The following is a 57,350-nucleotide window of genomic DNA, read 5'->3' as shown; positions in this document are numbered from 1 at the left end:
ACCGAAGTAGTATACTTCTGTAACTTTTGTTCCATGCAGGACACGTTTTCTTTAAGCATAACAACTTCAGCACAACTTGATTCAATTTTTTTCTCCAATTCGTCCAATCTAGCACCCAACTTTTTTTCAATTCCGTCTGCCCGATCGTTAATTAGCTGGGAGAGCGTGGTGATAATATTGTCACCATCCATAGTGATTTCTTTTCTTCTTTCTCTTTTCGGAGCAGGGGATTCCCTAGGAGTAACTGGCAATTTAGGGAAGTCTTCGTCATTGACAGGCATCAACTGTTCCACATAATCATGACAAGCGTTCATTAAGACATTGGTAGTAGCAAGAGCGTTAGCACCTGTGTTCGATCCTTTTCTTTTTTGCTTTAAAGACATGTTTCCACCACAAGTCAACCAAGTATCATATAAACAGTAACTTAAGTTGAACGACAGAAAACTGAGTCTTTATAAAGAACAAATAACTACTTTTTCACGGTCAAAATAAAAGTTGGCAAAACAGAGCTAATTAAAGCACGTCTTCTCTCTGCGCCATCTTGCGCCGCCACTCTCTTCACTAATATTACAGCCAACAGCGGAGACACATCATATACAACATGTAATCGTCACTTCCCTACAGGTACTGTTTACTAACAAGGTGACAGCGCCAACTACTGACCTGGCATACTTAATACAGCGTTTTTGGCCGTTTTCGCGGATATAAAAGTGAATCGTTTTGAAAACGTTGTCGTGTATACGTGAAAATTTTTAAAAACGCAAGGAAAAAACGTTTCCGTTTTTGACTACATTGTTGTCGTGTAAATGTAGCCTAAGATGTATTTGCCAGCAGGGAAGATGCAGATGCATCACTAGTTTAGTAGCATTGTATGAACACAGACATAATAAATGTGCACTTCAAAGATATCCATTCTTTCTAATATAAAGCATTTGGAAGTCTGATTCATTTTAGTGAATTGATTCATGTGAAATTAGCCAGTTCATACATGATTCACCGATTTCATTTGAGTCCCTGAAGAGACAACTACATGGTGTTTAGTTTTCTTTTTTGTAGCGGTATACAAAATATTTGAGTATTTACTAAAAGTTAGTTATACTTAATACAAAAAATGCTGCTGGTCAAATGCTGTTAAATTTAACTAAGCTAGCTACTTTATATTGTAGTGTTGCTAACTACTTTTTCAAAAGGGTATCTTGATGGTAGTTTAACTACTTTAAGGAGTAGCCTACCTTATAGCTTGACAAACTACATTTGTAGATTTCCAACACTGGTTTATTTTTTACATAAAAGCAATATTCTACACAGGTAGCAAGTCACTTCAGTTTGCTATATAGTTTGCTATATAGTGCTCCTCACATTGTATGAGGGACTTAGCAAATTTTTGTTTACTGAGTCTTTACCGTTGTCAACAGGTTCTGACATTAGCCTATTGCTAAGCTCACACTTGACTCAATACTTGTACAAACTAGACAAACAAAACAAATTAATCATTATAAAGTTGACTATTGATATAGAATATTGGGAAACACAAGTCTCACATTCACTTACCCAACAATTTCCTACATGGTTAAAGGGGTCATATGACGTTGCTATTAAGAACATTATTTTGTGTATTTGATGTAATGCAAAGTGTTTACATGGTTTAAGGTTAAAAAAACACATTATTTTCCACATACTGTACATTATTGTTGCTCCTCTATGCCCCGCCTTTCTGAAACGCGTCGATTTTTACAAAGCTCATTGTTCTGAAAAACTCAGTGTGCTCTGATTGGCCAGCTATCTAGTGCGCTGTGATTGGCCGAATTCCTCAAGCGTGTGATGGAACTGTTACGCCCCTTACCAAGTTCAGGAAACTTTCCTCCGTAAAATGTGTTGCAAACACTCTAATATTTGAGTTGTACTGTTCTGGAACAGTGTTGTAAATAAAACTTAACCACTGATTTCTAGTTGTGTCCTCTTTTGGAAGGTCAAACAAAGTAGTTTGGCTATCGCAACGAAACACACAGCGTCACGACATGGCGGCAGCAGCAACAGTACTACAGCGAGAATTAAAAGTTATGCCTTCTTTCTTTGCGTGAACATTTGTGCGGTGTTATGCAAATCTTTCCACACAGTGATGTAGATACATGGGGGCGTGTTCAAATGAGGCGTTTTAGTAAAGCGTGGATGAGCGTTCACTTTTATAAAGAATATCTCTTTGGGTTTGAGACTTTAATATTTGTGACTTTACGGATCTTGAATGCAAGAACAGCTTTTAACACTCCAAACTAAAGACAAAGGAAAACATGAAATCGCATCATATGACCCCTTTAACATTTGTTGGAATTTGGTATTTGTTGGTGTTTTTTGTCACAGTGTATTAGCCTCTATATACACACAAATAAATAGCACACAAATGTTTTATTCAGGCTTCTTTGTTGAAGATTTTCAGTACTGAATTTGCTCACATTGATGTCTATGTTCATGTATTTATAATAGCTTTGTCATAAAGCATTCTCCAAGTGCTTTATCCACAAAGTACAGATGCAATACTTAGATGCTTAGATGCTGCCTTATTTGGATGCATACTGTTTATAACAGCCTTCAGGTGGTGGCTGAGAACGGAGCCTTTTTCTCTCCTGCAGGGTCCTTTGACAGATGCATTCTTTACTCTTTTCCCTAAATGAAAAGCGAATGAGAGGCAGATGAATATTTAGCCTGCATGAAGATAAGGTCAAACAAAGTAGTTTGGCTATCGCAACGAAACACACAGCGTCACGACATGGCGGCAGCAGCAACAGTACTACAGCGAGAATTAAAAGTTATGCCTTCTTTCTTTGCGTGAACATTTGTGCGGTGTTATGCAAATCTTTCCACACAGTGATGTAGATACATGGGGGCGTGTTCAAATGAGGCGTTTTAGTAAAGCGTGGATGAGCGTTCACTTTTATAAAGAATATCTCTTTGGGTTTGAGACTTTAATATTTGTGACTTTACGGATCTTGAATGCAAGAACAGCTTTTAACACTCCAAACTAAAGACAAAGGAAAACATGAAATCGCATCATATGACCCCTTTAGCATTTGTTGGAATTTGGTATTTGTTGGTGTTTTTTGTCACAGTGTATTAGCCTCTATATACACACAAATAAATAGCACACAAATGTTTTATTCAGGCTTCTTTGTTGAAGATTTTCAGTACTGAATTTGCTCACATTGATGTCTATGTTCATGTATTTATAATAGCTTTGTCATAAAGCATTCTCCAAGTGCTTTATCCACAAAGTACAGATGCAATACTTAGATGCTTAGATGCTGCCTTATTTGGATGCATACTGTTTATAACAGCCTTCAGGTGGTGGCTGAGAACGGAGCCTTTTTCTCTCCTGCAGGGTCCTTTGACAGATGCATTCTTTACTCTTTTCCCTAAATGAAAAGCGAATGAGAGGCAGATGAATATTTAGCCTGCATGAAGATTGCTTACCAACTCTGAGGCTTGTAACCAATTAATGATGATTTGTTGCACTCAGACGCCATTAGGGAGGCTTGAGGAAAAGGAAAGTTGAGAATACTTTAGGCCAAAATGGCAGAAACAACTTCCACTAGATCTGAAAACTAAAGCTTGACTCTACACAGACTTTCTCAAGCTCTGCGATCATTATTCAGGAGAATTCCCAAAGTGTTTTGTACATGAAACACTGGCCTTTACTCTACAATTCCCAGTAGATTTGGCTGTGGTTGAACATGAGCTTAGTGCATAAATCCTTTCTGTCTCTCTCTGGACCTTCAGGTTGAGTCATACTCTGAGTGATGGAGTGTTGTTGTTTGACAGAGTGCCAGTCTTCAACGACTGCGCTGACTTTGAGAGGGTGAATGAAAGTAAATCCCATCAAGCTCTATGGCAGGTTATCAGAATTCCATGGCAATTATGCTGATGAAAACAGGAAGTGTGAATTATTTTTTTTTCATGGTGAGGATGTTAAGTTTGTCTCCACATGAACGCTCATCTGTGATGCTATAATGGAAGTTGTATCTTCAGCATGCCTCATTTCCTGTTTGTGCAGGTGGGCGATAACATGCATGTAGAAAAGTAGGGTAAGGCTTTTGTAATTTCCTCTCATGCCAGCAAGTCTCTGTTGGGAAGATATGTTCAACATTTTCACTATAGGCTAGAAAAAAAATTGCACTCTCTTTGCCCTTAACAGACAAGATGAGAATGGTTCAGCAGATGCAATCCCACTCTTCATGATGCATCACCGCAAAACATGTTAGTTCTGTTTACCTTCAAATTAGCTGTTCCCATAACCTAGTTAGCTGCTACCATAAGCAGTATTTTGAGGTATCATGTGCACACTTTCAACAAGAAGCCTGTTCCAAACGTAGTGTTAGATGTTCCTGTTAACCAAAAATGTTAGATCAAATCCCCACACCAGGAATACTGGATACAGTCCAGATCCTGTCAGACTGTCTGGTATACAAAACCATCAGCAGAGTTTTGTCTTATACCCAAATCAATTAATCAGTTGTGTTACGTCTTCCCTTCTCTTCCTTTAAAGGGGTCATATGATGCGATTTCAAGTTTTCCTTTCTCTTTGGAGTGTTACAAGCTCTTAGTGCATAAAGAAGATCTGTAAAGTTGCAAAGACTAAAGTCTCAAATCCAAAGAGATATACTTTATAAAAGTTAAGAGTCAACCACGCCTACCTAAAACGGCTCCTTCTAACACGCCCCCACATATCACGATGTGGGAAGATTTGCATAACGCCACCCAAATGTTCACGCAAAGAAAGAAGGCGTAACTTTTATTCTCGCTGTTGCCGCCGCTGCCATGTTGTGGAGTCGCTGTGTGTTTCGTTGTGAAAGCGAAACTACTTTGTTTGGTCTTCCAAAAGAGGACACGACTAGAAATCAGTGGTTAAGTTGTATTTACAAAATAATGTGTTTTTTGAACATCAAAGCATGTCAACATATTCTGTTACACCAAATACACAAAATAATGATCTTTAAAAAAGATCATATGACCCCCTTTATGACCCTCTTTTTTTTTGGGCCAAGTATGGTGACCCATAGTGCTCTGCATTTATCCTATCCAAAGTGCACACACACAGCAGTGAACACACACACAGAGAGCAGTGCTACGGTGCCCAGGGAGCAGTTGGGGGTTCGGTGCCTTGCTCATGGGCACCTCAGTCGTGGTATTGAAGGTGGGAGAGAGTGCTGTACCACCTACAATCCCTGCCAGTACAAGACTTGAACCTGCAACCTTTGGGTTACAAGTCTGACTCTCTAACCATTAGGCCATTAGGCCAGACTCAAGACTTTGGTTTATAAACGTGCCTGACACTCCCTCTGACGCGAAATAAACCAATATCCCGAGTTATTCAGTTACTCCTAACAGTACATTGACTGAACTGCTAAAAGAGAACCGATGATGGGATGTGCACGAGCAGAGCAGCTGGACTGAGTCTCGTCGTGCTGGGAGACGGCATCACAATATGGTAAGGGGCGTAACATTTCCGTCACACGCTTGAGGCATTCGGCCCATCACAACGCACTAGATAGCTGGCCAATCAGAGCACACCTCACTTTTTTAGAACGATGAGCTTTGTAAAAATCGACGCGTTTCAGAAAGGTGGGACATAGAGGAGAAACAATAATATACATTATATGGAAAATAATGTGTTTTTTGAACCTTAAACCGCATAAACAAATTGCATTACACCAAATACACAACATAATGTTCTTTTTAGCAACGTCATATGACCCCTTTAAGGAGTGTGATTGCTTTTTGTATGGGGTTTAATGGTTATGTAGAGTTTCAAATAAATCACTAATGGGTTCCATTTCATGCAGTCATATAGGCAGCTTCCTATTTAGGCAGCGAAGCAGCTCAATAGGTTTGGAACAGAGCTAATATTTCAGTAAAATCATTGGTGAGATTTATTTTTGTAGATATGTATTCAAAAGGAATCCATATACAGTAAAATATTACTTTACACTTATGTTTAGTTCAGAATTATTAATTCTTGATCAGAGTCTGCAGTACAGTGTTTGTTTAATAGCTGTGTCTTGAGTACAGACAAAAAAAAAAAAAACATAAATGTATTATTGTTTATGTAGTAACAGGGCTGATGCTTAAAATCACAGGGCCTGGGGCACACTGAAAACATATTAGTAAAACATGAGGAAAAAATGCATTTGTTCTATTTTAAATTACGTTTTTTATTTTTCTTGTCGTACTATTACATTAGGTAGGCCTGCTCATCAATTTCATTGCCTGAGGGTGAATGCGTTAAGCTATAAAATGAAGATAAACATGCACACATACATGAAAGTGAGGTAAACGTATAGAAAATCAAATGAAAATAAAAAAAACATGTTTTTGCTTTTTTCTTGGCATAGCAAGTAATAGCAGCCTAATGGCTACATTGGAGCAAGTTGCAGTTCAGTAAGTGAGTCATACTGTATGTTAAGCCGCTGGGATGGATTTGGTGAGTTTATTTAGTGGAGGATTTATCAAACTTATTTAAACGGGTAACTTCTTATGTTTGTGAATCTTTCGAAAAATTCATTAAATTAACCGATTCACAATTCATAAGAGTAATTTGTTTGTGAATTGGTCTGTAGGTTTGTTTTTCTATGCAACTCAGTGGAAACACTGCTGTGATCTGCAACACACTTGTGGTGTGTGATGCCAGAAATATATAAATACAAGTTATTCCCACTAAGAATTTGTTAATGTAATCTGAGAACTAATTTTTTTCATATTTCTGACATTAACCTAAACTAAATAAAATTCCCAGTTGTCCACCATGACGACTTATCATATCATTATGTGTACAGCTAATCACAGTTTGACAAAGATTTGAAATCCTGATTTGAAACTACATTGAGTTTAAGTGAAGCTTTAGAGATTATTCAGTTTTTGTCTGGAGTAATATGGACACAAAGGAGCACAGATTTCTCCAATCAGCCCAACATCAAGCGAAGTTTGACAACAGGTGGCTGCAGTTCATTCATTATTGAGACTGGTGGTTTTGATGAAGGGTTTGCCAGACGTTGCCTTATCCCTCCTATTGTGTTATATAATATGGAGCAGACCACAGCTCAGATGGATGGCAGGCCAATACAAAAATATTCATACGTAATACTGATTCTCCCTAAACTCATCCATTACCAAACTGAGTTCATATGAATTAACCTGAGCTCTGGACCATGTGTTTCACGTCAAGGTCTATTATACAGATATCACTTTGTGTATTCTTTCTCTCAATCTGTCTCTGTCGATCTTGATCTTTAACTCTCCACCTCCATTCAGTTACAGCATAATTCATATTATCTCCACTCTGTTCCTGCAGGGTTAAGCATTAAATCAGTTTTGCAAGAGAAAGAGAGATGGGTGAACAAGAAGAGTGGTCTCAGTACAGCGAATGCAAAGTTCATTTTGTTCACTTTTCACTGTGCAATGTAATATTTAAATATTACATATTAAATGCTTACTGTATATTCTGTAAACTTGCTATTACATTAGCATTTTTTATTTGTATCACTTTTATTTATAGATATATAGATGTATGGATGGAGGGAGGGAGGGATGAACGAATGAACAAACAGATAGATAAAGGGAGGGAGGGATAGATGGATAGATTGATGGTTGGATGGATGGACGGAGGAAGGGAGGGATGGATGGATGGATGATAGATAGATAGATAGATAGATAGATAGATAGATAGATAGATAGATAGATAGATAGATAGATAGATAGATAGATAGATAGATAGATAGATAGATAGGACAGATGGACGGACAGACAGATAGATGTCATGTGACCACTGTAGTTTAGTTTGTGTTGACCATCTGTTTAATCAACTATATTCAGAACCTTGGCTTGACCATCACTGATTGGTCGTCTTAGCAGCTCTCTGTGGCTTGTGCAAATCTCTTTGGCTGGAGGACTTGGAATGGAAAGGAGAACTTAGACTATGGAATCAATAGTATAAGGCCTGTAATTACAAATGTGAGCTCAGTAATGCCTGCGGACTCCTACACTCTGTTTCTTTCCTAATTTTCTTTCGTCTACGCCGCACGTCTTTCTGCAAAGCAGATAAGAGCAGAACGACTCTCCACTGCTCTCCATGCATACCAATGTTTAAACCTACCCACAGGCAGAGAGAGTGAGAGAGACACACACACACACACACACACACACACACACACAGACAGAGATGATCACTGACAGGAAACCAGGCCAGGGAAAGAATACTGGGAATTTTACAGCCTGACAGCAGCCTAATGATGGAACCTCTTTCTACGTGATTAATGATCTTCATGTTCAGAGATGTACTGTATAACAGCTGACACAATAATTCATCTTGAGATTTCTATGCTGAAAGACAATATTTATGCATGGAAGAAGTGTTTTGGTTTTAGTTTTATTAGGATGAAGTGACAAAAACTCAATATTGATGATCCTTTTATTTTGCATTGTATGAATGTGTGTGTGTGTGTTTGCTCTGTGCTTCACTACTTGTTTCAAGAGTATAGTATTCCACTGTGTGTAGTGGTAAGATTTATTATTATTTCTTCTTTTTTTTTTACATTCTATCTTTATTCTAATAACCTCATTTAGAATAACAGTCATTGGTGTCAAAGTATAATTACCCATTAATTCTTTTATGATCACACTTTGTGTTGTGAGATTTTATTGTATCAAACAAAACTTCACTGATCACAATCTATTTATTATTATGTACTAGTGGCTTTAGCTCCTCATTTCTAGACCCCATCAAGAACAGTGTGATACATTTTTCATAAAAATTATGCAAATACATTTCTAATCCCTTTGTAATAAATTTAAGACTTTCTACTATTTTTTGACAGTAATTAATTCTGACTTTCACTCCCAAACTCCTAAGTGCAGTACAAATATGTTAAGAACTGTACTGTCATTTTTTTTAACTGATTACACTATGCTGCTACTAAAATAGCATTTAGTCTCCAACAGCTTTTTAAAATATTGTATAATATGCATTTACATTTATGCATTTGGCACACACTTCTATCCACAGTGACTTACAATGCATTCAAGGTATACATTCCAGTTTATGTATTCCCTGGGAATCGAACCCATTGTGGTTGCTGTATTTCTATAATACAGTTTTGCATGGGGAATAGTGCAAATAGATACCTGTGTAGCCTGTGCAAGCATGTGAATAATAGTATTAATGTTTTACCAATCACTTTAATGCACAGTAAGGAACTTCAAAAACAAACTAAATTTGCAACTACTTTTGGGTTTGTTGTGAGTGCCTGTAGATTGTTTATTTAGTAGAACAGATTTGGAGAGGTTTAGCATTAAATCACCCACTTACCAATGGATCTTCTGCAGTGAATTAGTGCCATCAGAGTCCAAACAGCTTATAAAAAACATCACAATGATCTACAAGTAATCCATATGACTCCAGTCCATCAATTAATGTCTTGTGAAGTGAAAAGATGCATGTTTTTATAAACAAATCCATCAAGATGAAAGCAAACCATTTCTTTCAGTTATAATACAAGTCCTCTATTCATAATATTGCTTTCTCCAGTGAAAAAAGTTGTCTCGTCTGAATCAGGAGAGAAATATGCACAAATGTAGCACTACTTTTTACAAGCAAAAACAGTCCTAAACAGTTTTAAACAAAATAGCATTGACTATTGTAGAGGGTCCACTGGTGAACAAGTGATATAATTCTAAATTTCTCAATCTGTTTAGATGAAGAAACAAGCTCATCTACATATTGGATGAACTATTCCTTTAACCTTGACCTTTATAGTCCTTCATAATCTTATTTATCCACCCTTTACTTGTTAATTTTCTTCAGAATATTTTTTGTTACAAACATAAGGCGCCAACTGTCTTTTCAAACGCATTCTCCTCAGGTGTCACAGCAGAGGAAATGCATTACTTATGTTCTAATCTGCCCAACAAAAGCTCTTCTATTGCTTAAAAACATTGCACTTTTAGCTCCTCATGCTTTCATGAGCTTAAATCAATGCATTACGGCACACTGTTTTTCCATTTCACTCAGTGTTACGGTTTGATATAAGCTACCTCAAATACAACGGAATTCACACAGCATTAAAGCAAGCGCAGCAGGAGTCCTCAAGCATGCATTCAACTTGTTTGTGCTTCAAATCAGCTTTTTATGCAGTGTGGTGTGCCTTGGGATCTATACGAAAACATAACCATGATATGGTGCGTCGTGCCTGAGTCTCTTGAACACAAATGCAAGTGTGACTGGATTGAAAATGTTGCACATACTGTAAAAACCACAGTGCAGAAAAATCCAGGATGATTAATTCATGAGCAGCTGAATCTAAAGTGATTTGGTGCAGGTGTATCCGGTGTGAAGAATTACACATTCTATAAAGGTCTAAGCACAGCATGGTTGATTTATGAACAGTTGGCTCTGAAGAAATTTGAATTTGTGTTTTTAGGAAACATTACTCCGCAGAGTAGACACAGTTGTAGATCTCAGCCATTTTATATGTTTAACAGAGAAGACAGTTATTGTGAATATGTTTAAATGGCACTTGTAACATGTAACTGAATATAGTTATAGGGGGTCTTGTAAAGGTTTATGCACTCTCCAAAGTTGGCACCCATCTTCTTCATAAGAGAGAGGCAGATTTTAAGTGTTCAGTTCAGAAGAGGCTCTGCTAAATGGAAAGGTGTTGAGTCCAGGTGCGACTCAGGAGAGAGACAAGTGCCGTGTTGGGTTTTTGAGCACCTTTAATAGCTTTTGTGGTCTTCTCTAAAAGCTTCAGTATGATGGAATGTCTTTATCTATTGCATGTACATTTATTATATATCTCAGAGAGTCTGTCTGGGAGAGTGAATGCCTGTGTTTGATTTCTCCAACAAGAATATTTCCCTGTCAGGATTATCACACAGAAACCTCATCGAGATTGAGAACCCTGAGATTTCAGCTATTAAATTGTCAAGTTTGTTAAGCCTTAAATTGCTGGAGGTCTGGTCAAATTTGTCATGAGGTAAGTCTATCAGTTTTTTAAACAACTTTTGTTTCTTGAGCATTTGATCAGCATACAAATTATTTCTGAAGGATCATGTGACATTGAAGACTGTAGTAATAGCTTCTGAAAATGTAGCATTGCAATCCGAGGAATAAATTAAATTTTAAAATATATTGACATTTTTAAGTATAATATATATCACAGTATTACTATAATTTGCTGTAATTAAATAAGTGCAGCCTTGCTGAGCATAAAAGACTTCTTTAAAAAAAATTACAAATCTTACCGACCCTGAAGTTTTACGTTTTTTTAAGGGGTTTGGTGTAAAATTACATTAAAAAAAAATTAACTGAATGAAGTTGAACTGAAAAAAAGATCCCAAATAATAATGACTCAATCTTGTACATTTGCAAAAAAAAAAAAATCATGGTCTTGAAACACTGTAACATAAATTAATGGTTTTAAGTTATTCACAACACACACACACACACACACACACACACACACACACACACACACACACACACACACACACACACACACACACACACACACACACACACAAATAACATCAACAAAGGAAATATGTGTTATTTTTGGGGTATCTACAGTTCGGTTTCAGTATTTGTGTCAGTTGTACATTTATGCTTTACATTTTCAGCCACATTTTAAGCCAAAGATTCTCAGTAAGACTGAGGTCTTGTGACTGTAAAAGGTGGCTGAAATACATTGAAATCATCATATTTAAATTATCCCGCTTGAGTAGCCATTAAAGGCATGCACATGGTCAGCAACAATATTCAGTCAGGCAGGGTTTTTAAAATAATGCTCAATACCTATTTACATCTCGCAATTCTGACTTCCTTTTTTTCAGAATTGCAAGACAAAGTTAGAATTGTATAAAGTACATTTTTTAATCCTGTCTCAGAGACAAGCTTTCATAACCGCCAGACTAAGCTAGGCTTCATGGTTTATGTCAAGCATAAATTAAGAGTTTTGTTTTGTTTCTGTAGCCTTAGGTGTGCTCTTCTGCTGCTGTAGGTCATACACATTAAGGTTTGGTGTGTTCAAAGATGTTCGTCTGCACAGCTCTGCTGTAACATGTGGTTATTTTAGTCATCTTACAGTTAGCTTGAACCAATTTGCGCATTCATTTGTGACCTCTCACTAACAAGGTGCTTTTGTCCACAGAAAACTGCCACTCACTGGATGTTTTTGTATTTCAAGCCGTTCTCACTTTTCTGTGTTAAAATCCCAAGAGTTCATAATATATACTTTTTATTAAAATATGTACTGCATATGTAAAATATCAGGATAAATAAATGGTGTTCTTCAACTGATTTTTACTTTCCTTTAAAACTGCAATTTTAGTTCTGTATAGCTACCACATGACTACCAGAAATGCAGTCAGTTCCCAGTCTTTCTGAGTCAAGCCCCCTTGATCCTGCCCAGTGGCAGTGTGCATCACTATCACACCAGCAGCCTCTGAAAATATCAGAATCTCCACACTTTACCTGTTAATCCAGTACCCAAAGCCTTCTCTCACAGGGTGCTTTTGATGTAAAGGGTAGATGTTTCTGCACAGAATTACATTATTTTATAATATGCAGTAAAATTCATTGCAGGTTGCTTTATAACTTACTGATGACATTCTTTTATAAAGGACAAAGCACAAGACCAAAGCAGATCAGCTGAGCCTGTTTAAAACACATCAACCTCCCAAAGGGCCATAATGAAACACCAGTTGAGATCAAAACTAATAAAGACTTGCTGAGATTTTCTGCAGTACATGACCACTCCGATGTGGCAATGCCCAGTGGGAATAACACAATTCACATGTTGTTTTGCTATGTGGATTTGGCCATTATTGTGTGAGGGATATTTAATTGTTCTGCCACTTTAGATGTTCTGCCCATTTAACATTCACTTTACCTTATGTTATTGAATGGAATTTCAGTTGAAGGAAATGTTGGGTATCATTGACTGCACATGTATGCAATAGGCTATTTTGATTGATGGCTGATGAAGAAAACTCCAACAAATGGCTTCTTTAGATTGTACTGGCAACCTTACTCAAGGTTTCGAGTACTGAGTTGATAAAGTTGTGCAACTGCTTTTTAGTAAAAATGCTAAGCTACTGTGTAAAGCTATTATGAGTTGTAAGACAGCAAAAAAAATCTGTATAAGACTGTATAAGATGTTTGCCATCTGCTAAGCTTGCTTGTTGCAGATGTTCATGAGCTCTGGAACTGCAGAGCTGAAGTGTCTGTTAATGCTCTCATTGTGTGCAAGGGCAATAGAATAGTAATCACTAAAAGGCTGAGACCAGATATCAATAAAGAAATCAATGAAGGATATTTGGGGATTTGAAAGTGCAAGAAAAGGCCATGTGAAGTTCGTATTGGCCAAGAATGAATTAAGACATTGTAATAGTAATCACAAAATGTTCAACATGCATCGTACGCCAGCCCAATTATCCCAGAGATCCACTCAAAAACATCCAGTGTGCACAATAATGATATTATGCAAAGGTCAGCTGGTGTTATGAGAAGTGATGAAAAAAGAAAACAGAAAAGTAGTATTTGTATAAAAGTACATTCTCAGAATTGGCCATGGCAGTACTTCTGAATATATATCATGCAATTTCTTGAATATGGCAACTACAAAGAGTCCTTTGACTCCTAAATGTTTCCTTTTAGTCAAGCAAGTCACCTTTATTTTTATGTCGCTTTATTCAGCGGAGATTCACAGAATTACAGAGAGCAGGTTCACAGTTTTAAACAAGAAAGTAACAGAATCAGTGATGCAAACTTCAAAAATGAGGTAAATCTAAATTCTGCTATAAAGCAGCTGTAGCAAGAGTCGTTATTCAGCTCCAGTCAGTTCATTGTTGCATGGTTCAGGTCAAGTCTAGTTTCAGCAGCCACTATCCAGTAATTTTAGTAATTTATTTAGTAATTTATAGTAATTTTCATCGAGAGCCCTGTTAAATTAGTCTGGTGCCCTGTAGAATAACCTCAGTGCAGTAGTGGAGAAAAATTGAGTTGTTGTTTACCTCTCAAGCGAATTTATTATTGATGCTATAAGTCATGCTGAGGTAGAAAATGTTTAAAGGTATAGTTCACCCAAAAATGAAAATGGTGTCATTTACTCACCCTAATGTCTCACCCTAAGTGCATAAGACTTAATCTGCAAAACACAAATTAAGATATTTTTATTTAAAACCTAAAAGGTTTCTGTCCCTCCATTGGAAGGTAACCGAAACTTAAAAGATCCTAAAGGTCATAAAGACATTGTTCAAATTAATCCAAATTAATTGAATGGTTTAATCACTAAATATAAAATAAATTAAATGTGTTCATTGTATAAAACAACATGAGGGCGCATAAATGATGACAGAATTTTCATTTTTGGGTGAACTACACTCTTAAAAATAAAGGTGCTTCAAAAGGTTCTTCAAGTGATGCCATAGAAGAACCATTTTTGGTTCCACAAAGAACCATTCAGTCAAAGGTTCTTTAAAGAACCATCTCTTTCTTACCTTTTTATAATCTGAAGAACCTTCTTTCGCCACAAAGAACCTTTTGTGAAACAGAAAGGTTCTTCAGATGTTAAAGGTTCTTTATGGAACCATTTAGACAAAAAGGTTCTTCTATGGCATCGTGAAGCACCTTTATTTTTAAGAGTGTATGCCTTTAAGGGAGTGAGTAGGGATTTTACTGGTTTATTTGTAGGCTGCATGTCCTGATATGCAAATTTATGCTATATGCTAAACATTTATACTTTGTTATTAAGTTCATTTTTGAGTGTGTAGTAATACTAAATTTATCATAAAATGCATTTTGGTACCATCCTTATTGCATAATGCTTACATTTGTATGCGAACATTAGCATCAAGCTTTAATTAATTAACTCCACTTAATCAAATTAATTTTGTTACTTTTAGGTTAAAGCTTAGGATAAAGGTCTAAATTCACACTTTGTCTATTCAGTGTTTTCATCCTCCTCAATAATGTAATTTTTTAAAATTATCTTCACTTGGGGACTTTTCTTAGCAATTACTGACATATGCAAATGTGATTTAATTATCAGCATGTGCTTAAAAGTTTTAATTGATTCATAGCCCATATTTATACATATAAAGTGTTATATTAAGGGTTTATATAAACTCAGTCTGATGAGTCTCAGCACTCTATAGTCATTTTCAGTGAGTCATTCACATGGATGCCGGTCTGACAGTCATATATCAATGTTTGACTGACCCACTAAGGCAGGCCATTGCAGAAAATCCTGTTATCTTAGAATGACTGTATGGATTACAGGTCCAATGCTATGAAAGGGGTCAGCAAAAATTCAACCTTCAACTCAAAGAAAATATCACTTAAATGAAGTAAATGTGTTATGTAGGGTGACCATACGTGCCATTTCCCAGGATGCGTCCTGGCCAGGATTTCTATATTGCCTAAAATATCTAGGTTTTGGCTTTGTTTGCGTGTGCAGACCGATCGGTGTATGACATCAAATATTTTAGGCAATATAGAAATCCTGGCCAGGACGCGTCCTGGGAAAATGGCACGTATGGTCACCCTAAGTTATGTAAATAATCTCCAGAATTCACATGGAATTGGTGGGTAATTCCATAATTGCAGGTGCATTTGGTGTCCAAAGTCATTATTTCTTTTCTGCTTTTTTTCAAATGGTTATATTTTTAATTATTTTAATAATTTGTTACTCGTCATAGATAACAAGATGTTACAGGCCACAACAATATAATATTTTCTGTAAAAAGTGTCTTATATATTGAAGCTGAAAACTACGATTTCTGTCTTATAGAGCGTGTCTTATATAGCTGAAAATCATGAATAGCAGTTTGTTGCTCTATTTCCTCCTAGAGGAATAATCAGACTGATTTAAACTTATTTTAAAACTTATTTTGTTTATTCTTGAATTATATTTATTATGATTAACCTGCTGTTTTTGTATAATGCTATTCAATCATTGCACTCAATCATGCAGATATGACTCGTTTAAGTTTTTTTTAATAATCATCTATGGGCTGAAAATATTCATTTATTTGAACAACTTCAATTTGACGCAATTTTCAAAGATTTCATTGTAAAGTAAGAGCATGAAAAATGTCAGCATTATTGTTTAATACAATAAGTTTTCCCCAAACCTTTAATTTAATCATCCAAAACAGTATTTAGTCGTAATTAATATTTTAAACTTTGGCTAACTGAAATGCTCTTTTATGTGATATGCTGTTTGCTTTCTTGCAGTTTTGTAATAGAATAAGGTGGTCATGGCTTGCACGCTCCCCTCTAAGTCATGAAATATCATGAAACCATCTTCCTTGGTTTCACAATACTCAATTAATGATTGTAAATTAATTTTGGTGTCTTTAGAAGATATCTGTGGTGAATTTTACATAAATAAATCACAGCAATTCCCTGCTATGGGACAGCCATTGATACAGACTGCAGCGGAAGTTTTTTTACACTATTATTTGAAACATCCGCTTTTCGAACACGGAAGTGTGAAAAAAGCCAATTTTTCAGAAATTATAGGGCAGAAATAATTTTTTAAAGCTTTTTAAGCCCATTTTTAACAAATAGTACATTTGTTTTTATAGCATGGACAAACAGCAAACATTTTCCTACACTTTCATGGAAGAAAGTCATACAAGTTTGAAATAAAATGAGAAGGAGTTTTGATTGAACTATTCCTTTAAAAAACATCCATTCTCACAATGGATGCTCTTTAAAGGAATAATAAAAGCAGAGGAAATGAAAGCAAATGAAGAATATTGAATAAGCACTAGCTGAAGCCGCATGGATCACGTCAAACTTTTTTTCATGATGCAACAATGTGATAGTGACAGAAGCCTTTTTTAATGTCAGACTTTCGTAACCTTTTGTTCTATAATTATCATTATCTCTGAATCGGTGGCTACTGATCTTCATCGGTTCTCCCACTCAATTTTGTGTGCTGGCGCAATATTTCTGCTCTCTTTCGAAGCTCCTCTTTCATCTGTTGCAGATTTGCTTTCTAGTCAAGTCATTTGTCAAGACAACACCACCAGGCTCATGTGGTGTCCCTTGATTGTTTGTAATAACTGGGAATGAGAGGGAGTCTTATTAGAAGCAGCCCCAACTGAGAGCCTCCCGTCTGTTAGCAAAACTTTCTCAGCCAGATCACTCTGTGCTGTGATGGATTTCAGACAATACCATCAACACTGATCATTTCTGCTGTCATGCTTCATAATTAGCTTTTGTTTTTAAAGATGCTTTTTGGGAAAGGCTTCTCTTGTCTCAGTTAAAATCTTTTTCCACTTTGAATCACAAGTTGAATGAAAACAATGGGACCAGTAATAGTAATAAAGCTATGAAAAAAATTATTATAAATTTACTGTTCAAAAGCTTGAGGTTGGTACATAATTTTTGTCTCTTATGCTCACCAAGGCTGTATTTATTTGAAAAAAAGTATTAGTTTGAAATTATTACAGTTAAAAGAGCTGTTTAAATCGAACAGTTCTTAAATTTAAGTTTTAGATTTAAAATAAAAATAAAAAATAGAATAAAAAAAATATTTAATGAATATTAAATATTATTTAGTAAGGATGCATTAAATTGATCAAAAGTGACAGTGAAACATTTATAATGTTACACATTTCTATATTGATGAAATATTGTTAAAAAATGGTATCAGTTTAAAATAACAGTTTTCTATTTTCTTATATTTTAAATGTATTTCATTTGAAAATTTATTTCTGTGGTGCTCAGTTATTATCAGTTATTATTGGTGCTCATAATAATGGCAATTATTATGAATGTTATTGCTGCTTAATATTTTTGTGGAAACTGTGATAGTTTTTTTTCAGGAAACAGCATTTATGTTTTCACTGCATTTTTCATTAAATAAATGCAACCTTGGTGACTGGTGAGCACAAGAGACTTCTTTCAAAAAAGAAAAAATTGAAAATCTAAGTAATTCAAAACTTTTGACCAGTAATGATTTACAGCATAATGCACACATTTAAATGTTATTGTATTTTTTTTATGTGCTTTTGCCAAGGTAAAACTGACTCCAAACAGAAGCAAAGTTTGCAAAAGTCATGTCAAATTGCAAACTTTTTAAAAAGTAATTTGAAGTAAATAATAGTTTAATTAGAAAAATCTTGAATCATTGGGGTCTTAGACACCAAAAGCAATACAATCAGTCTGAAAAGAAAAAGAGGGATCTCTTCTTGATTCATGTTCACGTCGTTCTCCAGCTTTAGTGCTCGTGTCTCTCCCCAGCAGCAGTTCTTGAGGCAGTAGTTATGTCTCTCAGAGGGAGACGTCTCATCGATGTGCATTTAAAGGGCAAACTCTGTTTATTTTCTTGGGTGTCCTTTTTCCTCTTATCCGTGTGTTTGTGTTCGGTGTTCTCTGTGCAAGCGAGTATTTGGTAATGTTCAATGTTGTCCTCATTAAACCTCTTTCCTCTGTGGGTGTGTGCATTTTGTTTGTCCCTTGTCTCTTTCTTTCTCCATATCTCTGTTTCCTCTAAGTGCGAACAGACAGACACCACCCATCGAGGTTAAATGCATGCTGACCCTCTCCATCCTGTTTCAGTGCAAACTTAACGTTATCTGAAGCTCCTTGCTTATTTTCCTTTAAAGTGAGGTGGCAGGCCGTCTCTCCCCCCAACCATAATGCCTGTTTGTAATTTACATTTCCATTTGTTTTAAATTGATTCAGTGATGCTGTCGATTTAAACGCTTCCTAAGGCTGAAATCAGGAGATATCTAGCTAATTGTGTCTCTGTGTCACCTGTGATTACCTTTCACTTATCGAGTGCTCTCTCACGACACCCCGCTTCAGCTGAGAGAGAAAAGAGAAACCTGCTGAAAGCATGAAATGAAGAAAAGCCTTACACATGGTGTAAGGTACACTAGTAAATATTGTTTTGCAATAAACCAATCAATAAACTCATTTGTTGCTGTGTCTAATAGGCTCTGTTTACTGATACTGTTTTAAAATGCATCTGTCTTAAAGGGGTCATATGATGCGATTTCAATTTTTCCTTTCTCTTTGGAGTGTTACAAGCTCTTGGTGCATAAAGAAGATCTGTAAAGTTGCAAAGACTAGCAAAGAAAGAAGGTGTAACTTTTATTCTCGCTGTAGTATTGTTGCTGCTGCCATGTCGAGACGCTGTGTGTTTCGTTGTGAAAGCGAAACTACTTTGTTTGGCCTTCCAAAAGAGGATGATATCTGCTTCGTCTTGCCTGGAGCTGATCCATGCTGGTCACTGAGGAAATACATCAACTTCGCTCTGTGGATCCCCGGATCGGCTTTCACTGTGGACGAAGCGGAGTCCAGCCTGGGGTCGTCACATGTGGTTGCCGCAAGCCCGCCCGCCGGCCGCTCACTCAAACCGGCCTCCACTCACTCTAGCCGCCGGCCTCCGCTCACTCTAGCCCGCCGTGTGTGACGCTGTTTCTCGTTGTGAAAGCGAAACTACTTTGTTTGGCCTTCCAAAAGAGGACACAACTAGAAATCAGTGGTTAAGTTGTATTTACAACACTGTTCCAGAACAGTTCAACCCAAATATTCTGATGTGTCCAGCGCATTTTATGGAGGACTGTTTCCTGATCCTGGTGGAGTAGACTACAATGCCGGCTGTTCTGACTCACAGACTGTAATTACGTTTTTTATATTTAAAGAATTTGCCACTGACAATTCAAACGCGAGTTTTGAGCAGTGTAGAGTAACATTTGTAGTTTGTAATTTCTCTGATCACAATTGCAGACATGGTTTTATGTTTACGCGGCGCGATGCAATGCAACGCGTAAAAAGACAGTATAAGTCATTATAATCCGTAATTATGTCCCCACTGGATGCAACAAATGCCTAGTTTATAATGGGTTTTAAAGGGGTCATATGACGTTGCTAAAAAGAACATAATTTTTTGTATTGTATTTTGTATTTTTTGTAATTATCATTTTCCACATAATGTACATTATTGTTGCTCCTCTATGCCCCGCCTTTCTGAAACGCGTCGATTTTTACAAAGCTCATAGTTCTGAAAAACGAGGTGTACGCTGATTGGCCAGCTATCCAGTGCGTTGTGATTAGCTGAATACCTCAAGCGTGTGACGGAAATGTTGCGCCCCAAAACCACAAAACCAATAAAACCCATTACAAAGGAGGCATTTGTTGCATCCAGCAGGACATAATTAATGATTATAATGACTTATACTGTCTTTTTACACGTTGCGTTGCGTATCGCGCCGCATCAACATAAAACCATGTCTGCATTTGTGATCGGAGAAACGACAAACAACAAGCGGTACTCGCGTTTGAATCATCAGTGGCAAATTCTTTAAATATAAAACATTTACTTACATGCTGTGAGTCTGATGCACCAGACTGTCCTTGCAAAGTTGGAACTGCCCCACTTTATAGAACAGCCTTTGAGCACAGACCCATTGTATGCTACTCTGCAGGTTCAGGAAACAGTCTTCCGTAAAATGCGTCACACACGGCGGGCTTGAGTGAGCGGAGGCCGGCGGCCTTGAGAACGGCGCGACCGGCGGGCTTGTGGCAACCACATGTGACGACCCCGGGCTGGACTCCGCTTCGTCCACGGTGAAAGCCGATCCGGCGATCCAGAGCGCTGTAGGATATCAGACCGAATCAGACAATCTAAGATTTGGTCAAAACATGGTTGAAACATTAGGAGCACAAAAATTCCACAAGAGGCCCAAGACAACAGGATGTCATAAATCAGACCCTAGCCAGTCTGAAGCAAGCCTAACCAACTCTTTCACAGAACAGCTTTCAACATTAAAACAAAAGAACACTTATAGACAATTCCAAGGAGATTGTCAATTTTAGGGGCAAGTTATCAAGAATAATGGTCAAAAGAGATGCATAGCGTGACCATCAAATGTTGTCTCATCGCTCCGGCCGGACAGGGCATCACAGTATGGTAAGGGGCGTAACTTTTCCGTCACACGCTTGAGGTATTCAGCTAATCACAACACACTGGATAGCTGGCCAATCAGAGCACACCTCGCTTTTCAGACCGATGAGCTTTGTAAAAATCGATGCGTTTCAGAAAGGCGGGGCATAGAGGAGAAACAATAATGTACAGTATGTAGAAAATAATGTGTTTTTTGAACCTTAAACTGCATAAACACATTTCATTACACCAAATACACAAAATAATGTTCTTTTTAGCAACATCATATGACCCCTTTAATTAGTGCTGCCAATTACCTAATTAATGGCACATTTTTTATGAAATTAATCACGATTAATCCCACCTAACATTAAAGTTTTTAAATATACTTTTATATTGCAATAATTTCACATTCAATCTTCAAATTAATGTACAGTAGAAACAAGATATAGACAGTTTTAATATTTGTTTAATGTCATCTTGTTTATGACTGAAGGCGAGTATCACTGATACCAATACTGATGTCTTTAGGAAATTGTTTTCTTTTTCCTAATATTTGATTGACTATAGCCATTCAGCATTACTTTATAATTGAGAGCTATCAATTTGAACATTTATTAGACTTAAAAAAATTACTTCTAATTTAAGTGAACTTAAAACAATCTTCACATAAACCCATTATAATAAATGTCATATTTACCTGTACCCTTCAGCAAGTAGGAAATATATAGAAATTGAATAAAGTTATCAAACACTAAATTATAAATTAAATATAGATGAATCCTTAAAGCTACTTGAAAAAGTTATTGATTTCCTCTTATTTCTTTTGTTCTTTGTTTAACAGACATCACAGCAGCTGGGTAATTAGTTTTTTTTGGCTGTTATTATTTTAAGAGCTGCTGCTGCTGCTGAACATGTCGCGGATCTGACATGCATCATATTTTCTCACAACTCTTTACATTTTCTGACTCCCTTCAGGTCTTAAAGTCTCTATAATGAGCTGATGAGTTGAATCGGGTGTGTTAGATGAGGGAGACAGTGCTGGGCTGCTCCAGGACAGTTTTGAAACCACTGCATTTCAGAGACATATTCTTAAATCTGACTCATATATAACAAATACTTTCATTCATGCACAGTTTTAAGGCAGCTTTAACCGCCTTTTGGGTAACTTCATGACTTAACTGACAACATAACTACAACATTACATGTTCGTAGCTTCTTTTGCGCTTTAATATGAAATGACATAGGCTACAGTGCGCTTTTATTTCGTGCTCGTTTGACTAACTGGTGAAATTGAAGTGCACATCTGAAAAGTCTCCTGTTTGATGTGGTCGTAAAGACGTTCTGTGTCTAAGTAAACGCAATTCTTGTTAAGATAAAAAGAGACAGAAGTAGCAGTTGTGAGTGGGGTGGCCAACATTTGCTCCGCCCCTGTGTTAAATATTTTTTAACACGTTAAACTGAAAAAATTAACCGCATGAGTTAACGCACTAATTTTGACAGCACTAGTCTTTGCAAATTTGTTTTGTGAGCACCGAAGTGAAAATGAATAATACATCAAGCGAAAAGGCAAACCGTGAGAAAATTAGGAAGGAAGAAGGGATGTATTTCTGAAGAAATACAAGTTCAGAAAGCTGGTGGTAACAGAGATTCAGCTGTTTAGAACTCAATCAAGAATGCATTTTAAGGTCCAATTCAATTCCTGATATTCAACTGAATATGAATTCAAGTATCAAACAGGATGAAAAATTGTGGAATTTTAATAAAAAAGAAATGCAAAGAAATTCATATAATTGAAACAAGAAAAGGAAAGCTATTTAGGACACACTTAATGTAAATTTTACTTGACAAACGTGACCCTGGACCACAAAACCAGTCTAAAGTTGCACGGGTATATTTGTAGCAATAGCCAAAAATACATTGTATGGGTCAAAATTATCGATTTTTCTTTTATGCCAAAAATCATTAGGATATTAAGTAAAGATCATGTTCCATGAAGATATTTTGTTAATTTCCTTCCGTAAATATATCCTCAGTTTTGATTAGTAATATGCATGGCTAAGGACTTTATTTGGACAACTTTAAAGGCGATTTTCTCAATATTTTTTCCACCCTCAGATTCCAGATATTCAAATAGTTGTATCTTGGCCAAATATTGTCCTGTCCTAACAAACCATACATCAATGCTTATTTATTCAGCTCTCTGATGATGCATAAATCTTAATTTCGAAAAATTTACACTTAAGACTGGTTTTGTGGTTCAGGGTCACAAATAAGCTTAATCTAAAACAATGATTAGTTTGAAGGTTACATAACCCTTATAAGATAGATTCAGATGTCTTCATTCAGATGTAGGCTAGATAGATTCAAATTTGGTCAATGCAAACAAGTTGCACCTTGAAACTGCCCCTGATATCTCCAAAAAACATGGCACCCCTGACATATAAAATTTTAAACCTAGTCAAGAATTACAAAATAGTTAACATATGTAAAAGATGTCAATGAAATATAGAATTTATCATCCTTGTTTCTTATAGACAGCAATAAAGTGCAAATTGAGATATTTTTTTCAGTCTCTGTGTTCAAGATACCAAAGTCTGCAATTAATAGTCACAAAAAATTATATAAGCTCAAATATTAAATTCTTCAAGACCAAATAATGTGTGCTATGTTATCCATATTAATTGTACAGCTCAACAGTCTTGCAGTATGTCAATAATGATCTAATTTCTGTCTATTTGCCTTTCTCCTTAGGAATTCTGAACAACTCAGACAACATTAATACTTAAATTAAAATAATTGAGAACTTTGCTAAAAGAACATAAATGAAGAATTTTTTTTAGAAAATCTGTCTGTTCACACGATAGAAGTCAAGTTTCATTCTATGTTAACTATAATTTTAAGTGGTCGGTGTACACGGTAAAAAAAAGCCCATTTAATTAAATGTGTTACTTGCTTTTTCTTTGTAATTGTTAGTGAAATTTACTAGCAATTTCTGAGTGAAGTTGTTTCAAAGTAAATCCTACAGTTGTTTTTCAGTGTAGGTTTAGGGTATAGTATAGAAAATGTAATTAGCTTAGAATAAATGCAATAGATGTGAATGGAATGTCCCCGCTGTGTGTGTGCATATATATATATAATTTTTTATTTTTTTTCAGACTGTACCTCCTCTATGCCACACAAATCTGTTTGATCTTCTAGTCCATCTCATGATGGCCATATTCTGATAAACATCATCACACACATCGCACATTGTACCTTCATGTACCAAACACACAATGGAATACTGGCGAACGAATGCATTCGTTTTTAGATTTACTGGTGGTTGTGAATGATAATGAGTCTCTAAAAATCTATTTTATGGGGTGTGACCTCATCCTTGCTGTTAGGATGAGTGAGAGGGAGCTTTTTTCTGTTGATATACAGACTGTGAATATACAGATCATCTATCTCGACCGAACAGGCCAGCACAGCTTTACCCTGCAGTCTCAAATGCTGTTTGAGAGCCTGCTGGCAGTGCGTTCAGGGGATACGCCTCATTATTCCTGTCTCACTCAGGTCTACAGTCTCTTATTGCTGTGTTTTCTTATCAAAAAACCTTTTGAACCAACACAACTGACCTTCATCATAAGAAAGAATAATGGGAGGGCAAAGTTTGCCAATTTCCTGAATGCCATTATTCATATATACGACTGCAGTCAGAGGTGCTTCTTTTTCCACAAGCTGCGTTATTGGGATATTTGATGAAATAATGACCTTCACGTCATAAAACTCCTTCAGCAGCAGCTAAAGCTGTACCTTGTGTCAAAGCACATCATTCTTCTCATGAGAGATCATCAGGTACATCCAGAATTTGAACCTTTGATCATTTTGATCACTTTTCTTCTGCTGCATCATGCTCTGCTGCAAGCTTGTTTTTCAGCCTCATGATCATAAAACTCCTCAAACTCTGACATCAAAATAAAAGAGTAAACTGATAACAAACCTCTTTCACACAAAAATGCAAAACCACAAAACATAAAGCTTTGTTTAATCTTATATAATGAACATTTTTATTTAGTATATTACTATACTAATATCCATGAACTTCTGCACTGTCCTCAGGCGAGCCATGTATGTGTTCCTATGAGAGCAGCAACCATTATTTATTTGTGTTCTTTTCAAATATAGTGTCTTTCATATTAATATCAGTCCATTTCTGGTAAATAAGGCAGTTTATAGACAGCTATTGATTACAAAGACAGTAAAACATCGCTCTCTAGTGAAGGATTCATAATCTTTGCATGCATTCATAAACTACGAGGAAGCATCAACAATATGACACAATATTTTACAAGCTGTCTCATGAGAACAGTAATATACATCGACCAGACACTATGTGCGCGTTTAGGAGCTCGCTGAAAAACAAACGGCAGGGTACGTTGGGTCCTCCAAGCATAAGAACGATGAATGTTCACAGGATTTTGATATTTTCCGCAGACATCCGCTAGTTAAGTCATGAACATGTCAAAACACACAAGAGACGTGTAACATCAGTAGCATCTTTTAAACTTGATGAGTTTGTGGAAGGCTTGTTTGAAGTCATCATTGAAGGCAGTGTAAATGACTGGATTGATGAGCGAGTTGAGGTACCCCAGCCAGGTGAACACATCAAAGAGCACAGGATGAAACCAGCAGTCTTTACAGACCCCCATCACCAGCGTGAACACGAAGAACGGGAGCCAGCACACTATAAACGCACCCAGGATAATCCCAAGAGTTTTGGTGGCCTTCTTCTCGCGAGCGGCACAAAGACGCTTTCTTTCCAGCACGCTATCGGCCAGCTTCACTTTCACACTGTTTGTGAAAAGAGGAGACCCTCCTCCCCCACCTCCTCCAGGATGAGGATGTCCCTCCTGATTAGAGGTGGAGTTCAGCGAGCAGAGCGAAGAGCCCGCTGAGTTCTGGATGAGCTGAGCAGCGGTGAACCGTTTTCCACTTGTCGCTGGCGTTTTGAAGATCCTGGAGCGAGCCGCCACATAGATACGCCCGTAGAGAATCATCAAAAGAACCGTGGGAACATAAAACGCGCCAAATGTGGAATAGAGCGTGTAGAAGATCTGGTCAGTGTTGACCATACACTCTGTGAGCTCCTCGTGGGCCTTAGCCTGCCGCCAGAAGAGAGGAGGCAAGGAGATGGAGACCGAGATCACCCACACTACGCCGATCATCAGTGCCGCTCGCCGCATGGTTCGGTGCTTCGAGTATTCCAAGGCATCGGTAATGGCCCAGTATCGGTCGAGCGCGATCACGCACAGGTGCAGAATGGAAGCCGTGCAGAACGTTATGTCAGATGATAGCCAGATATCACACACAATCTGACCTAGAGTCCAAGTCTTACTGACTGTGTACACAATGCTGATCGGCATGACTAAAATGGACACCAGGAGGTCTGTCGCTGCGAGAGAGCCAATCAGGAAGTTGGCGGGGGTGTGAAGCTTGCGTGTGAGGAAAATGGTGGCGATCACGAAAGCGTTGGACAGAGCGGTGGCCAAAGTGACGATGGCTAACATGGCGGAGATGGAGATCTGAAGGCTGAGGAGTGAAGCGTCATCCCAGGACTCCAGGGTTGTGGGACTGACTGTGGCATTGATGAGGAAGAACTCATCTGAGCTGTTCACCAGATCCATGTTGCATGGTTCACCAGGGCTTCATATCATCTATGCATGATTCTTAGCATAAAGGATCAATTAATCCATGAAAACATCTTGTGGTGAAAAAGTAATTTAGTTTGGTAGTTGCTGATATTGGTGATGCTTTGCCTTTGTGAAGGTCATGGCTGATAAATGTGAGCAGTAATTCATGGCTGAAGATACTGTGACTGTTTCTAATGTTTTTTGTGCAGTATGTTGACGTGCACAGAAAGTTAAATGCCACAGAACAGACAAGGAAATGGTTTTAACCTTTGCGCTTGACTTTGAGTTATAAATATATTCCTTTAGCCCTTAAATCACTGCTCATTGTTTTCTTTATGGTCACTTATTCTACCATGAGAACTGAAGATGCTTTCATTTTGGCTCTTTTGAACTGCTGGAAATCTTTTTAATTTATTCTCCTATTGGTCTGCAAAAGCGTTGCTGTTTCAGACTAATGGGACCGAATATTCCTCCATTCCATGTAGATCCACCGATGGCTGCAAATGGTTTATAGAAAGGTGATATTGCAGTTTCCCAGAACACCACAAGCTGTACAAGCTCTCGTTTTGAGTATTGTCCTCGTGAAGGTGTTAGTCCAGATGACAGGACTTAATCCAAGTGAAGATCTGGAAGAGTGAAAAAGAAAGAAAATGAAGAATGAGAACTTCAGAGAAAATATTATCATTTTGGAAAAAAAAAAAAAATTAATGTATAATTAAACTGACTGTATAATTGTATAAAACTGCAAAAATGATATATGTAAAATCAATACATACAGTAATATGTAAAAAATAGTAATACACATAAAAATTATACATTTAAAATGAGAAAAAGACCAAACTGGGAAAGCAGAAAGAACCATTAGAATTAGAAATATATAGATTAGAACTATAAAACAGTGTTGAACATTGTGAATCAGAAGATCACTGTACTATTTACTGTAGTTTTTATTTAGTTATGTATTTGAATAAGTGAATTAGTTAGCTAGCAGCTGGGAACAGTTTTTTTACTTTCTTAATCTTCTTACACACTATTTTGCAGGATTACATGAGAAAGCCTGAAGTGCTTGAAAATATTAAAATGTAATATTCAAATTTTTATTCTTGCACAAACCAACCCCCATAAAATAACACCCATTGTGCATGCACAAATCAAGATACTTGCTCGCAAATGGAATTCGTTATTTTTCTGATGTCTTCATTAAAAACTTGTACATTTATATAGTAAGTTTTGCCTCCATTAACATATTACTTTACCCTTGGCTCTGCTTTTCAGACTCAAGCTGTGATTGATGAGTATCTAGAGTACTGTGCCTCGAGGGGAAACCTGTCACCATGGAGCTTCCAGAGCTCCTGTGTCTGACTAACAATGTGCCATGACACCTGCAAGCATTCTGGTTCTGGCCTGGTGGGAAAAAGATGCCAAACCGTGGAGCTCACTTTCCTGCCGTCAGGTCACACACATCAGTCACATCACCTGCCAACATCTTCACTTAAACATTAGCAGTTCCCAGTGTGCCTGCAGAGCACACTCACATTTCCTTTTCTTTATAGTTAGATACACGCGCGTAGGGATATACATATCTGAATATTTATAGAAAAGCCTTTTGCAAATCATATCATGCCATGCCTCCATACATGTCAAACTAAGTGAAATGGAATAATTGTGGTGAAAATGATATTCTATGTGATGCTTTTTAGTGCCAAGCATTCAGATTTGAAATTGAAATTCTGCTAAGAAAACATGTCCACTGCCCTTCATGCATAAAACATGCCATTTCCGTAATTGAAATCATAAAGGTCATACATCCCAACAGGACCCAACACCTTTTCTGGTAAATGGTGCTGGGGTACCTAGAAGCCAGGATGAACACATAGCATCTCAACAACGACACTGCAGGTTAACCCAATAAATAGCACAAAAATATGCATAAAATGGCTATTCCGGGTTCAGCACAAGTTAAGCTCAAATGACACAATTTGTGGCATAACGCTGAATGCCACAGAGAAGTTCCTCTGTATAATATGCGTGTGACTAAGATCAATAAACAGCAGTGTGGGGGGTAACGCATTGCATAGTTACGTAATCAGATTACTTTTTTCAAGTAACGCATTACTTTTTAAATTTACAATAAAAAATCGTAGTTACTTTTTCAAAAAAGTAACGCCAGCTACTTTGTTTTCCCATTTATTGACTGACAAGTCTCCGATATTGGGAGAAATCGGAAGCGCAGAGGAGTTGTGTGCGCTGTGTGAACATGATGTTACTGTAGTTCTAGACTAAATGTGAATGTGCATTAATTCATCCCACTCACAAAAAACAGATTTAGTATTCATCAAAATGAATTCAAACAGTGAAATGAAAACTCAGAATATGACGCAAACTTGCAACAATTAAATATTTTAAATAACACAAATGTATCTAATCCCATTTTATTAACCAATGACTTTGCTGCTGACCTTTGATGATCCAGTTCAACCATACTAACAAGCAAAAATGACTTTAGATAAACTAACAATTGTGCTTCATTGTTTTTTTATTGCTGAAGAGTGTTTCTTCTCCTGTGTTCTACTGTACAGATGTGAATTTACTTTTTTTATTTATTCATTACACATGGTGACCCATACTCGGAATTAGTGCTCTGCATTTATCCCATCCTAAGTGCACACACACAGCAGTGAACACACACACACCCGGAGCAGTGGACAGCCAGTTTTGCTGCAGCGCCCGGGGAACAGTTGGGGGTTCGGTGCCTTGCTCAAGGGCACCTCAGTCGTGGTATTGAAGGTGGAAGAAAACACTGTACATTCACTCCCCCCACCAACAACCCCTGCCGGTACAAGACTCGAACCCACAACCTTCGGGTTACGAGTCCGACTCTCTAACCATTAGGCCACGACTTCCCAAAAACATAAATAGAACTTCTTATATTAAAAACAATCAAGCCCTGCTATATATATATCTTGGTTTAAGGTTGGGATCTGTAAGATTTTTTTTTTAAATGTTACTGATAGAGGTATCTTATGCTCACCAAGGATGCATTTATTTAACAAATAATACATTAAAACAGTAATATTATAAACGATTGTTAATTTAAAATCGAAAAATATAAAATTTTCTTTATATATACTGTATATATTTTTTAATGATCCTTCAGAAAATATTCTAATATGCTGATTTGGTGCTAAAGAAACATTTATTAATATTGGTTTTGAAAAGTATTTTCGTGAAAATTGTAAAACATTTTCCAGGTTCTTTGATGAATAGAAAGTTCAAAAGAACAGCATTTATTTTAAATAGAAATATTTTCTAATCAATTTAATGCATACTTGCTAAATAAAAGTATCAAAAAAATAAATAAAAATCTTACGGATCCCAAGCTTTTAAAGCAATACTCTATACTATAGTGTAAAACAATATGAAATGCAGCCAACAAGTGAGAACTGGGCAAAGACATCTAAATGCGAGTTTCCGATGTAAAAGGGTATTTAAAATCTACAAACTAAAGAACAGAACGTAGTGCTGTTGTTGTGGCTTGTATCTCTGTAAAACAGTGTCATCATTAGCATATACTTCATGTGAGATGGCGGGAAACAACAGCGGATTATCTCCACACCAGCAGATCCAACGGGCTGCACGCTAATGAGGCCAACCCGAGGGTATTACCATGCTCCAAATGTTGGCCCAACGTTTTCTCTACTTTTGTTTGGTTCTGTGTAATTGGTGAAAGTCAAAATAACTAAATTAAAAACCCAGGTCAATATATCAGGAAGGAAGGAGACTTTGAGACTGTTAGGTTAATTTAACAAATGCTCAGACAACATAAAATGTCTTGCCACTTATTAATCGCCAGTACTGTCCGAATCCTCACACACACTCAAATGCACATAACATTTTAAAATGTTTTTGTATTTTGTATTTGATTTTCCAGTTGGATTTTTGTGCGTTTGACTTGACTGCACAAACAAAAAGAGGAAACAGCGTAGCGCCAAACAGAATAAAAAGGTAAACACGCCTTCAGGTGGATAGATTCAAAAACAAGTCAAAATAGAACGAAGATCTGCACACATAGGCCTAAAGCTCACATCAATTTATTATACAAAGGCCACAAAAAAAACCTAATGTGCGAAAGTGCAAAGTGCAGAAAAACATTTTTGGGTTCAACTTCAACCCACTGTTTTACAACACTAAACTTTGCACTTTTTCCACTTTCTATATGTATTCGGATCTTCGTTCTTGAAAAAAAATGTCAGTGGGGTCCAATGTTGTTTCAACTGTCACCGTATAACAGTTGAACCATTGTTCAGAATATTGTCCTTTTTTGTTCTGCAGAAGAATGTCATCTTTTGTACAGCATGAAGGTAAGTGAATTCTGATAATATTTTCAATTTTGGCTGAACTGTCTCTTTAATAGTAAAAATGTCTTTATTTTTACTATTAAAGAGACAGTTCAGCCAAAAAGCAGAGCTGATACTTCTGCATTGCAAGCACATACAATGACAAGTCAAGTAAAAAGTTACATATTAAAATCTGCCCATATGATGCTAATAAAAAGCACAGAACAAATACAGTTATAGTGCTACTTAATGGAGTAAGAGAATTGTTTGTTCTGTCAGTGGTCAGGGATGAGGGTTTATTTTTATTTATTTTTTTATACTCAATCTGCCAGTGGTTATAAAATGAAACAGACTGCAGCCATGCTAACAGAGCAGATCTGGATGTTATTGAATGATGTCAGTCTTGTGTGTTTTTGAGATGTGGGTCAGTGGAGTGTTTGAGTGGCATATCCTTGTAATTCTGTGTCAGTAATTCGTGTAACAAATAACTCTAACCTGAACTCAAGCTCTACTGATGGATAACAATCTCTCACACAAAGTTTTCATATCCTCACTGATATCTGAGTCTGGTTGGAGTATAAGTCTGTTTTACAGACTTGCTTCCTAACTCCATCCGTAATAAGTTAAATCTAAGTCTTCCAATAATTTTTTTTGTTGTGACAGACGGATGGACCGGGGACCATTTAGTCAATGTGACATATCGCTTCTAACAACTTTTTGTTTAGAAGGTGTAGGAGTGAAAGCTCTTTTCCAACCTTTTCAATTACAGCTGCAGATAGCAAGCCAACATGACTCAAACAACAGATCATCTCTTGAAAAAGTGCCAATCCATCCACCAATCTGCTGAAAAAGGTTTAACAAAATGTGACAAAAAGTTGGAAATAAATCTATAAAACAAAATTTTTAGTATCATTATCTGATCCTTTATAACAAATCTAACTCAAATTTGAATGACTTAAAAAGACCCATGACCTCTGTATCAGCTTTGATATGTTTTAAGATGGTTTAGATCCTACCTGTCCAATCGCTACCATTTTGTTCATTTTAAATGGGGAGTCATCTCAATTATCACCAGTAAAATATGGAGTGCCACAAGGATCTGTCCTAGGTCCTCTGCTATTTTCGATATACATGTTGCCCCTTGGTAATATTATTAGAAAATACAGGATTAGTTTCCACTGTTATGCTGATGATACTCAACTATATATCTCAACAAGACCAGATGAAACTTCTAAATTATCTAAGCTAACAGAGTGTGTTAAAAATGTAAAAGATTGGATGACCAATAATTTTCTCCTATTAAATTCGGATAAGACAGAGATATTACTTATTGGACCAAAAGTACGCAGAATCTCTTGGATTACAATTTGCAACTAGAGGGGTGTACTGTTACTTTCTCTACAGTCAAAAATCTGGGTGTTATATTAGATAGCAACTTGTCTTTCGAAAATCATATTTCCCACTAGGATAGGAAAGTCCACTAAAGGAGGTAGAGCTTTTTCGCATTTGGCTCCCAAACTCTGGAATAGCCTTCCTGATAATTTCGAGGTTCAGACAAACTCTCTCTGTTTAAATCTAGATTAAAGATACATCTCTTTGGCCAAGCATTCAAATAATGCATCTCATAATCTTGTACTGCAGTTATATCTGATCAAATGTACATTATTATTCTTTAGTTTGAGTTAAACAAATCAATTTTGCTTGGTTGGAACAGCAGCTACGCTAATTATGTCTTTCTCTGTATTTCTCTGTTTTTGCCATGTAACTAGGATTTACACAAGCTTCAGGCTGGATCCAGAACACCTGAGAAGAGAGGATGCCAACCCCTCAGAGGACCTCAGATGATGCCAACCCTGAAACAACATACAGAACTACCACATTTTGCTATAAGTTTGATTGCATCATATAATAATTGCTGTTGATAGTGTTCATCGTCTGTTTGATTACATCTTTAATTGATTTTTCCGTACATTTCTGCCATATGTACATTAACTGAGTCACCACTGATAAGCTACCACTAAATATTATAGAAACTTAATTTGCTGTAAAGTTGCTTTGCAATGATTTGTATCGTGAAAAGCACTGTACAAATAAACTTGAATTGAATATGTGAGCAGAACTGAGGTCTTGAAATCTCCTCAAAATGCATTTATATGGGACATGTTTTAGTGGAGGCAATGCGACTCTATAATGCATACATTATAATGGTTTCTGTCTTCTTAGCTCAGCTCAGATGTGTAGGAGGAACACTTGTCCAGAGTTAACAAAAACCATTGTGCCTCTTCCACCACTGTGGATGATTCACCAGGTAAGTACCACAATTTCACACATTTTCTAATAAGAAGCACCTTTTTGGGCATGTGATAACAGAACTACTACCGTAGGAGGTTGTGATGTACTGGAAGGAAAGTACATTCAAAGTCACGCTAAAGCGTTTGGATTTGGTAGTTTGGTGTTTCTGTTCCCTCTGTAGAGGCATGTGTGATCTGATGGGATTTTGGGATGTACCTTATTGAGTTAATACATTCAGACACTTTCTAAACTTCAAAAAGAGTGTGTTCTTTTTGAATATCACGCTGTTGTGGGCACAACTGTGGCTTGAGGGCAGAGGGACTGTAATTGTCAGTTTAATGATGTGAGTTGAGTTGGGAAGTAGTGCAAAGGCTGCATAAAGAGTAACATCTCAGCAAAATTGAGCTTCACAGGGGTCTGAACTGAACCTTCATGATTATATTACCTATAAACTGACAAAACATTATAAAAAACACTTGAGAGTCTTTGGAGGCAAAGAGTTGGAATTTTTTTTATGTTTCTGAAAGAAGTCTCTTATGCTCACCAAGGCTTAATAAAAAATAAAAAAAAATTAAAATTTTAAATAACTTTTCTATTTGAATTTTTTTTTATGTAATTTATTCCTCTGATGGCAAAGCTGAATTTTCAGCAGCCATGGCTATAGTCTTCAGTGTGAATAGCAGGTTCAAAAGAATATCATTATTTTAAATATAATTCATTTCTGACCCCAAAGTGTACACACACACACACACACACACACACACACACACACACAAACACTCAAAAATTGCTAGTAAATTTCACAAATAAAATAATTACAAACAAACAGTAGGTAACTCATTGAATTAAATGTGAAAAGTAAAAAGAGTATTTTCTTGTAAAATGTACACCAATAATCTTTGCTTTATAATCTTTGTTTTTCCAACTTTGAAAAATAATTCTTACTATGTAGTGTATATATAGTATTGTACTGTTGTATGTAAACATTCCAATCATTCAAAGTTTTGTTACACAGATGTTGAAGGGTGTCTATATTCATTTAATGCAAAAGCAAATGTGTGGTCTGAATGTGACACATTGGTAAATGTTGCCCAAGGTGACTTTGTCCTGTATCCCCAAGGTGACTAGACTCGTCAGTAGGTATTTCTGTGCTATACTTTTTCATTTCTTACAAGTTATATTCGGGTCAGATCTTCACACTTCTGCAAGGACACATGTCTTTTCTTCCTTTCTTCCACTTCTTCTTTGTGTGTGTGTGTGTGTGTGTGTGTGTGTGAAAGAAACTATTTTAATAGTAGTTGCTTTTGTATGAAAGCTTTTGCCTAGGACATAATTGTACATTTGAAATGTAAATGTCTGTGTCCAACAAGTAGGTAAAAAAATTTAATATAAATCTACAAAGAGCCCAACTCAGAGATTCTCTGACCTTTCTCCTCTCCTGTCAAGTCTGATAAGTGTCACATTTGCACCAAAAAAATACTGAAAAAAAAAACTTGGTGCGAAGTATGCCGGCAGGCTTCACATGTCTCTTTGATACCGTTTGACCTCCTCCATTTCTGCCTTTCAACATCATCTCCTCCCACTCTTGCCCTTGTTTTTTGTGCTCTGAACTTTGTGAAGTTTTGAACAGTGAAGAGTGGACAAGTGGTATTATTCAGGGTGTTGATGTGTGTAAAAGCCTACCAGTGTAGAAATGGAGACTTGAATTAAACCGCTTCCTGTGAGTTACTATTAGACTCAAAGTTACAATTAAGGGCAATAAGGTGGACCAGGACACAGTAAGAGAATTTTGGTTACTATATTGCTCCAGTGTCACTACAACTAGAATTGAATTATTTGTAGAAAATTGTTTGTAATATTTTGAGACTGATTTAAAAAAAAGTAAAGGGATATTTCATCAAAAACTGAAAGTTTTATCATCATTTACATTATATTCATAACATTGACTTTGTACATTGTACAGATAAATAAAAATAAACAAACAAACAAGCAAGGTTTTCTATTACTTTTTTTTGTTGAAATATCTTATTTTGTGTTAATGTAAGGGTAAATGATGACATAATCTTCTTTTTCTCTCTCTCTCTTCAAAGGTTAAATACAAAACAAAAAGATGGATTCTTTATTATATAAAATTATATATTCATTTTCTGGGACACACAAATTGCTGCTAAAAAAAAGTACTTTTTTGATTTAAAAATGATAATTGAAAACATTGGCAAGGTAAGTGCAAATCTGAACTACCATTTTTTTTTTTCTGACACAAATTGTTGCTAAAGAGAAAGTCATTTTTTTATCAATAATATAATTTAAACCATTTAAAAACTGATAACTGAAAATATTGGCAGGGCAAGTGCAAATCTGAACCACCAGCAGAAAAAAGCATTATTGTTGATCCCTGTAAGGTAATGAATATGGGGAAAAACACAAATCAAAAACAGACAGCAGCAATCAAGTTGTGGTCTGGTATTGTAATTGACACAAGCACAGAGACTACACTGTCAAACAGCTCAGTGCATCTCTGCGTTTGTGTATGGAGCCAGTCGAATTGATTTTTCAGTTCTAGTTGTCTTCACTGAAGGATTACGATTCTAGCAAGCTCCAAGGACCAGTTCAATATTGGTGATCTTAATTTGTAGAGCTCTATGCAATAATACTGAGTTTCCAACATCCAGGGTAAAATATGGTCACACAATTTTATTCAAATAGAGCTTTAGAGAAGAGCCAATAAATGCATGAATATAATGAGTTATCTGATCAGTTTCTCTTCTCTTTTACATAGAGCGGAGGTTTTATGTCTGATAATGCAGGCTGTGAACCCTAAATTGCTCCAGAGGACTTGTGCTGTAATTACTGCACCGTAGGTCACACTGAGTTGAAAAGCATCTGGTAGATAACAACCGATTGAACTGATATAGAACTCTTTCTTAAGAAAACAGCATTTTGACTTATGGCAGTATAATCACATCCCTGTGGTCTTTCCAATCAAATAAGTGCTCAGCCCTGCAAACATATTTTCCTGCCCCTTGGACCTTTTCAATCTTGGTGTGAATGTCCTGTAGATGCAATTCATCAGACCTTTATGAACCCAGCCATTAACGGAGGGCAAGAATGATAAGCGTGAAGGTGTTTTGTTGAGGCAGGATGGCTGTTTGTGTTTCTGAATTAAATATTGAAGACTGGGTGAAGTGTGTGGCTTGAGTTTGAAACCTGGGATTCGGTCCAAGCACCACAGACTCCGGGCAACGTGCGCTGCATTTGAATTATAGATTCAAGCGCTTTATGATCACAGGTCAAATATCGTCAGAGTGACATGCAGAGTCTATGAATGTCAATAAACAGAAGAGTCTAAACAAACTTGCTCATTTGTGCTGATCAATGTATCTGGGAACAATCCATATCAATGTAAACTAAGGCTGATTTAGCTCTGTAACTTTGCTCATTAAGTGGCTGCGATTGAATGGTTGTCCTATGAGTGATAGGACCTTGCAGAAGAACAACCTTGCAATTATCTACAGGAAAAGCAAATCAGATTTTACAAATGGAATGATCATGCTCAGTACAGAGTCTGAATTGTGTTCATCAAAAATATGCAAATAAAGAAAGACATTTTCTTTTATAGTTAGAATGAATGTGTCAGATACAAGGTATGTACTCTGCTTTGATCTGCTCATGGAAATGTCCTCAGTCACCTTAAATCTGGAACCTTGCTGTGCTGAACAGGAGATGCTTGTCGACTCTCTCTCTACGACTCCATAGAATCCAACAAGGAATGAAGATCCACAGACATGGGGATGGGGGGAAAAGCGAAAACGCAAAGATTTTAGTGCTGCAATGTTTTAAAATGTAGTTTGGCATCTAAGTTAAACCAGCTAAGCCACATAAGAGCCTAAGCCTCACAGCATTCATGTGATTTTCATCTGTTGCCTTCTTAAACCTTCACTAATCATGTAAACCTCTGACTGAATTACACTGCAGATCAAACCGATCGTTTTCGTGTCTTAGGACATCAGTGTGTCGTCACGAGCCACAGGGTTTAATTTGGATTGGGCTGTGCATGTTTTTTTAACTTTTTTTAAATCTATTTTTTCATAGATTTTGTTACCATTGCCATGCATTTTACGACTGATAGACTGCAACGGTTAAAGTTAAAAATCATCATATGTGTTCTACTGAAGAAACAAAGTCACCTACATCTTGGATGCCCTGGGGGTAAGCAGATAAACATCACATTTAAATTTTTGGGTGAACAATCCGTTTAATAGACTTTTCACCCATTTCCTCCATGTCTGCAGTTATCTTTCACTAGGTGCTAGGTGCATTCACTCGTTTCCCAAAGTCATCTTGAATGTTGAATTTTCAATACAACTGAAATATTTGAGAGAACATCACATAAGCTGACTTCATATTCAATTGCTGTTGATTTTCCTAAAATGTGTTTTTTTAGCCGTTATAGTGATTAGCGTTCCCTTTGGTTGGGCACTTGGAACTTCATTTATGTTATTATAATTTTCTTCTTGTTAATGCAGCAATGCATCATGAAGTCAGAGTTATTTGATTTCAAGAGAAGAAAAGTAATAAATAGGTTGCTTTTAGAAAGTGATCTATCTTCTTATTAAAGCATTAGTGCATTGTTATGTGTGTGAGTTTATTAATGAACACTTTCCAGTTTAATTTTTCATAAATATCTCGAGATGCTTTTAATTGGGTTTATATAATCCTTAAATAGTGTGTGGTAATATGCTAAAGTCACACACAGACATTCAGCATGTGAACCACAACAATGGTAACAATTAAATTTCATTTATTTTCATTAATTGTAACAATAACCATTTTATTTGCTCTTTTTGTTGTACTGCTACTGACACAAGACAGCAAATTAAATTGGCAAATTAAATCAACAACTGTAAAACAAAGCAACTGCATAATTTATTCTGCCGCAATGCACTCTGGGAGTCAGTGAGTAGCTATACTAAGTCATGAGTAAACCTAAATGAAATGATCAAGTATCCCCTACAGTTCCTTTTTAGTTACTAGAACTCTCGTGTAAGTAAACTATACTAACTAAGCATTTGTCAGTACAACATACTATTCCTATTTCACTTTACTTAGTTTTTTCAAGGCAATCGGTTTGCATGCTTTTTTTAAGTAAGCCCAACTAATTAGATTTTACAGTGTAGTTATCTTAATTGAAGTGAATTAGGTTTTAATCGCCGTCATGCATGAATGAATGATATTTTTGCAATTTTACACATAATAATCCATGATGATCACATTACACAAAACGTCTCTAGGTTACGTATGTAACCATGATTCCCCGAGGGAACGAGACGCTGCGTCGAGTCGCTTTGGGAACCCCCTTGCGTGACCGCGTTCTGAAGCACGTGTCAAATCCGTCCAATGGAGCAGCGAGACGTCACGAGCAGGGTGACGTAAGCACCAGAAAGCATAAAGGCACATCCGGCCGGGCGCAAACCAGCTTCGATGAAGTAGCGCCTGCAGGGATGCAGGGAGTATGGCAAAGAGACGCAGCGTCTCGTTCCCTCGGGGAACCATGGTTACATACGTCTCTCATCAAACGCAGCCAGGCGAGAGCGGAGCGTGCGCAGCGAGAGCTCCAGTGATGACAATCAGCTGCTGGAAAGCTGACCGCGCATGCTCTGCTCCTAAACAAACGACACACACATCGTGTGTATCCCCTGCCGCCAGATATCGTGGGCAGGGAGAAACACAGCGTTTGTAATGCCGTTCGCTCGCCATAGACTTTCTCATTGTTTTATATATATGAGTGCTTGTGCGGACAGACAACAGTAAATAGACAGACACACACACAGAGCGCTACTGAAGAGCAGAAGCTGGGTGGCGCCCGGCCGGATGTGCCTTTATGCTTTCTGGTGCTTACGTCACCCTGCTCGTGACGTCTCGCTGCTCCATTGGACGGATTTGACACGTGCTTCAGAACGCGGTCACGCAAGGGGGTTCCCAAAGCAACTCAACGCAGCTCGAGTTCCTGAAGGGGAACTGAAATTGCACGTCAAAATAACACATTATCAATATTTTTTGAGACCCCCCAAAATTTCATAAATCACGTTTTCAGGGGAGCCCATGTCTTATTAAGGGGAGCCGAGCTCCCCCTAACTCCCCCGTAGTTTGCACCCTGGATGCACCAATATTAAAATTCTGGTGTATACCAATCAGCTGGTAAAGCTGACTAAAAAAATTAATTAAAAAAATTCTATAGTTTTAAATGCTAGCACCGCCTAGTGTCCAATCAGCTATATATTACCAGTATAGTCTGTTTGAACACGGATATGGTTGGAATATTGTGGCTGGTCTATTGTATGTAAAATGGGTATTCATTTTAAGATTTACTAAATTGAGTTCCTCCATCACATCAGGCTCCACAGAACACAAAGATTGCAGTGACATGGTGGAACCTGGCAAGTGATGAATTTTTAATAGTTCAGAAGAACAGCATTCAATCATCTCTGCTGAGAGCTTGGCCGGCACTAAACCTGAACCTGCTGAATAAGATAACAAGATCACCTGTTTTTTTTTTTTTAAATGAATTCAGCTGAACTTGACTTGAGTTTAAATTAAGCCATTTATGAAGGTCAAGACTTGTTTCAAACATGAACAACTCAGATTGGTGAAGATACAGCGTTGTTGGATTTTCTCCTTAAGACTAACTCTTTCTGTATATAACAATCTGGACCTCAGTGAGAAAAAACCTTTTAGCTGTTACTCCACCAAGATGTCCTATTATTTCTACCCTGCAAGGGAGTGATGGACAGAAACTTTTAAAGGGTAATGATTTTTTTCTTTAATGCCAAACTTTGTCTATAACACACATACGCGCAGATACATATTCAAAGATATCCCGCTTTCACAAAGCATCTTGAAGTTACATCAGATGTGTTGAAGGAGGACTAGGATTGAATAAAACCTTGCTACAGCAGGAGTGTTATATAATTATGTAAGTGAACAGTAAAGTGGGACAATCCATGATGCTTAACACTATGCACATGCCATTATGTATGTAAGTGAACATGCTTGTCTGCAAGAAAATGCAGAGATTGTTTGTAATTCTTAGAAAGGAATGACTGTGTTAAAAGCCCAGTAGAAGACTGAGATAAGCCCTCAGAAGTCGCCACGCATGCCAGCCTCAGCATTGCACACATTATTCACATAGACTCTCTTTGGTGTAGTTGATCTTTTAGTCCCTCATATACCAATACATTTGAAAAACTGTTTATAACAATTAAGCAACTGTATGTGGTTTTGTGACTTTGAGCCCCCCACAGTTAAAAGAGTGGAATCCACTGTCATAAAGAGTGGATGGCTGTACATTAGGGCTGTGCAATATATCTAAATTATCGAAATATCGCAAATGTGCATATCGCAATATGCATATCGCAATATGCATATCGCTACAGCTTGCAATATTTAGGGCCATGACCAAAAGACAAAGAGAAAATCACTCACTGCTCTTACCTAAATAACTTTTGTAGCTTAAATAAGAATCAGTGCATATTGAATTCAAAGAGTAAATACGAAGCAGTGTTTTATTTTTGCTGTTTATTTTTCAGTTCCTAAACTCATGTTAAAATGACATTTTTATGTAATGCTCAAGTAAAACACTACCGTTCACTTTCAGAAGTTGTTGTAGGGGTGCTTTCTTATTAGAATCAGAATCAGAATCAGAATTAGCTTTATTCACCACTTAAGTGTGCGCAAACACAAGGAATTTGTTGTGGTTTTACAGGAACTCTTGGTACATACATACATGCATACATACAAATAACCATATATATATATGACACAAGATAGTTATAGAAGTTCACAGAACTGACTCAGTAACAGCTGAGTAAATCTGTTTCATCTGAGCATGTGGCAGTTTAAGCATTATCGTATCGCATATCGAATATCGCATTATTTAATGGGTTATCGCATATCGCATTTTTCTTCAATATCGCACAGCCCTACTGTACATGTGCATTTGTTGCTGCTGTAAAGCAATCTGCCCTTTTCACAGAATTTCATAACACTCACCAAACTAACATACTCTCTGAACAGGAGGAGTGTGAGAAAAACATAGAAGTCACTCGTCTTATTAAAAGTCAGTGAATAACTCATACATACAAAATAAACTCACTATCACATACATTTACTACCAGTCAAAAGTCTGGACAATCCAACTTATACTTTATTAGTAGTATTTTCCACATTTATAATAATAAAGCCATCAAATCCATGACACAATTGATAACACCAATGGAAATCCAGCTCTGTACATTTGGCATTCTCTCAATTAAATTCATGAGGTGCCACCTGGGCACTTGTTGGCTGCTTTTACTTCACTCTCTGGTCACACTCATCCAACTTATCATTATTATTATTATTATTATTATTATTATACAAGGACACAGTTCTAATGTGTCCACAATAAAGATTTCTAATTTAAGAAACCCAAAGAAACCCTTCATAGTGCACTCAAAACGAATTTCAAGTATCTTCAGAACCCTTTTGAGGAATCATCAGGAACATACATTTAGTCAAGTATGTTCAAACCGATAGTAGCAAACTTCAGCAGAACACATCAAATAAGCAGAGCTTGTCAAGGCAGACTTTAAAAAATATTTGTATGCCATATTTGGCTCATGGGTAGAAGCTGACTGCAATGACTGGACAGAAATAGAACAGAGAGGCAGTAAATGCTAATGATCTGGAGGTAGTTATAGATATTATGTAATCATCCATTACAGAGTAATGAACTCACGCACTGGGGAAAAACAATTATAAAATACGGTTGACAGAGAGAGAACAAACCATATCCACAAATATGAGTGAGTTCTGAAGAGCAGAAGGTGAAAAAAATCTAAATTAGAGTACTTTAAAGTTTTTGTAAAAAAAATTACAGCTGTAAGGCAAATTAGAAATAGAAACTTTCAGAGGTTTTGTGTAAATATGTCAAATTAAAGAGCTTCAACTGACAAATATTGTGAGGGAATATTGCGTATGCCTCATCAGTACGTTCTCCACAAAATCCCAGATTAAGATAATCTCAGTGGGATTACATTTTTTTTAATTGTTTTGTTCAATATGTAGGACTCCAGAATTAACTTGACTAAGACACAAAAGCTTTGAGTTACACTGTTGATGAAAAATAAAATTAAAAAAGATGAAATCAGATTAGTTTTTGTTTAATTTGTCCTACATACAGAAAATACAGATGCATAAAATAAACGTCTTGTTCCCTGCTCTATATGTCTAGGATATTACACATCTAGTCTATTACAGTCTATATATTTAATATAAATATATTCAAATACAATTCATCATACACACATAGCCAGTTTAGTCAGAGGTTTGGTAGCAAATATGCAAATCTCAAATGCAGCAAATTTTTTTTTAAATTAAAAAAAAAAAAAAAAATATATATATATATATATATATATATATATATATTTATATATATATATATATACGCATGTAAAATGCATACATTTACTACCACTGACTAAACTGGTTATCTTTGACTAAACTGACTAAATAAGTTGAAATGCTCTCCTAAACACAAATACAGCTAAATACATACTCAGTCATATATCCATCCTCTGAATCTGTATTGCTGACAGTGTATTTTGTTAATTTACAGGGTGAAGACAAGCTAAACCCCTCTATACTAAATCCAGGATGAATTGGGTTCAGTGTGGGACTGGAGGTAATATCCCAATACCTTCTTCATGCCAAGTCAATTTCACAGGCTTACATACATGTAATTAGAAAGAAAATTACATACATTATCACATAACAGTCCTATTCTTAACGCATTAATACATTAATGCACATCCACTCAGATATTCAACATGTTATCTTATCTTATAGCAAAAGAAAAACTGTGTATATTCAGAAAAAAATATATACTAGACTTGATTAAGATGTACTTTTATGAATCACCAAAACAAATTATAAAATATTTTATTAAATTATATTATTATCTCAAATCTACAGAAATTATGCTTACTACAAAACCCCAAAACCATATAATTATGAAATGAAACAAAACCCCTATAAACCATAATAATTATGAAATAAAACGGTATATATAAAATCCCCTTCTACCTGCCATGACTAGTTATCTACTAAAGTGAAGACCTGAATTGCTTTGATTCTCCAGAGATGTTGCCACGGTTACACAAATGCAACATTCCACTGAAAGACACAGACTCATGCTTCATAAAATATATATATTTCTCTACTTTCTACCTTTAATCTCAGTATAATTGATCTCTTTCATTGATTTCATATAGCTATCCTTAGAGAATACCTATATGGAACATATGTGTGAAGGGGTCAGGTTTTACCCTCACTGTGAAAACCAAATGTCACTACAAGGACTGTGAAACCTAAAATCACCTAGAATATGGAGAGCAATGGCGTGCAAAAGAAAAAACATCTTAATGCATAATCTAAATTATGTATTAATATTAGTGCTGTCAAAATTAGCAGGTTAACGCAGGCGATTAATTTTTTTATTTTAACGTGTTAAAAATATTTAATGCAATTAACGCAGGGGTGGAGCTAGGGTTGGCCACCCCATTCACAACTGCTGCTTCTGTTTTTTTTTTCTTGACAAGAATTGCATTTATTTAGACAGACCATCTTTATGATCACATCAAATGGGAGACTTTTCAGATGCGCACTCCAACTTCACCTCAGCGCCATGTGCTAGTCAAACGAGTGTGCAAAATGTACAGGTGATGAGGGAGTTTCAGTAGAACAACAGTGAACTGAGGTGTTCACTGAATGATGTTGTCAGTCCGTATGTCAGTAAAAACGAGTTTTCCGGTCCTGTCAGCCACTATACTGTGCTTGTAGCGCGTGTTCTTTAATTGCACACACTGTATTATATTAAAGCGCAAAATAAACTATGAGCATGCAATGTCGTAGTTATGTTGTCAGTTAAGTCATAAAGTTACCAAAAAGGCAATTAAAGCTGCCTTAAAATTGTGCATGCATGAAAGTATTTGTTTTATATAAGTCACATTTAAGAATATGTCTCTGAAATGCAGTGGTTTTCAAAACTGTCCTGGAGCAGCCCAGCACTCCCTCATCTAACACACCCGATTCAACTCATCAGCTCATTATAGAGACTTTAAGAGCTGTAGTGGGTCAGAAAAGGTAAAGAGTTGTGAGAAAATACGATGCATGTCAGATCCGTGTCATGTTCAGCAGCAACAGCAGCTCTTAAAATAATAGCAGCCAAAAAATCTAATAACCCAGCTGCTGTGATGTCTGTTAAACAAAGAACAAAAGAAAAAAGAGGAAATCAATAACTTTTGTAGCTTTAAGGGTTAATCTATATTTCATTTAGAATTTAGTGTTTGATAACTTTATCAATTTCTGTATATTTGGGTCAGAAAAGGTAAAGAGTTGTGAGAAAATACGATGCATGTCAGATCCGTGTCATGTTCAGCAGCAACAGCAGCTCTTAAAATAATAGCAGCCAAAAAATCTAATAACCCAGCTGCTGTGATGTCTGTTAAACAAAGAACAAAAGAAAAAAGAGGAAATCAGTAACTTTTGTAGCTTTAAGGGTTCATCTATATTTCATTTAGAATTTAGTGTTTGATAACTTTATCAATTTCTGTATATTTAATTTCTTACTTGCTGAAGGGCACAGGTAGCTAAATATGCCATTTATTATAATGGGCTTGTGTGAAGATTGCTTTAAGTTCAGTTAAATTAGAAGTTATTTTTTTAAGTCTAATAAATGTTCAAATTGATAGCTCTCAATTATGCTGTGATGTTGAATGGCTATAGTCAATCGTTAAATATTAGGGGGAAAAACTATTTCCTAGAGACATCAGTATCAGTGATACTCACCTTCAGTCATAAAAAAATGTAATGTTAACAAATATTAAAAATATACTGTCTATTGTTATTTCTACATTAATTTGAAGATTGAATGTGAAATTACTGCAATATAAAAGTATATTTAAAAACTTTAATGTTAGGTGGGATTATTTTCAATTAATTTCAGAAAAATATGCGATTAATTTATACATTTTTTCAATCAATTGACAGCACTAATTAATATAAAATATAACCATGTAAAAATGTTTGTTTGATAGACAGTTAGTTTCTATCCAAAAACATTTCTAAATTAAAGCTGAAATTTAAACAGAAAATGTATTTAAAAGACAAACAAACATGGTAAATCTCAAAAGAATAGAGAAGAATATATTCCTCCCACATGCAAAACCTTTGTAACAGAAAAATGATCTTGACTCAGAATTGTGGTAATTAAAAAGGTAAAAAAGATACTTTAAATGAGTCACCAGATTAAACTAACATCTCTGTGTATTTCCCACTAGATCAGGCCTACAAAGCATCATGTTTCAGAATGCCTATATGCAATTATTTCTCACATTATCAAGTCTGGTCATTCGGGCAGGTTTGGACAGCGGATTTGCTCAGAGAGAACACAGCTATCTGCTGACGATTCATGCTGAGCTTTCAAAGAGCCAGCACATATGCTTCCCTTTCACACCAGCTATCTGTCCATCTCACATACTGCAGTTGTGCTGTGTGTTGGCATGAGAGTCAGACAAGGGAGGGTGACAAAGCAGGAGGAAGGAGGCGACAGGCGAGAGAAAGGCAAAAAGTGATTGAACGACGTTGCCGTTCCGTGAGTTACAGTGACCAGTAGTGCTCTGCCCTTCATATATTATCACACCACTTGTGAGAGTTTATACATCCTGATAGACTGTAAAACTCAAACACACATTGACGCTGATCATGCCCATGACCTTTAACAATGGTCATCCATGCCAGGCGCGATGGTATGTAGACATTCAAAAACTCAGCCTGATGGATTGAGCATCATCATAATCATCATCATAATCAAGATGGCTAATTAACACCACAGTGGACTTCCTTTATTTAAAAAATGTGGTGGGGGGGTGTTAGGAAAAAAAAATGGTCTGACTCTGTGCTATAAGTTTTGACTATCAACCGTGCTAAGAACAATTTAAACTACCCGAAAATTAAACCTGCAAACACAATATTAAACCATCAAACCACTTTCAGTTGTGTTTTTCAGCAGGGAATGCATCCATTAAACATCTTATTTGTGGTGCATTATGAGTTTCTCATGCTGATGTTTCCTACCTGCTGTTTATCTCAGGTTTGCATTAATTTGTCATATAAATCATGATACACTACCAGATGATATGCTGCCAGAGCACTTTTCTGCTGGAAATTCCAGTTTAAGATGCTACCTGTGATTTGAAACATGATACCTGTTTCTACCTGGTAGCAAGCTCGTAGACAATCTCACACCAAACAAAAAACGCAAACATGTTCCAAAACAGCTAGGTATTTTTCAGTAGGGTTCAGGACAGAGAGGAAACAGACATATCTCAAGTCATTCATACGCATTCAGCTTTTACTCCAAAACAACAAGCTTTCAATGACAGCTTTTGTTAAAAAAAATGAACGTAATAAAAATGAACGTTTTAACTGACCTACTGACACGCATAAATGTTGACTGAGATTTTAACGTCCAGAAATGAATCCCTATAGAGTCACTGCATTCTGAGCACACATCGTAACGGATTCAGACTGAGCAATATATCGCCAGGTGTTTCAAGAACTTACCGAGCTGAAGTTGCAGGTTTTCACCATTTCATCACGCGGGAGACTTCAATTCAAAGTCACCAGTCCGTTTCGAGTCGAGTATCCAAAATAACTTTTATTTTTAAATCGGTCACTTACGCTTAGCATATTGTGTTGCGTCTTTTCCGCATATGGTTAAAGATCTTGCATAGTTATATGAGACTCCAAAGCTAGATGAGAACACACTTTATAGCGTGTATCACTTAAAAAGAGCACAAAAGCTTTGAATAATATGATCAGCACCTGAGAATTAAACATCTATTATTTTAATTAGTTAGTGCGGAGCAACGAGTACGCAATAGTGCACTGTCCCGTTTCGTGCTGCTGTCTTCTCTGCTCTCTCTTTCATCCTCTCTCTATATCTCTATCTCTTTCTCTTCTGTCTCTCTCACGCACACACCCCCTCCCTCCCTCTTTCGCTGTGTCTGAAGTCCTGCCGCAGCGCTCCTTCTACGTTCTCTGAGGTCCGTAAATGTCAACAAGTTTTTTGAATTTCTTTGAAAGCCTTTCTTTCTAACGATCTAATTAACGAATAGAATATTAAACGTTACCTTCCCACTCTTTCCTTTGAGACACGCAATGAGAGAACACCTGAATTAGTTTGCTTAACCTGACAAAATGGTTGTCTTGAAACACAGACAACACTTGAAACATATAGGCTACTTGTGCAAATATATTGTTTCAAATCATTTAAACTGGGATGCTTATTAGCCCAATCATTTGAATATATAACCGTCTTCCCAACATTTCTCTAATGGTTCTAAGAACGGAATAGTTGCCCTGTTGCAGTTATATTGCCACTTCAGCTTGGTTTGGTGCATCACGAACCGTTCTCTGCCCAGAATTCTCAGCACGGTTGGCTAACTGTGCTGAACTGTGCATGCATGTAACTTGTTATCTGTCTACTAGTTTCTCTCTGTAACTGAGCAAGCGTGCTATTTGATCAAAATTAACAGAAATATCTGATCATCCACCATAATGCGGTCGCTCTTTACATCTCATTCTGTCTGTAAACACTTGCATTACCGAGGCAGCGACTGATGCATTTGCTTCATGAGTTGTTCTGAAGAGCTCAGTGAATTCAACAGTAGTACTGCGACAGAATGCCACCTTTGCAATAAGTGAGTTTGTGAAATTTCATCCCTGTTAGATATTCCACGGTCAACTGTAAGTGGAATTGGTAAGTGGAATCGTCTAGGAACAGCAGCAAATCAGAAGCAGAAGACCATGTGACATCACAGAGCGGGGTTACTGAGTGTTGTGGCATATGTCTGGTCCATAAAAAGTCGCATGAATGGGTTTCCATGGCCGAGCAGCTGCATGCAAGCTTCACATCACAAATGCAATGCCAAGTGTTAGATGGAGAGGGTAAAGCACGCCGCCACTGGACTCTGGAGCAGTGGAAATGTGTTCTGTGGCATGACAGATCACGCTTCTCTGTTTAACAGTCTGATGGGCGAGTCTGGGTTTGGAGGATGCCTGACATTACCTGCCTGCCTGGCTGCACTGTGCCATCTGTAAAGTTTGGTGGAGGATGGATAATTGAATGAGGCCGTTTTTCAGGGGTTGGGCTTAGCCCCCTTATTTCCAGTGAGGAGAAATCTTTACCAAACCAAAACATTTTGGACAATGCTATGCTTCCACCTTTTTGGGAAAATTTTGAGGAAGGCGCTTTTCTTTTCCGGCATGACTGTGCCCCAGTACACAAAGCAAGGTCCATAAAGACATGCTTGGATGAGTTGGTGTGCAAAAACTTGACTGGCCTGCACAGAGCCCTGACCTCAACCCCATCCAACACCTTTAGGATGAACTGGAACAGAGATGGCGAGCTAGGCTTTCTTGTCCAAAACCAGTGCCCGTCCTTACAAATGCTGTACTACAATGGTTTTCAAACTTTTTAAGAAAGATCCTATTTTTTTTCTTTTTATATTGACATGACCCTATACAACCATTTACCATTTACATGCATCAAGTCAAGCCTATACATATATATATACTGTATATATATATATATATTTATAGATAGATAAATAGATAGATAGATAGTGGCGTGAAGCAGGGCCAGTGGAGTGAATGTTAATGAGTGACAACTGTGCTACAGACCAGTCTCGAGTCCCAGGGAGGAGCTCCGGAAGAGTCAGGCTCAGTTCCAGAATCAAATCACCTTGAGTGCTTTAAGGTTCTTTAGCCTTCATGCGCATCTATTTTGACATATATTTGGTCTAGTCCATTGTTATTTTTATCACTGTCACGTTGGTCCTGAAAAACAAAACTTTTATTCAAATTCTGAATGCATTATATATAGCCAAGAAAGTGTGTAAGGTGCACTCCCTTTATAATCACTGAAAAGTCATAACTTGATCATTTCAGTTTATTGCAATTTCAGAAAATTCCACTATAATCAATCTCTCTACACTGCACAATCCATCTCTTATTTACATCTACACTTTGCTCATTATAATGAGAGGATACGTTACATTTACTGGTTCCCGCTTCCAAGTCCCTTGGTGTAATGGTCAGGTGTCCCGATACTTTTGTCCATATAGTGTATATTTCAATGTCCATGCGGATAAAAATGAATGGGTAAAATAATAAAGCTCAACATGGCTGTACCTCCAGTCACACTGACATGTGTAGGCTATGTATAATAAGCTGAAGTTGGCAATTAAAGCGCTCAGTAATCCTTAGGTGATCATGCGTACAAGGCTTCCCTTACGAAAAATAAGTTTATTCAAGTGTGATATTAGTATACTTCTTTTAAACTAAAATTAGCAAAGATTACTTTCAGTCTACTTTTTATGTACTTCTCAGACATGGGCTTTATGTACTTCTCAGAAATATAGTAAAAATGACATTTAAGTATACTTTACATACTTAGAAAGAGTCTAAATATATTTGAGCTATACTTGTACTTGTTATAAGGTAGGGGACGCTATTACACATCTTCTGTACAGAATTTCCAAAGAAACACAAATGAAGAAGACACTGAAACAACAGATGCTTCCACATGTATTCTAACACGATCATCAGACATAAAACAGCATCAAAACTGTGTAACGTTATGGAATAAAATGTCTACCAATGAAGAGGTAATAATGACTGTCAAGCTTTGGGGTGTTGATCGACTTCATCTATGTTTTGATTATCATTCTGAATCCAATTAATAGTATTTTTTCAGCTTTTTGTTCAAAATGTTGTTTTTATTTATAAAACTGACCCACATTCAAGTGTTTATAAAAAAACAATGCATGAAGCTAGAATAAATTTCTTTTGTTTACAAGCAGATACCCTGTTCTTTTGATGTTTTGTATGTTCAGATATTCATATAACAAAATATATACAAATTAATTCCTAAATAGGGACATAGTAGTATACTTAAAATATGATGTAAAGTTCACTTAAAGAATACTTACGAGTATACTTGCGGTATAAAACTACTAAACTAGTAGTTTACTGAGACTATACTTCAAAGTGTACTAAAATGCTACAAGTATTTAATTAGCAAACTATCGGTATACCTATAAGTTCACTTTTAGTATAGTTGCAGTACAAACTAAAAACATAGATGTAAACTAGTTGTGTACTCAATACTATACTTAAAGTATACTTAAAAGTATACTTTTATATACTAGAAAGTGGACCAATTTAGTCCCAATGAGTATTGAAATAGTACACTTACAAGTATACTACTAGTACAATGATATTTGTATACTTACTACATAAAGTATACTTAAAATATACTTGAACTTTACTTAAGTATACTTAATAAAATAAACTAGAAGTATACTACTTTTTGGTAAGGGTTATCACATTATTTGAAGATGATCTAAAAGTAAGGCATTCAAACCTTGTGCAGGACATTTAATTAAGATCTCTTATGTAATCAGTCAGTTCTAGCTACATGAATCAGCAACATGAATCAGAATTGGATCAGCTCTGAGAAAACCTGACTCACCTCTGACAGGCTGTTTTTCTAAAGAATGATGAGCCACCTAAGAGTGGAAACCCACAAATTGGTTTGGGAAGGTGTCACACTGCCAGGAATCATTATCAATCCAACGATAACATTAAAAACCCCACATGATCTTATTTTCTCTGCAAGGAAAAGAAAGCTCTATGTGGTTGAGCGTGTGACACCGGTCTATAAATCAAACAGAGATGTGTGACAAAAACCCAGAACCGCTGTGTATAATGCCCAGCCTTGAGTGATTTAACACAACTCAATCTGAAGATAAATTGCCATTTAGGTTACCGAACGTGCAGAATACTGAATAGGAAGATTTGCCGAGCATCAACAAAGTTCGTTTGCGATATTTGAAGCGGAAGACAGTAATGTAGCCTATACTATGCCTGTCACACATCATAATAATCACAGACAGATCCCATTGTGACTTTAATCACATAGGGTGCTTTCTATGTATGTGAGTACGTGAATGAATAGGTGCTTGTATTAAGCTGTATTTTGATTGAATTGGACAGAAAATTTGGAATCGTTCCACTCAATCTTTGCTGGCTGTCTGCAGTAGATAGATATGTCTATGCTATTGAATCACCACACAATAAATTCTTTGCCAATTTTACGGTGGGCCATGAATCTGTTATGCGTACTCTATGGGGTGTAGATTTGGGTAAAGATGGAAGTCTACCAAAGTTAAAAGACTACTGTGTAATCCCTACTAATATTTCTAGCTACAGTGCTCAGATTGATTAAGCACAATATAAGTACTGACTGTTGCTTTGCCATGTTTCATTTGTAAAATGAAATAATTTGATTTCCTTTTATAAAAACACTTGTGCAGACACAAGTTGCAAGTAAACTGATTTAGTGGGCTGTTTAGTTAGGTAACGCAGTCCCACTCACACTTACACCGATGATGCAGGTCTTTTGTGTTGCTTTCTGCTCTCAAAACAATACTTTACGTAAGCGAGGAAAGGTCACTGCAAGCAATGTTTTAAAATGGAGATTGTGCATACATCGTTAAAAAAAGATTTTTCATATTTGTGAATAAAACGAAGCTTATTGGAATACATTCAACAAGAAAATGCTATTTCATTTTTTTCTACTATTCTAATGTATTGCTTGTTTGCCAAATTTACAAGCAATGCCTGAGTAAAAATAATTTCTACATCAATTTCCCCCCCCCAGGATATTCCTGCAAGGGCTGGTTGATGTGACATAGTGATTAACAAAAAAAAATTTAAAGTAGCACATTTTGATACTAATTTGGTATCGATCTAAATGGAATCGGTTTTTTGAATGTAAACAGACTGAGCAAAAAAAGGGTGTTATGATAATGCATTAGTGTGTATGCAGCCTAAAATACAAAGCTGTAGCAAATCCTTTTGTTATTTGGTCTGTCTCATGACACAAAGAAGAAAGCAGCTTGTTTGAATCACATGATTCCTTAAAACGAGAATTTCAGCAAAATTCAGACACTTTCACAGTTCAGGTTCTCAGCTATTGTATTCAGTGACAACTCACATATGCAGAGTGGCAAGGAAAGCTAGTAAGAAATGCGAATATCTATCCATATAGTTTGGCTGATTCATACAAATTACAATTTTTAATAGGTATGCACTGAATTTAAAATTGTGGCTGATACCAATAAGTTGATAATTATGTTATGGCAAGCAGCCGAATATGACTGATATTACATTTCTAAAAAAAACTAAAATCAGTAGTTTTAAATGCTACAAGTAAATTTGGGAATCACAACAATATAATGTTTAGTGTGAGAAACATTAATTTTAAGATTTGTTAAAGATTACATTCATTATTTATGTATACATACTTTGTATTTTTAAAAATGAACTTTAAGTGAGCATTAGATTACGGCAAATTTAAAAACGGGGTAAATGAGTAAGTACAATTAAATACCAACTAAGCCAATGATAATACCAATTTAACCTCACCTACACCCTTGGTCTAACCAAATAACTATTAACTTACCTATTTGATGAGTTCTGACTATTAGACCATTGCAGTCTGAGCAATTGATTGTATTGGTTGTTGAAAGAGAATTAGTTTCCTTGCAGAATGTAGTTTTACACATACACACACACACACACACACATTTGCACAAAAACCTCTTCAGGTTAACAGGACAAGGCTAGAACCCCCAACATTTCTGAATGTAAAGAAAACATATTCATCACAGATGCATATGCATGCCCACGCTTTTCCAATAATGTTCCTAAGGCACTGAAGGAGAAATATCTGTGGCTCTGTTTATGCTCTGGTTGAGTACATCACCAAAATCACCAGACATCTCGGCTCGCCCCGTCTCACATCCTCTTGCATCACACACACAACAACAACACACACAATTTTTCATGCCATGAGTGTATCTCTCAGGAGTTTCTATTCTCAAAAAGCAAGGCTCAGAGAGGATTCTCACCGGCTAGGGTGCAGTGCTGTTAGAAACAGTGTGTATGTGTGTGCGGAGGTGGGTGGTTGGACATTGTGAGGTTGTTTAGTGGTATAGAATTATTTTTAGTCTCAAGTTTGTCTTTCCTGTCCAATATTGCTTGGTTCTACAGCGTGCCAGTTACGAATAAAAGCGTGCTAGTTACGAATAAAACCCCAAAACCTGACGAGTTTTCTCTAGAGGTGTAGCAGAAAATGATCTCATCAAAGTTATTGAGAAGATGACAAGCCATGTTGCTCTTGTCTTTTTAATTACGGCTGATTTACCGCCAAACAAAAGAAAAATCAACACCTTCTTAAAGCCGAGCGGCCGTTTATCAAGGCATCATTTGGAATGATCCACAAAGGAGAATGTGCTTGCTGATTATACAGCAAGTTAATTATATATCCTCCTAGGAACCATGCCAAATCATATGTCAGCTTTAATCCTGGTGTCAGATTTTCTCTGAAAACCACAACTGGCACAAAAATGAATAGAAATCTCGAAGGCTTTGGACATTTCTTTGTACAGTGAATCTTATTTAACTTACTAAATCTCACAAGGCACAGATACAAGGCATCAACGCCCAACAGCATCAGATTGTATCCGATTTCAATACCATGGAGTGTTTAACTTTCATTTAATGTTAGGCAGTCTCTGAGTTACTTACTCTATTTTTGCTCTTTCAGAGGAACTCAACAACACTGAGAGATTAATGATAGCATCTAAAAGGACAATGGACATCAAGCCTAAACATGACAGGAAGCCCACAGGGTAATCAGACCATCTCTGAGAATATGAAGCCTCATTGATTTCCATGTGATGTCTGGCTGCTTTATCCACTCATTCATTCCTCTTTCTATTCTCCCATGAGGCACTATTGTGTGGATCTCGCTGACAGAGCTGAAATGTAAGGCTGGTATAAGCTCAGAGTCCCTGCACTCCACCGCCTTAAAATGCTTTTAATAAAACAAAAATGATACAGTATCTCAGTATGTATTTATATTCTGTATTCTGTACCTAACTTAATCACTATACAGTTATTTCCAGTCCTCGACTTTGATTAGCCGAGTGGTATTTCAGGATTGCTGATAACTTAGTTAAAATGTGCTGGGACTAATCACTCTTTTTGTGCCAGGAGGTGGTGACAATCAGAGTGAATGATTCATTGACTCTCTCATGAAGATGAGCAAGTAAGTCAGTAAATCATTCACTCTGATTCATTCAAACACACCGATTAATTCAGGAATGAAACACATGTTTCACTCTACTGTGGCTGCATTTGAAATTATTTTCATTGGCAGAGCAAAAATAGACAGTTTGTAGAACTGTTGGATAAAATCAATATCAAAATTGCTTAATTATCACTGCTACCTCCAATTTTGCATCTAAATAATGACACTTTGTTTCAAAGGAAACATTCATTTTCAATTATAGAGCCTTGTGTTATTGTCTGTGCTTCATCCATAAAATACATGATTATTATTATTTTACAAATTTCACTATAACAACTTTAATGGAAACTAATCAATGCATATTAATATTTAAAATTAGAGCTTCCTAGTATATGCACTTTTTAAGACTCCCTCAACCGTATCTTATAAATAGTCTACATATAGGTTCAATCTGTATGTAGAACAGTCTTATTCTATGCGCACACACATACATAAACACAAACAGTACACTATGGGGGAAAAACCCTCCTTTCCTTTCTTTCACCTTTTTACCGCTTTTCCCAATGATTCTCACTTATGTGATCCCTGTTACAGTCCTTTGTTGGACAAAGTTAAGAGATCTAACAGCTGAACAATCCTTACATAGTCCCAGAGACTGCCCTGTACAGTACACTGTGTACAGTATGTCACATATTGCTTGGGACAGCACACACTTATACAAAAAAATCTATAGACTATAGTATTTTATCCGTCTCTAGGGAGGCTGCCCTTCCAATCAATGTACTCTACCATATCCAATGGACTTGGACATAAAACGTCAGCTAATCAACAAGCCACCAAATAGAGGATAGCTTCATTTGGTTTATTAGAGAAGACAGTTGTTAGTGTTGGTCATGACACATATTGTCTACACACTGCAGGACTGCAGAAGAGGCACATGCTAACACAAATGAATTATTAGAGTATAATTAGTGGCTCATGTCGAACAGATCAGCGAGACGTTGGGTTTCTATGTTTATCCAAGTATGCTTTAAATGTTAATTGCTCTGCCCACGGAATAAATTACACGTTAACCTTGCTCATTTCTGATGTATGTCAGTGTTGGACAGGCTTATAGAAGCATTATTTGTAATTTGACAATGCCTACTTACATCTAGGATCATTATGCAACATTTAGCTTATTAGCATCGAGGTTGTACAGAAAGCAGCGTTTGAGGTACTGATACACAGTAATTTGTGTAAAGGTGTCAGTCATGAGTCATGGAATCAATAATGCAAAGTGCTGCAAAAGTCACTGAATTTGTGGAAATAAATGAAGGGTGGAAGACGTTTGTGTGAAAAACTGGTGAGGCTGATGGCTTGAAGCTCACAGTCTTAGTCAGTTCGCTGACAGTCTGACATGATTTTCACTTCACAAGATATTAATTGATTGACTGGAATCATGTGGAATACTTGTGGATTATTGTGATGTTTTTATCAGCTGTTTAGACTCTCACTCTGACGGCACTGCAGCGGATCCATTGGTGAGCAAGTGATGTAATGATCCATTTCTCCAAATTTGTTCCGATGAAGAAAGTCATGTTGGATGGCCTTAGGGTGAGTACATTTTCAGCAAAGTAAAATTTTTGGGTGAACTATTCCTTATAGAATGTGTAAAGAAGGAAATTGTGGCCTATGCCTTACTCATGGGACTCATAACTGTGAGACTATTTTCGCAGAGTTCAGGACACTCAGAAAGGCTCCTTTCCTGCTAAATTTCAGGTATTCTGAAGCTCAGCCTCTGTGGACATAAATTCTGTATGAGATCATGAAGGTCTTGGACAGCACTAAAACACATTTTTTTACAGCTTCAGCAACAGAAAATGAGCCCTCATTTTCTGTACAATTTCTTTCAGTCTGGCTCATAAAGGTGGAACATGTCCACACTTTCCGTTACCGAGAAAATAATTAGACTGTGGATAATGAGGATGCATTTACACATTAGTTTCTCTTCCCTCCAAGTGTTCCATAGTCTCAAAATTAATTCATTTACAAAATGTGATTGGCAAATGTTAATTAGTTTAAGCATTTGTGAAAGTTTATATACTTGCAAACATCCGTTCACAATTTTTATTACCTCATTGGTGTTCACAAAATACAATTTGCAAATGCACAATTCAGTTCATGAATATACAAATGTTTGCACGTTTCTGATTGTTTCTATGTATACAGATTGATTAGTGAACCTGCATTTACAAACTGTCGTGTGTGAATCGCATATGTGTTTTCAAGATGCATAACTTTACATAACTTTGGTGATTTGCAAATGCAGATTCAACAGTCAATTTGTACAGAAAGATTCAGAAATGTGCAAACATAGTTGTGTATTTATGAATTGTGCTTCCCCTTCAGGAACTCCGCTCTCGCCTGGCTGCGTTTGATGAGAGCGGCCAGGCTCGCGATCCCGCTGGCAGTGGTCCCGCTGTTGCCGAGGCACAGCGCAGACTGTTGTCGTGGGGATCGCGGGTGAATTTAGCGGAGGGATCCGAGACGGGCTCGTCCTTTTCTCGGTCCTCACCCGCTAGATCCGCGGCTCTCTCTCTCACGGTTCGGAAGCCCGCGTGGCGGTTTCTCAAGTGAGGGCGCTACAGCAGTCAGGTCGGTTGTTCCTTCAGTGCCCTCACGGAGGTTCATTGATACCCCTGCCACCTCGTTGCTTCAGGGCTCAGTGAGCTCCGACGAGTGAAATTCCCAGCTGCCGCCCGGCAACGGTACGGCACGGGAGAGCTCGCCCCCTCAAGTGAGGGTGCTACAGCACTCGGGTCGGTTGTTCCCTCAGTGCCCTCATGGAGGTTCA

The 57,350-nt window shown here is 36.8% G+C and overlaps 1 protein-coding gene across 1 annotated transcript; it reads right to left on the bottom strand.

The window, feature by feature from the left end:
• Positions 1 to 25,027: 25,027 nt before the first annotated feature.
• On the bottom strand, positions 25,028 to 47,154 carry LOC107583484 (5-hydroxytryptamine receptor 1D-like). Its single transcript, XM_016269698.1, has 2 exons — positions 46,915 to 47,154; positions 25,028 to 27,249 (listed from the first exon to the last, which is right to left on the bottom strand). Exon 2 carries the CDS (start codon positions 26,615 to 26,617, stop codon positions 25,481 to 25,483), a length of 1,137 nt encoding a protein of 378 aa, XP_016125184.1. The 5' UTR covers positions 26,618 to 27,249; positions 46,915 to 47,154; the 3' UTR covers positions 25,028 to 25,480.
• Between the last annotated feature and the right edge of the window lie 10,196 nt (positions 47,155 to 57,350).

The sequence above is a fragment of the Sinocyclocheilus grahami genome, unplaced genomic scaffold (assembly GCF_001515645.1).
Source record: "Sinocyclocheilus grahami isolate Dianchi unplaced genomic scaffold, SAMN03320097.WGS_v1.1 scaffold4.1, whole genome shotgun sequence".
NCBI classification, from domain to species: domain Eukaryota; kingdom Metazoa; phylum Chordata; class Actinopteri; order Cypriniformes; family Cyprinidae; genus Sinocyclocheilus; species Sinocyclocheilus grahami.
Note: the sequence above shows the minus strand (reverse complement) of the source record. Positions and strands in the feature narration are given on the sequence as shown.

What these genes read in the sequence shown, in the direction of transcription:
- LOC107583484 (XM_016269698.1), bottom strand. Translation starts at nt 26,617, where the DNA reads ATGGATCTGGTGAACAGCTCAGATGAGTTCTTCCTCATCAATGCCACA.